General features: G+C 34.7%; 1 long non-coding RNA gene across 3 annotated transcripts; it reads right to left on the reverse strand.

The window, feature by feature from the left end:
- Window positions 1-24,788: 24,788 nt before the first annotated feature.
- Window positions 24,789-51,772, reverse strand: LOC118253523 (uncharacterized). Of its 3 annotated transcripts, XR_004780457.2 has the most exons (5): window positions 51,670-51,772; window positions 41,037-41,103; window positions 37,544-37,619; window positions 28,426-28,593; window positions 24,789-26,177 (listed from the first exon to the last, which is right to left on the reverse strand). It is a non-coding gene; the product is annotated as an uncharacterized LOC118253523 (long non-coding RNA). The 3 variants fall into 3 exon arrangements; XR_004780455.2 differs by lacking the exon at window positions 28,426-28,593; XR_004780456.2 differs by lacking the exons at window positions 28,426-28,593; window positions 41,037-41,103; window positions 51,670-51,772 and adding an exon at window positions 38,156-38,191.
- Between the last annotated feature and the right edge of the window lie 20,317 nt (window positions 51,773-72,089).

A 72,089-nucleotide genomic window follows, 5' to 3' on the forward strand; every position in this document is an offset into this window, starting at 1 on the left:
ATAAGACATAGAAACCCAATGTTTTTAATAAACTGCTTTTAAAGTATTAAAGCTTTTCGAAGAAACACATACCATTAAAGTTATTTAGGTACATCTGACTGCAGTGATGATCCACCACCTCTCAAGAGTCAGCCACTTTTCTGAGTAAATTTATTACAAATATACAGGGTGGAAAGGCCCTTCATTCAGAATTTGCTCTAAGTGACCTCTGAATCATACATTGGTTGTGTAGAAAGGCAAAATAAAACATATTAAACATCAGTTCAAAAGGCAAATTTTCTTAGTAATTGCTTGAAAGAATTCCTAAGGTTTCTAGTATAATTTTGTTTGACCTTTAGCTAAAAGCTCCCTCTATTGATTGATTTATTTTTCTTGTCCCTTCCCTGGGTGGTTTTATTAGGTGGCATGGACTTCATTTTACAGCAGTTGTGCGCAGTGGAAGTGATTAGGGATGGAAACCAAAGTTACTGAGCTGGATATCCTCATATGTAAATAATTACAAGCTAATTAGCTAACTGCAGTTGTTTTACTTGCTTAGCATCACATTTTACAGCTTGATAAACAACAGTTACGTCAACTAAATTTCTTCACCATTTTTGTTTAATTGCATTATAATTTTGACACTATGCCTTTCCAAGCTCTCAGTTTGGACTTAGTTATTTCAATTTATATTTTATTCTTAAAAAGTTGGACCTTTGATATCTGGTACAACAATGCATCCTCTGATGACAGTGCACTCAGCTCATATTTGAAAAAAAAGAACAAGTGACACCTTAGTGTCAGAACTGCTGAAGATAATATCTCTTCTCCATAGGATTCGTCCATCTGCTTCCAGTGTGAGCAGAGAACACGATGTGAAAAGACTCAGCTTTCTAGGGAAAGCCATTTTCATAGCTACAGGAATATGGCACATGATTAAAATGCCAGAATTTGTCAAGAATCCTGAAAACACACAGAGAAGGAATAGCTATCCTGCAGGAGACACCAGTGTGCTAGCTCGTGGGCCAATGTACAGATTTGTGTATGCACACAAACCACAGTGGAGTTTATCTATCAGAAGTTTGTATATAATTCAGATGTTTGTATTAATATCAACTTTAAAACTACAATTGAAAGTTAAACATTTCTCTGAGATGCATCCCACATTTCCTGAGCCACAGGTGGCTTTGTGCTTTGGGGGAGAAATCATCATCTATCTGATATGGGACACCACTGTAGGTTTGCCTCACTAACATATTAAGCTCAGGGTTTCCAGCTCTCCACATATGTATCTTGTCCATTCCTGGCAAAGGTAGGCACAGCACAGGTAGAGCGATTTCCCTTGCTTCTGGCCGCCACCTTCACAACGATAGTTTGTTTGTAGGAATACAACATAGCTCAAGTCTAAAGGCATTTTCTACACCTCAAAAGTTTCTTGGAGAGGATCTTTTACTTTTGACATTCTGATCAACACAGGTTGGCTGCAAACATTCAGCAATCCAGGAGCAAGTTCAAGGAATCAGAAAGTGACTAGCAGTCAGAGACTCCCATTTAAAAAAAAAAAAAATCTCTATGAAAATGTCCATGAAGCCTTTCCTTCTTGTGACATCATGAATGACATTCAGTTAAGAGATCACAACAGTCCAGAAGCAAGTAAATAGCTTTTAAATTTCTTGGTTTGTAGTGAAATGGAGAATAACAAAAGAAATTTTAATTAATTACGCTAGGGCTGCATTAAAATTCTTGTGAAGGGAGAGTGCTCTCAAAGGCCTCATTAAGCTTTGTCTGTATCATGGCTGTGAAACCAGCATTGTATTATTGACAGTATTGGAAAAAAAAAAAAAAAGTACAATAAGAACTTCAGAGACAATGGATGTTGTAAATAAAATCATCCTCTTACCCTAGAGGGACCTTTCAGAGAAAGAAACTCCCTCAGAGACTTTCTAAAGTTATACATATATAATACACATGTACACCTACACATGTAAGGCTTATAAGGCTCATGCATTACAGTGTTAAATGAACATAAGCTTTTTTGTATACATACTTAGAGGACTAAAGACATAGAAGTTTGACAGAGAAGCGCTGAGACAGTTTTAAACTCTCCAGGGGGCTCAAATGAATAAGTTCAGAACCTTCACAAGAATTCTGTCTAAATCACTTTAGTCTGTAAAATTGTTCTGCAAGTATTAAAAAAGAAAGGGCTCAAAACAATTTTTTTTTCTGCTATAAGTGGAAAGAGAATCAAATCCACTCCACTGCTGTGTCATGTCCCCCCCCACACACACACACTCTCCCCTCTCCCCTCCTGAATGCTGGAGCAGTTATTTTTCATGTTGGAAAAGCTAACCATTTGAAAGGCATGTGAAAATTAAAAAAAAAAAAAAAGCAGGGGTTGGGGGTGGGGGTGGCACAAGGCAGGAGTAAAAACAAGTCAAGCATTCCCAAGCCTCCAACACTTTCCACTCTTCTATCTGACAAGCTTTTTTCCTATTCTGTTCCTCTAGTTCCATTCTTGGCTACTTACACTGGTTGCACAAAGCTCCAATAAATTCTTGATGTTCAATCTTCTTCTCTTGCATCACTTCTTTCTTCAGAACTAATTCCTCCCTAAAGGTATCCCTGGAAGGTATCAAGAAACAGCTGCAGGCTCAGGAAGAAAAGAGCATCTCAAGTAACTCACAGCAGGGAGTCAACAGCTACGTAGCCATGTTTATGTAGCCCTATAAAATGGCATATGGATCAATACAATTGGTGCTGGAAAAGGACATGCACAAAACAAGATTGGTCTGGAATACAAATTCATTCAATCTGACAGGTCTTCTTTTGTAGTCATCTTCAACCAATCTTGGCAGGCATTACAACTTTTCTGGCCTCCAGGCTTTCAATTCAGTTAAAACTTAAATTTAACTTTCAACTCAGTTAAAAATATGAAGGTCTTCTTCATATTTTCAAACTTGTGGTACCCTTGAAAACCTTTTGGACCTTTGGAACATAAAGTCGTCATACTACCTTATAGCTCAGGTGATGGTCAAAGAAAAACATGAGAAACAGCAGTTGTAGCAGTTGCACATGATTTTAGAAGAATCATATAACAGTACACTTGCTAAGATGAGAAGAAAATAATAGCAGAATCCTGAAGATAGTCTTTCTAGTCACAGTCTTAACTAACAGCTCAAATTTACCTCAGCAAAATCAGTTAGAGCAGTTATACCACCGCCAGTTCTTTCTCTGAGGAAATTTGTATTTTACTGAAAAAAATAATCAGTTAAGAAAATCTGTATTGTTAAAAAAATAAAAAAGAAATTAAAAAGAATAAAAAGTTTGCTACCACATCATTGAATTTAGAGATTTTGTAAAGAAACAGAGGATAAATTATGTATTACTTACAATGTGGAAGTGTCTCAGACAGAAATTGTTTAACAAGTCTATATCACATTGTATATGATTGTATAAATATTGAAATATATATTGACAGAGATCAAGATTAAATGAGTATAAAACATGATTTTAAACTCTCTAAACTTGCCTTCTCCCATCTTTAAACTATCTTCAGCCTTTTAAAATATTTCTTTCTTGTGTAGCTAGCTTCATTTTACCCTTGTTGAATAAAGAATATTTACTACAAAAATTTCTATATTACTGTTAGCATCACAAGAATTAATCCATGCTATACAATATTGAATTGATATGTAGCACTACGTTCAGAACCATAATAACTCTATCTGTGATTAAAATTGAATAGAAAACATAATTATGTCACCGGAAGGATCAAAAGAAGTAAGGTAATATCTTCCATCTGTAGCATTTTAATTAGAGCTTTTAATTTAGTCATCAAATGGTACAAGGGAAAAAGGACATCATAGCTTTTATAAATAACTCTTCATAATTTATTGCTACCGTGCAAAACAATCATTATGTTTGAAAACTTCTTTTGTCTTTGTAGGATCAACAATGAAACAGCACAAGAACTTAGAACATACAGTTAAAGGCATCATATCATTGCTTAATGTCAGAGAGTTCTTTTCAGCCACTTGGGAGAACTAAATGTTAACCTTGCTTTTGGATGAAGTTAGAATCTGATGATTTGAAGGGCCACCCAGAACATCCTTTTTCAACCAAATTCAGTTCAAGGGTTTGGTTCTCAACAGTGCTCTAAGTTATACAGCTAGAAGTTGGAGAGCCAGAGTAAATCTGAAGCCCATCACTTCACTGAAATTGTGCTGAAAAAAAACAGTAATTTCAAACTGATAATTTTCCTGTCCTATCTCCAGATATGGAAATAAGAAGCAACACACTTCTGCAAAAGAAGTAATACTGCACAAAGAGGCATATTTGTATGTCAAGAAGGTTATACAGGGTTCTCATGTGTTCCCAAAAACATGTTGTTAACTTCCTTTCTCATGTCTTGTATACACTGGAGTGTTTGCAATGGAATTGCTTGTGTTTTCACACAGCAGGGGTAAAATAAGCAGAAGGAAAATGTGAAAGACAACTCTACGTATTGTGTCATTCTCTAATATCAAAAAAGTGTTGTAAACAGGCAGACTTTTGCCAACTGCTGCACCAAAGAAATCTGACCCTGATAGAGCAGCATCTCTAGGAAAAAAAAAAAAAAAAAAAAAAACACTTCTTCTCCCCTTTCCTGCCATCATGGTCTCATACATATCACATCAGCTGCTCCAACAGAAGGACTTGCAATGAGGTCAAGCCTCTGCTGAACTCAGTGAGGATTTTCAGCATCTACCAGTGACCTTCTGTAACAACAAAACTGCTATTTTCCTGATCCTAGCCTTTAATTAGATGAAAGCTACTGTGTCAGTGCTACCTCTGTGCCCCAACTGTTCTTTTTTCTCTAGACAGACAATTAAGAAAACATATCTGCCCCTCCAAAAGAGCAAATGTAAACCACTATGCACCACTAATGCATATTGAGATCTATAGCCATGCAAAATGCTGCCAAATTCAGGCACCAATTAAAGTATCATCAAAAAGTGCTGGAGCTTAAAGCATGGTGAATTTAGGTACAGAGATAGGCAGATCGGACCAGTGGAGCGGGACATTAATAGACTGATAGAGTTTATGGAAGAAGGGGAAATGTTCATAGATAATGCATATTTAATGTATAGAAACTGAAGATATTTGTTGTTAGTACTACTGGGACCTTTGCTAAAATCTGAACATGTTTTTTAAAACAATGGTGAGAAAATGCAGACTGTCAGGCCTACTCTGTAAATAAAATTTAGTTTCCATGGATGTTGATCTAGTACTTTACAAAATAAAACAATTGAACTACAATATTCCATGAATTATATATACTTACTCTGCTAGACTAATTATCATTCTTATTCCTAAATAGATGTCATGAAGACATCTGTTTTAAAAAATGATGCAGTTAACTCTCATATTGTTTTGATCAACTTTGGCTTAGGCTTCTCCAGTTCAAAGGGTTTAGGAAAAAACATAGCTTTCTTATTTTTTTTTTATTTATTTTTTAACAAATAATGCCATTATAGTGTTATTTTGTGATTCATTTTTAAATATCAGTCTCTGGAGAGATGTGTCTAAGCCCAGCCATTTTCCTAGCCATGTTGCAACCTGCCCGACCCATGCCTTGATGACCACACCCAGCGGCTCCCCATCCAGCTCAGGGCCACCCCATCACAAGGCCATGTGTTGCAGTGGTGGGGACCTGGGTAATTCCAAGCCCCTTCAGTAGCTGCACTCACCCCTGGCCTAGTACTGCATTTCTGAAAAACGGCACCAGAATTTTCAGGCTGATAAAACATTAAACTAAACAGTAAGCTGCCTGTCACCATCATAGAGAAACATCCAAATGCAGCATTTCAAAACAGTGTAGATCAAACTGAACAATTCCATTACCATGACTGGAACTGGTGTAATCACTGAATGTACAAATGAAGACACTAGGCGTCTTCTTGATAGATACATAACAGAAAATGATAGTCATGGAAGAATGCCATATTAACTGTATAGGTAATTAATTATCTGTTTAAAGAGCATCCACTATTTTGATTAACCTGAATTCCCAATCTTTTTGTCCTTCTTTGACTTCTAGAAGCCAGACTGAACTTTTCCCTTATTCCCAGGACAGGAAAATTTAATTTGGTTCACAGTCCTGAAAACTCTAATTCCAGCCCTGGTCTGCAATTTAGAATGATTTTTAAAAGTGGGAAATTCTCTAAAAATTAGCTTTTCCACTAATCAGTATAAAATAAGGATGCTTGGATTTTTGAATTGTTTTGCAAATTAATTCTATAATCGTAGGATATCCTAAGTTGGAAAGGATCCATGAGGATCCTCAAGTCCAACTCTTGCCAATGCAGGATAACCTGAGAGTTACCCTGCGAGTAACTCCTTGAGTACTGAGTAACTCCTGTAAGTTCAATGCAGGCTAACTGTGTGAGTTAAACCATATATCTAAGAGCACTGTCCAAATACATCTTGAACACAAGCTCTAAATGAGCTATACTCTATATATTTTGAAACAATTGATACATTTTGGAGGAAAAAAAATGTTTTGGTTTTAATAAAAAAAAATCCATAACTGTTTTTTACAGAGTTTTTTTCTAATCTTTTATGGAGCTCATTCTCTTTAACACCACTTTTACATCAATGGCATCATTCAATGTACATGATTCTTGAACCAAGCTTATAAACTTACATTACTATCATTAGGGCCTTACTTCAAATGAAATTCACGTGGAGATTTTTCTCTTTGCCATCATTTAATGTAGTCTTTGCACATACAGAAGGTATCAGTTAGCTAATTCTATTAGTATAAAAGAATACACTAAAGCAAACTGACCTTCCCCTTTTCTCAGAAGTAAACACCTGAGCTATTTATTTCAAGTGAGTTATTATGACATTTATAAGCTTTGACCTGTCTATTTTAAATGATGAAAAAAAAAAAAATCATTGGAATTTTTGAGTATTTAATCAGTTTGTCAGATGAAAGAACATCAAAGTGTGAGTAGAGCAACAGGAAATAAAATTCAAAATTCTATTCAAGTGAGAGCTAAGTGGAATATTTAAATAATATATTTAGCCAATTAAGATTTCAAGATCAAATTAATAAATATTTTTTTTTCCTTAGATATATTTCAGTAAGAATAAAAAGCACATTTACTTTAACAGACACATTCCTCGTAAGCAATAATATAAATGAGCAAAATTCAAGATAAGACATGAAACTGAAATAAATAAATAAACGAATAAAATGGCATTGAACTACATTGAGAAAGATGGTTTGGTTTTTTTTTCAGAACCTTGTCTCTGTTTAACAGAGCTTTAATTTTGAATATGGTCAGTTTCCATTTTTAGCAGGGCATAGTGAAAATTTTTAACGTGTCCCTACACTATGACTGCAGAAAGAAACAAGGCTCATGAAATGCTGAGTAGTGACTGTAAAGGAAAAGAACGTTCATGCTATAAACCTTCAGTCTGAAGAAGTGACCAAAGGTTTTTATGATCAGTAGTCCAAATTCTGCAGAAGGCAGGAATGGGAGAATGGGTGATACTAACTACCTACACAGATGTTAGAGAGGGAAACCAGAACAACACAATTACTTTCTTTCCGTTGTTATAAACCATTTTTGATGCAATATTATAAAGGATACAAAAGATACACAGAATGTATCTACAGGAAATTCCTTTGAGATTTTACTCTCAACTGGTAAAATGAAATAAGTAAATATCCAGAAGAAAGATGACTTAAGAGACAACAGTATTAATAAATAAAAATAAGTAAATAAATAAAAATAGGAACCTCTTCAAGACAGCAGGGAAAAATATTAGCAGAAAAAATAACCGTTAACTTAGGCAGGCAGATTTTGACAAACTAAAAAATGGGAGACCTGATTCAGGAGGTGGGTAAGATAAAGAGTAGCCAGTTCTTCAGCAAAGCATCCTTTGGGGAACAAATACAAGTTATCCCACTATGGAGAAAAGACAAATGTTTTAGTAAAAAAGCTAAACAATTAGCTTTTTGGACCTCAGACACAAGAAGAAAGCTAACAGAAAGTGAAAGCTAGATCAGGTCATGAAGGATAAAGACAAAATTATGTATGGATAAAATCAGAAAAGTAAACACACACACACACAAACTAAATAGAGGTGTGAAGAATCAAAATAAATTCTTCTGTGAGAACATTAATGCCATGAGGCAGAATATGGATGGAATTAGTTTGAGCAGAAAAGGAGAACTTCTTTTCAGTGTTTCACTGAAAAGATCAGCTTTGATAAATTGACTATAATAAATAATACCAGAGATAAAAGAGTAAAATCTTGTCCTCAGGTAAGGAAGGAAAGAATAAATAAGAGACAGCTTAAATAATTTTCATGATTCTAGAATATCTTAGCCTGATGAACATGGAAACTTAATGAACTGGCTGATGAAACTAGAGATCTTCAAGACGTTTTGTTTTTTTACATGTAACATCCTCATGCAAACTGTAAAAACATGATCTGGATGAGTAGTGTAGGTGAAGAACTGAGGAAAGCAATATTCCATGAACTGTTCTTAATTGTTCACTCTGAACTAAATGGCAAATGGATTTCTGCAGAGCTCTATCCTCATGCATTCATGTCCTGGTACCTGTTCAATATTTTAATTAACAGATCAGGCAGTGACCTCATGAAATTAGGATTACAAATATGTTGAAATACAGAATTTAATGTGACAAATTGAAGATATGGCCTGAAAAGTAATTGAGAAGTAGAACTTACTAAAGGATAGACAGATCGATAGATCCAGGATCTGAAATAATTGGTTAGGAAATCACTCTGAGAGATAGATATAGTAGCTTTCTTAATAAGCAGTAAAACATAAGTTTGATTTGGACACCACTGATAAGGATGAAGAGGAAGTTTTTTGTGTCCAGCTTGAGGCAATATATTTCAAGAAAGGTAAGAGGAAGGGAGTCCAGAAGAGTCACAAATATTTATTCAGGAATGCTGAATACATGGATGGACAAGTCTAGTCTAAAGGGGAGAAACTGAGATACAAAGGGAGAGGGAACAAAATACATAAATAAATACTTCAGAGAAGGGGAAGGAATTAACCTAATATCGTATTTATGTGAATATGAAAAAGAGAAATTTTCTTAAATTACAAAGAATACAATATTAGCAAATGAATACTGATGATATAGCTGTAAGGTAAAGCCTGGGTCATGCTTTTGGGCGAAGTTTTGGCATTTCCAATGCTGAAGGTGTTTAAGACTAGGCTGTAGAGATATCTATCAGACTCTATCTAAATATAATTGATCCTGCCATCCAGGTGGATGGACATTGACTGGGTAACCTCCTGAATTTCCTTCCAGCAGTACTGTGATCTAACCACCATTCTCACTATATTGAAACCAGTGCCAAAACATTTAATTTCCCCCTTCTTTTTTTCCCATTATGACCTCTCTCACAAGAAAAGCTAATAATATCTCATTAGCCTTTTTGAAAGGCAAGCAAACAAATGCAATCTTCACTCACATAACATTCCAGTCAGAACTGATGAGCAGATTTTTACATGCCTGTTCTAAGCCTCCACTGGAAAGGGTGTGTCTTTTGCTTGGCAGTGTTGTGTCTTCAGCATGCAAGCAGCACAGAGACTCTCCACATTTCCTCTCTAACAGAATTAGAAAGCTAAAAGCAATTTGATCAGTGAAAGATTCCAAGAGATACAGGATTTAAAAAAAAAAAAAAAAAAGAGAGAGAGAGAGATGTGTGTGACTCACTGAATTAAGAGAGAGATCATACCACTCAGAGCTTAATGAACCACAATCTGCTGGTTGAATTCCACCTTAGGAGTTTGGACTCTACAGAGGAAAAAAATCAAGAAAAAAGAATTCAATAGTGTAATACAGTCACTTGAGGAGGACATAAATCTTTTGGTCCAGCATGAAGAGAAAGGCAGGCGCCTTAACTTATGGCCTGGGTTCTCAAGTTGTTGATAAAGATCTGTGAGGTCTGGACTGCAGATCCTGTTCTTCCAACAGAAACAGCCATTCAATCTTTTCATGTAACTCCTCTCCTTATGGATTTCCTATAAAGTTTTTTACAAGTTTCTCTTCTGTTTCCCTTAACAGATCAGACAAAATATGGAGTGAACTACAAGAGAAAGAAACTGTATTTCAATCACTGACATGAAGCTCAATGAACATTATTTTTTGTGCTTAAAAATTTGACAGATAATTCCTATGGTAATGAAATGCCTAAAAATATCAAATTCAACCATATCTATATGTCACCAAGATATGTATGTGTGCATATTCTTATATACACAATTACAGATACCAAGTTTTAATTAAGACAATCAAGACACTGTTAAAGCAATTGTTTGTTCAGTTAGTAGCATGGAAACCATGGAGAACTTCTAAAGACTTTCCACCATGGTGAAGAATCCATACAAATTCCGATTCATCAGAGTGTTATTCCTCTTTCTCCTGTTTCACTCGCCTTGATTTTGTGTAGTCTCGATTGGTAAATGGCATTTCAAAACACTGCCAGTGTGGGAAACACTGCAGCATATTTCATCAGATGTGTTTGTGGTTTATGAGCAATACTTCCAGATCATCTATCTTGTATGTGTGATTGGAAAATAAATCACAGATTGATAGGATACTACAATCATAGTTTCATTTGTATACTACAAATAAGAAGGCTGAAATGTGGTTCTGTAACTTTATCCTATTGTATAGTGTTGTAACTAGATAGTTATCATTTACATAATACCTTTCCCTTGTATATTATTAATGATTTCACAAAGAAGAACACATAAATTCCAGTAGGTGAGAAAGCTGACTCAGAGAGGAAAAGTAAATAGCCTACAGACACACTGTGGGCCCAAGCCTAAACTAAAACATCTAGGTCATCTGAGTCTCTGCCTTAGCTGTTGGGCTATATTGACACAGTAGGCATTACTTAATCACATAGGCATTTTTAAATTATCTGTTTAAACTGAGATTCTTGTTGAATAAGAAGAATCTTTAGAAAAAGGAAAGTCATAGAACTTGTCAATGCTACCATGTTATGTTTTTAAAATAAAATTACAATAGAAGAAATTAATAAAATATTTCTGAAAACTGAATTACTTATACTGTTATGAATTTCATTTACAATTCAGGTAGGAGAAATTAATATCCTGGGAAGTCTTCCATTATTTTGGAATATAAGCATAAGGATGGCAACATTCTTACACACTCTCTGATTGTTTATACTATTTGGCAGAAGAACAGAAAAGACTTTGTTAACCTGAAAAGAGGTAGCTAAATGGAAAAGAACTTACTCAAGGTTAAATTAGAGAAATGGACGACAAAAGAGAAACTATGTCCCGAAGAAGTATGTTTCCAACTAATTCATCCAAGAGGATTTGACTGAGTTTCAGATGCTAAAAGATGATCATGGATACTTTGTCTTTTAAAAACAAAAAGGAAAATGAAGCCATCTTGAGCAAGTTTTGTATTGAAAATTTTATAATCTGCTATGACTTGCAATGACGAGATGCTTGTTTTTTTCTAACCCATAAGTCCTTAGGATAAAAGGATAAACTGCAAGGTATTAAAGCCAGGTATTAGAACTCCTGCTTTTGGCAAATTGTATGTTCGCATGAAGGTAATTTCATTTTCTTAAAAGAAGTACATATAATGTAAGGCACAATTTAGTATAAAGGTTTTAATATTGGGCCCTCATTAAGACCATATAGATCTGGTTCTGCAGGACTCAAGTAATCCTATTGAATTAATTTTATAAGAAAGTCTGCCTTTTTTTTTTTTTTTTAATATGTTGTAATGATTCCCTGCCTCCCTCTCACCACATTTTTTTGCTTAGCTTATTTATGACTGATACAGGGAAAAATGACATTATAACTTATTTTCAGTACTGCATCAATAAGGGGGATATTAAAAGCGAACTGCAGAAATCAAAAGCCTTTCCTCTTAATTAAGTCACAGTGGAAATAATAAGTCACTTTTTCTCTGGTACTCTTATTTTTGAATGTCATAAGCATTATTTTGAATATAACAAATCAAGCTGTGCAGTGGCCCTGTGCAACAATTAGGAAATAAAATCCTCAATAAAAATAAAGCATTTTTTTGGTGTTTTTTTTTTTTTCCTTGAATTGTATTTTATCATATGTCAGTATTAAAGGAGGTTTGGTGGAAATATGAGGCTGATTTTTCTCTTCTCCTTATTTCAATGAATAGGAATGGATTCATCTTCTACTAGCTTAAACAGAAAGTGAATCTTGACCATGCATACGAATAGAGGGAATACAACTTGGAAAACAAATTTGTAACTGCACGCTGGTTTTGTTTCATAAGTGAATTTCGGGGAGGAAAAAAAAAAAAAACGTTTTTAACCATCTTTCTATTTTGATAGTTATGATTCATGTTCATGCTATTTTCAAAAATGCTTCAGGGTAAAGAAAAAGCTTTCCTTTATTTTAATCATAAGACATCATTTTGAAAATAAAGTTTTGGATGACACATGAAAATAAAATTTTGGTTAAAAACTTTGTTTTTCTAAACCTCTTAAAAATTATTGTTTTAATGACAATGAAATATTAGAAGTCTGAAAACTCACTTGTAATTAATAAAGAAGAACAAAGGGAAGTAACATTGTTTATTGCCAAACATTTCACTTGAAAGAAAATGCAAAAGCCACCAAAAGGATATTCTTTCTGCTATTGCCATATACTTTCAATAAAAAATAATTATAGCTGTTGACAGTGGAGACAAAATTTCTGAAGAATGTTTGATCAGTACATCCATTATTCTAATCGATCATTCCTGTTTGCATTTTTATATTTTACTTTTCTTGACTATAAATAGAGGAAACTGTTGGAAGCAAACAAAAAGATATATAACTATGTTATTAGAACAACCGATTCATAATATTTATCTCATGAATAAAACATCAAATAAATATTTTCATTATTATCTTTTATTTTTATATTATAAATGAAAAACAATCACAAGCACATTTGCTTCTTTTTCTTCTTTAAGTAGTATCACAGAAAGGGAATGCTGGAAAATAGCGTCTTCATCATTTTTTCAATAAGCATATGAAGAAGTGTTGAATTAGGAGAATAACACCAAAACTATTTCTATGGGTATTTCATTTTGCTTTCAGTCATGCTCAGCCTACTTTTGTATTCATTTTCCATTCACTTATGAACATTCAGCTGTTCATAAGGGAAAATAAATAAATAAATAAATGAGCAAGGCAACATTCTCATCTATTTTTTGCTCTTCTACGCCTTTCAAGGAGTTTACAAAGTACAGAAAATAGCGGTAGTGGACCAAGTGCAATTCAGCATAGGCAATAAAAAAGAGATATGCAATGCAGCACAGGCTGATAAAAAAGACATCCAGTGGGTGCTTCTTTCCTGAAATTCTTTAGTAGTATATTATCTATTGCAAACTGAGCCTACCAGGTGGCTGGTAGTGTTGGGGTGTTGCAGGAGCAGTTGCAGTTGCAGTTGCAACTGGGGTGTTGCAGGAGCTGTTTGAATTTATTTCACGTACAGAGTGAATATAATCATTCACAAGAAGCAGAGACTTGCCACTGGATCCTAAGAGCTCCACCCTCTTGGTCAAAAAAAAAAAGTGGAGCTTAAGTTCATGTTTGAAGTATTGAAGTATTCACACTAATGGTGGTATATGCTCACAGGTAAAACCAAAGGCAAGTTTTCTTCCAGAGATCATATCTGTGGAAGTAACTAAGTAAGCCAAGCAAGAATTTGAGCATGCATTTTGAAGCCCAGACCAAGCAGAAGCATGTTGCTGTTTTATGTCAACAGCTAGTGCAGGTGGTGGACAGTGTTCTCGATACAGAAGATTCAAGTACAGAACCATTTAACAAAGACCGCTTCACAAGTTCATACTAGTACTGTTAAAAAAAAAAAAAAAAGCTGAAAAAAAGCTGATGAATTCTCTTATGCCCATTTTGAATTGGAAGAGTTCTCAGACTCATGATCAATTTTGGACAGCATTGCTAATGTCTTTAAAAAAAAAAAAAAAGGCAATGCAAATTAGAGAGAAAACAAAAACAAACAAACAAAAAACACCAACCAATATATTTGGTAACTTCATTCAGAATAGGACATTGTTCTTTTCCAACCACCTTGCCAAAGTCCTAATAGACAGGCATTTGATGACTCAGCTGTGGTTTTGAGCTCTTCTTTGCAACCAAGGCTGTGCATGCTCACACAATTACACACATGACTGTGATAAAATACAATTTAATCTAAAATCTTCACTCAGTCATTAAATCTTTCAGTAGCTTAATATATTCAGGAATGATGCTGTGGGCTAAACCAGTGCAGCCAAGACACAAAGCATTAAAACTATTATAAAATTCCATGATATTTTTTTCAACTCTAAACTACTGCCTCTTCCTGAGAGATTCAGAGAGCTTATGATTATTTTAAACATGTCCAGAGCATAATTCTGACCAATCCTAGTTACTTCACACAGATTAAATACTTCGTATCATATACTCCTGTTCATAGTCAAGCCATAAAATATTTTTTTTAAGAATAAATTATGTTAGTAGTTAATTTAGACCCCTGTGGACATGTTGCAAGGAGAGGAAATTATATGAGCAGACTATTAGTTTTATTTTAGCATAAATATTTGATGTATAAATGAGAACAATATCATTATTATTACAAAATCTTATATAGAGCTTAAAATATGACAGTTACCTCCCTCTTCTCCTCAATTCTTGATTTCTTTGCTGTGACTGCTAAAGCAGCTAATGTGTTCTTTTTTTCCTTCACAGAGACAAAAAAAAAATCTAAAATGTTATCTTTGATTAACATTAAATATATCTCTGTCTTATTGTGGTTGGAATACCATATCCATTTTTTACAGTCATCAGCATTTAATTTTAAAATAGTTGAAAGACTGGATAACTGTTTCCGCTTATAAAGAAACATCAGAAAACTGTAAATCAGAATTTTAAAAAATAAACTCTCAGGATTTGGTGCTTAAGTGCTTTGAAATTCATGTATATGTTTGACATTTCAGAATTTGAATGATAGTTTTTAGAATTATATAGCTGACAAGCTGTGTGTGGTACAAATAAGTTAGGCCACTGCAGGAGAAAATTCAAGATTGTAATCTTTCAAATGAAAATCTACATGTTAATTTGTTTTACAACAGCTACTAATTTGTGTATTGAAACTTTTGTTGATCATTTATAAGCCTTTTTTGATTCGTTTCATGAACTTTAATAGAAAAGATGACAAAAAGTCAGAATAATTGCTATTTTAAATTATGTCCATACTTGAAAGTAATTAAAACAGGGAGGTCTGCTAGTGTAGATGTGCAGAATTTGCAGACTTCTAATCTCACAAATTTTACCTTTCCTCTGAAATTTGAAGATGCAGATTCCCTTCCCTCAGAGAAGCAGCAGAAATGAGTCCACAACCATAGTGAAACCACATCTAACTACATGGCATGCTGATTAGTGTTATAATCTCATTCTCTAAATTATTGTTATTTTGCAATGTAATACATAAGTTTAGAGTCTCTCTCATTATACTTATGTTTTGTTTCAAAATGCATTATCTTCAGAAAGTGTCCATAAGGTCAAGACTTTTTCCTAAATCATTACAATTAGTTTTTTATTTTATTTTATTTTATTTATTTATTTATTTATTTTGGTGGTGGTGGTGGTGTTTTTTTTCTGAGCAGAAATAATAAATGTGTAGGATAGAGAGTATGCTAATGTGCCTCACAACAATTAAATTCTGACATTCAGAAAATACCTTCCAGACCTAAATTCCTTTTACTATAAAGGGCTTTAATCTAAATTCCTTGTTTTCTCTCTTTCCAATTATACTCCTCACCAACTTGCTTTAAACATGAATAATGCAATAATGTAAAAACATCCCCCCTGGTCAGAAACTTACATCATTTCCAGCATAGACAGTTACAGAGGGCAATTATAATACCAAGGTAATTACATATAGAATCATGTGAACTCTGACAACTGACTGAATGGTATTTCCCTGTAGGTTACAGATTAAGCAAATCAAAGTATTTATTATAACAAAAAGTTTATTTTGGTAGTTGAATCCACTCTCCTCTCTTTGTGTATATATCTTTTCCTAAAAATTGGGAAATATTACATTTTACAAAAACAGTTTGTGTAAGCCCCCTAGCAAGCCACAAACCTAGAGGAAAGTGACAAAATAAAATAAAATAAAATAAAATAAAATAGATAAATAAATTCAAAGCTCTTGCATAGTCCAGAGTCACATTCTTCTTCCTCACTCATACAACCTAAGGTATTTTCCAATGAAACTAATCAAGGCAGCTGCCAAGATAAAATACAGCTTTGGAATCCTGAAACATTTATGTCCAGTTGTCAAAATCTTGTTCCTCCTTCAAGGCTCCTTTGGGATTTTGCTAAAGGTTCTCAATAAGAGACATTGGTCACTTTTCAGCAAAAGAAAGTCAATAGCATTATTGATGAAAAACTTTCACAAAAGATGGTACAAATGGTGAAATATTACTGTTCAACATACTGAGTTTTTCTTCAAAATTATATTTTGAACTGTGCTGCCTATCAGAGAAAAAGGTGTTTAAAACATTTCAGTGTGCCATATGGATATATATTCACTATAATGCCGAAAGCAAATAAACAAATAACTATAGTTTTTGCCAAGATTCAGTATCTCTAAACTAAAATGTCAAGATAGAACCTATCTATGTCCTGTGTCTGCTGCAAAACTCAGCCAAATTACAAACTGGGATGTAAAATTATAGCATAAAAATTAGTGTAATTGACAGACAGGACTGAGAAAAAAAAAAAAATTAGCAGGAAAAAGCCCATCAACCAGCAGTCATGGCAAATGTCAGATTTTTTAAAATTTACCGTACATTTCATTTAAAACATTTTATTAATATTTTGATGTTTCCTAACACCCATGTAGTTGTAAATTACATTCATTGGCAGGCAGGCATAACTGTCCTGAATTTATACTGTTTATTGTTTCATTGCATATATCCATAAATCTTAAAAGATCACTTTGATGTTTAGTCAATCATGTCACTGAATGTGGCAAATGACCAGTTATTACATCTACTCTCAGCAGGGATGTGAGAGGCAGTACTAGTGTGAAAAATGGTTTGTGTTATAAATTAGAATAACTTGCAGCTACTGATACTGAAAAAATGTAAGCTATATGCTGAAGAAGTTACAGCACTAGATCTTTCCTATGTTAGTCTAGACATGAACGAAGCAATTCTGGTCTTTAGACCATGAAACCAAATTCTTCAAGTAGAAAAGAACCTCCTGGTATATCAGGTCATTGAAAATGCAAGTAAAGTGGTAGAAAATATTAATGGAGAACAATTCAAGTTTAATAATGTTCAGCTGGTCAGATACTAGACAAAACACAGGCCATGGAATTGTCTTCCTGCACTGAGTTCAAATATTTGACTTCAACAATGACCACTGAAATGCCTACATCTTGTGAACATTTTGCTCATCCCAGTCTGAGGGAAGGCAGATTTTACAAACATAATTGTCTATATACAAGTAAAGTCTTGTACAAAACTGTGGTTTAACAGACTAAGCTAGCATGATTTTGCCTTTTTTCTTTTCTTTGTGGGTGGGGAGGATGGTGGAGACTGATGAGACATTCTAAACCACTTCTATATTTAATCTATCAACCTTTGTTTAAGCTTTATGAAGCTATGTTAGACATGCACATTTCAATATAAAATTAGGTTAGAGGAATACTTCAACATGTTTCAAAATTTCACAGTTAATTAAACTTTTTGAGAAAATATAGCTTCTTAATGTCCTAATAGGTAAAAAACACATTTTTCAGTAACTGCCATTTTAACAGACAGCAAGTCAGGCCTCAACCAGGTGAGAAAGACACAGTTTCCTACAGAAGCCAGTGTTAAAAATAAATAAATAAATAAATAATAATTTTTAAAAAAATGAATTCTGATTTCAAATAATTCTGTGCTCTGGATTGAAATTACTAAAAGCATAAAATATATTAAATGAAATTAATATCCCTCAACACAGTCTTTAATAAATTGCTATATTAATTGCTAGAAATCAGATGTCAAATGTATCATTCCTTTTCCATCCATTCTAATGATTAGTTTTAGTAACTATTTTATTGTTTTTTTACCTATTTGTTAGAAAAAGCAATTGTATGAACAACCTTCACATACAGATATGTTACCTTGTAAGGTAACCAGATAAGTTACCTTGTAAAAATGTCCATATTCAACCCCTTCCCTTTTGTGTATATTTGTCTATAGAAATGTAAATGACTTTATCTAGCTTGCTGGATGACACTCTGAGGTATTGCTGTTACTTCAGTTTCCTGCTGATCAAAGACTACATGATGAGTGTGATAAGTAGACACCTTGAAAATAGAAAAATTGCTGAGCTCTAGATTGTCTACAAAAAAATTCAATGCTCAACTTAAAGATAAGACCCCTGGAGAATGACCTACAGAATAATGAATAAATATAAGGCATGTTTGGGTTTGTTCCCTTATGCCCTAAGTCTTTCCTCCCACCTCCTAAACTATTCCCAAATAGTTCCCTGCAGCAAATTGTCTTTGTTAACATGTTTCTCTCTCTCTTGAATTACATGGCAACACTCCAGTATTTACTTGGTCATTCTCCAGTAATATGCAGCATCTTCTGGTACTAAAGACTTTGATTTGAAGACTGTAACTTGGTTTCAGACAACAACACCGCAAACACAATAAGTTTCCAAGGATCTCCCAAGACACCATCTGAAACTTAGTGAGGGAGCCCTGGTGTGTTCAAGGCAGCACTGATGAATTATTCATTATTTCACAATCTATTTGAGCTTCAATCTAACTTGAATCTATGGATATCCTTGGCTCAGGACTTGGTTGAACAACTGCTATCTTTTCCTATCAGGCAGGAAGTGATCATTATTGTAACTCATTTGTGCTGGGAACTTTTTTAAATTTCAATGTGAATATGAGTCTAATTAGGGGCCCAACACTGATATTCTCCTGTTAACAAATATACATTTTACTCTGATATTGTTATTGAAAAAAAAAAAAAAAAGTTAAAATGAGTGATGCAAGAACCTCAGAAGCCTTGGGGTTTGGAAAAGCTTCAATAAAACAGAGGAGACATACACAGTTGAAGAAAGAAACAAAGAGAATCCCACAACATCCTATGATCTTTCCTCCCATCCCAGATGCTTACCACCAGAGAGTTTGTTATCTGTATCATCCTCTACATGGGGATGGTCCAAAGCTGTTCCTTTGTAGAAAGAAAAGAAGTTCCAGCACAGAAGTTTCTTTTGCCTCTTTTGTTTGCCTAACCTCTTCTCTTGTTTCAATTACTGCCCCTCAATGTGTTGGCAAATTTGAGGATAAAAGGTTCTGTTCTTTAAGAACCTTCTTAGTGCATCTTTAAATGGTGGTGTTGTACAACATTTTCTAACATCATTATCATTTCTTTACTCTTTCAGCTTATGTGACTTGTTTTAGCATTTGTGACTCTGTTAATGTATCCTTCCATTTTACTGAGCAAGCGTCAAGTTCTCTAACTCAGGGTTCAGAAATACGAAGCAAAAACAGGGCAGAGGTGTAACCTGAATTATCACAGAATCACAGAATGGTTGAGGTTGGAAGGGACCTCCAGAGATCATCTAGTCCAACCCCCCTGCTCAAGCAGGGTCACCTACAGCACATTACACAGGATCACATCCATGTGGGTTTTGAATATCACCAAAGAAGGAGACCCCACAACCTCTCTGGGCAGCCTGTTCCAGTGCTCTGTCAACCGAACCATAAAGTTCTTCCTCATATGGCAATGAAACCTCCTGTGGTTCAATTTATACCCATTACTCCTTGTACTACCACTGGCCAGCACTGAGGAGAGTTTGGCCCCATCCACTTCACATTGTCCCCTCAGGTATTTATAGAGGTTGATAAGGTCCCCTCTCAATCTCCTCTTCTCTAGGCTAAACTGGCCTAGCTCACTTAGTCTTTCCTCATAGGAGAGATGCTCCAATCCCTTAATCATCTTTGTGGCTCTACACTGGACCCTCTCTAGAAGTTCTATGATCCTCTTGTACTGGGGAGCTCAGTACAATACTATGTTGTGTTTTTTTCTTATTGTTCAATTTGACACCAACAAGAAAGTCTATTTTTTCTTCTGATGTTACTTCTGCTAAGGCACAGCAGAAATAAAAGGAGACTTTTGGCTACTGTGGGGCAAATGGACTTTCTGGACCCACAGCTTGTCTTATATAAATCCAAAGCAGATCCACTCTCTCCTACCGCACATCTCCTTTGAAGCTGAAACTTGTGAGGAACACTGAAAAAAATGTTTGACTGTTAAGGAACTGTTAGAGCTTTCTCATTTTCACTTCTACCTAATCTTAATACCTGTAGTGGGGCATATTCTTTAAGCTATCTTTGTTTAGGTCTGAAAACACACAAAAATGGCTGTGCACACTCTTCCACAGGAGGGAGTCTGGGTTGATGTATATAATTGTAGCCAAAGTTAGTCACTTTTCAGAATTGTAATTATATATAAGACGTCTGTTGCAGTGAGTATATCATTAAAAATGCACTAAAATAGTAGCAGGGCAGCTACCATAGAAAATTCATGTAGCAAAATTAGCCTATCCGTTTTCACAATATATAATCATGCATAAGAGAAGGTTTCTTGTAGGAATGTGGAATGACTCAGTGTTAAATTATATGATGGCTGAAACTGTTTAGGACTGTTCAGAATCTAAAACATAAAAAAAAAAGAGTTCTGAAAAACCATAATGCTGTGGAACTGTAGAAAGTGGTAGCAACTATACAGAGTTACAGATATTTTTGCATGAAATGAAAATGCTTACATGAAAAGCTTTTATTCTACTCTCAGTAGCAGGAAACAAGAAAAGATATTCACAGCTTTTGAATTTCAACTTGAAGATTCCAGTACAAGTAAATCATGGGAAAATATCCCAAAGGCCATGGCTTGTGTACTTGCTTTGCTTTAAAAAGCCTGCCTTGTGTTTTCTTTACTTTGATGGTTAAATAAACACTAGAGATTTATCACTGGTTATTTTAAAAGTGCTTTAGTTTTTGTGATCTGCAGAGCTTTTACAGGAGCACTATCATATCAATCAGTACTGAGAGAGAGAGAGAGACTAAGACTGAGAAATAATTGTTACTGCTGCATGGAAAGTGTAAAGAAAACTGCCTACAGCTTTTCTTCTTAAATAAGGAGGAAGAAAGAAAAGAGAGAAAGAGAATGAACATGACAAAGCAATGGAGCAAGAGAAAAGTAAAAGAGGAGAGGAGAGGAGAGGAGAGGAGAGGAGAGGAGAGGAGAGGCTAAGAAAAAAAGAAATAGAGAAGTCTGTGTATTACCCATACCTAAATATAACAAGCAAGCATGGGAATTACTGAACTAATACCCCAAGAGAGTAACGATTTCTGTCACACTGTAGAAATTAATGGATTTTTTTCTTTCCCCAGAATATGAAAATTAAAATAAGTCTGACACAAATATGAACTGTACAACAGAACGTTACTGAATGGATATTTTAACCATTTCACTTAGAAAAGATTTTAAAATACTGTTTGTGATAAAAATTGAATGATCTATTAAGAAGGGCAATGAACTTATAAAGGAAGTGAGTCTCAGTTAAAGAATGTAGTGACTTCAGAGAATGAGGAACTCACAGATATCTCGCCCACCAACTATTTCAGTCCTTAATGTAGTCGTGATTCTCCAGAAAATATAAATCCTCCTTTCTCAGGGACAGAGTCAAGGCTTTTTTGAAGATTTTCTGTTTACTTCAACAGGTATTGACTAAGCTACTGACACGAGCAAAGCCCAAATTATGTTATGTTATGTTATGTTATGTATTTGATATGTGGTATGGTGTGGTGTGGTGTGGTGTGGTATAGTATGTTCTTGCCACCCAGGCCTGATTTGGCCCTGGGCACCACTGGCTGTCACCAGAATAAGTCTTACAACAGGTTGAGTCATTTTGTTTAAAGCATAAAATAAACTTTAAAAAAAAAAATAAAATAAAAATGCCAGAAATATCAAAAACTGAATGTGGTTAATCAGGAATTTAAACAAGACAGCAGTTGACCTTAAACAGAAATATAGCTCATCACTATAAAGGAAGAAAACCTTGGAGATAAATTGCACATACCTTTAAAAAAAAAAAAAAAAGTATTTTTTCTTTAAAAAAAAAAAAGACAGAATTACCAATATTTATTAGTAAATGAAAATCCTAGTTCCTTACAGTGAATAATTAGCTAACTAATAAATAAATAAATAAATAAAGGTCATGAATAACTGATCTGATTTTATTTGGACTCATCACAAACTCTGAACATATATTTTTGGACTTACCTACTTGATAATTTCTATTTAAAAAATCTTGGTTTGTGGCTTGTTTACAAATTCATTATGAGGCTTTCAGAATTAAATCACTTCTGAATGGAAAATCAAAAGTTATGTAATGCTTACTTTCCGTGCTTTATCCCATCCACCACAGTGCTGTCCGTATTCTATTATCTACAGATATGGAATTCATCTCTGCTAATAAGTAAATGAAACTTTAGAGGAATGTCATAATTTCAAATTATTTCTCAACTCCAGAATAGAATTTTTTAGTATACATTTTGAAAATGAGTCTGAAGAATCTGCCTAAGTACTTTATTAAACCAAGAAAATGTATATTACATACAATAACTTGAAAACTGAAATTAAAATTTGCTTTCTGCACACATTCTGTAATAGCCATGCCAACATTTATCTATTTTTTTTACCAGTTTTTACCAGTTTCTGACAGAAAATACTGGAATATTTTTGGAAACAATATAAAAATGATGTGATTGTAGCTATGGTGCTTTTTTAATGGTGCTTTTTTAATGTAAGCATATGCTTGGGATTTTTTATAATATTTACCCTGATCTATAGTTCACTGAGCAGTTTTAGTTAGTTAGCTAGAAAGAGCCCTGGTTTCTAAGGTAAATAACTCTGTTTTTATTCCTGGATTACAGAAGGACTTTGATTCAATGCAGAGTAACACAAACTGTTGTTGGCATCTCCTCTTCAATTTTTAAGATAAAGCATCATCTCTTTTTCTTCTTGAAAACAAGAAAACAATACAATGAATATTTCACATTCAAAATGAATACCTTGATTGTCAGTTGTTCTGTGTTCAAATTAACTAAGATAATTTCTGTGATATTATGTTATTGATTTTTAAGCAAGTATTTGTGTGGTCTTTCATGGCTATGGGAAATATTGAATAAAGGAAGAAGAAGAAGAAGAAGAAGAAGAAGAAGAAGAAGAAGAAGAAGTTGTTTCTGAGCATATTGAACCACAAACACATTATACTTTCTTACAGAAGAGAACAGTGAAGCAGTGCATCTTGAATCAATATGTTCTTTGACACATGAATATTAGCAAAGAAACATATTCTGATCTTTCACATTCATATATGTAGTTACAAAGAATAAATTCCCCAGTATGGTTCACTGAGATGAGTTCCAAGAAAAAAGACTTCTGAAAAGAAAAAACATCCTGAGCGGAAAAAAAAAAAAAAAAAAAAAATCTGATCAAAACTTTATAATGAGAAAAACAATCTGCACAATAAAAATAACTTTGCAATACATTTGACCCAAATCCAAATCTTACAGAGATTCTTAGAGTTAAAATAAAATAATTTTCTCTGTCTCTTCATTTTTAGATAAGTAGACAAGTGAAATCAGAAATTCTGTGGAAAATCTTCTGTCTTCACATTATCAGACTATGAAGAGACAAGAACAGCTGACAGTATTCAGCAGGTGCTCATAGTCACTAGACTTGCACTGACTTCCTTACATATAGATAGCAAGAAAGTTATTTGCAAGCATGTCTGAGAAGTTGATCCCTTTTATCACAGGCCTGCATTTTTTGCTTCTTCCTTTCTGCATTCTAAAAGGTTCTCAGTTTATAATGTGCGTGTGTATATTCACATTTGCATGTGCATTGGTCTGTGTATTACTGAAAGCCAAAGTAGAAAGCGTTTCCTCTTTAAGACGACTCCTTCATTAAGGGTCTTTTCTTTCCATCATTCACACTCTTTCCTTTATTTAACACTCGCTACTCCCTAGTCATTAAATATCACTTCTCTCTAGAATAACATCCTCATGTCTTATAGCTGGCATTGGGAGTCATGTAAAAGCTGTGATTGATTCCCTAACAGTAATGTCTTTAATAGTTCCAAAGCTGAAGTCTGGAGGGGATAACTCGAGGAGAACACTATAAGGTCAAATACCATACTTGAACATAAACCATCAGAAGCAACATCCTAGAGGATGTCAGTTTATTTGGAATTAGGAGAGATTTTTTTAAAATTAAGACCTTTTGCTCACAAATGCTAAATGCCAAACTCATTTCCAGAACCTCTGTCATTAAAGTTTCTATAAGTGGAGAAAGCTCCAGCCCCAGCTAGGGACATGCTGTACTCCCAGAATACAATAGAAGAATAATGGTCACATTTATGCACTTGAGTTTTTTCTGGGCTTAATGCAATGCTTTCCTGGAAGTTGAAGAAGCAGCTTTCTTTCTCTCTCTCTCTCTCTCTCTCTCTCTCTCTTCCTTCCTTCCTTCCTTCCTTTTTCTTTTCTTTCTTTCTTTCTTTCTTTCTTTTCTTTTCTTTCTTTTCTTTCTTTTCTTTCTTTTCTTTCTTTTCTTTCTTTCTTTCTTTCTTTCTTCTGCAGCTGATGAGAACATCCTGGAAATTTCAGAATGTTAATGAAGCACACTTCAGTTAAATTTTTCATATTTCATTTTTCCCTCTGAAATCTTAACTTAATTGTCTTGGACTTAAAGAAAATTAACAAAGTTTATTTCAAATGCTTCATTTGACCTTCAGAATGATTCCCAATATGGATAGCTTTTCCTATCCATATTACTCAGCCTCTTAATAACTAGAGGTGCTATTTGCCTTGAAATTCCATCCATTCCCTGCAAGCTTTTCTTGGTTTGCAGTGATATTATGTGTAGTTCAGACAACATGACACTGCTTTTGGATTGAATTATTACATCAATCAATACACAGTGGGACGAGTTACTGGTGTAAATTTAGAATGTATGGATATTAATAGCATAAATGGGAGGAGAGTGGAACAGAGTTACATTAATTGGAAAGGAGAAGAACAGAAATATTTAATTAATTTCTATCAAGTTCAAAGATTGAAAAGAGTTGAAAAAAGTTCAAAATGAGATTAAAATGGCAAAAACTGGAAGTCAAACATCATGTCATGTAAATATCTTGCTTTAAAACTTATTTTGAATAAAGGACATATTAGAAAAGGAATTCAACATGCAAAATAAAATGAAATATTTTATATGTGACCTTCATCTTCACTAAGAAAATAAGGAATTAATTTTCTATTGACCCAAACAGGTGGGTTTTTGTTTTGGGTTTGTTTCTTTTTTTGTTTGTTTTGTTTTTTGTTTTGGTTTTTGTTTGTTTTGGTTTTGCTTTTGCTTTGTAATTTCAGTCAGAGAGACATAGAGAAAATAATGAATTTTTTGCACAAAAGTGGGGAAGGCTCCCCACTGCTGTTTGTAAGTCTTTCAAAAACTTAGTTTTTACCCACCTCTACAAAACATTTTGGGTTCCTCACCTCAAAGGCATTGCATAATTGCAACGCATTACTGTGTTTACACTGTTACCCTCAGGATATAAAACATAAGAAATTTTTGTGGCCTATGATTTCATTCTATACAGTGGTCTGCCTGACTATTTCTTATGTTGTCTACAGCTGTAAGAGCTGGAACACAGTCACCCTTTTTGTAGAAGAAAAAAACTAAAGTTTTTGTTATTGAGGGACCTTTGTCTGAGATGGCCATTTTTCTTTTACTATCTTCTAGACATTTATATATTGGAGTTTCTCAACAACAGGTTCAAGTTATGCTCCATAAATATTCAACAACTGTGTCCATATAATACACAAGTGCATGATGATTTACTTTTAAGAGTTCGTAATCACGTTCCACGCCTGCTGTGAGGACTTGAATCAGCCATTCAGTATAGACACAGTTATTTTACAGATCTGCAGGTGGAGACTGTTGAGCAGAAGGGTCAATGACAGGGGGTTATCCAGCAGTGGAACAGCCAACATGGATCGCTTTATTCTGCCAAGTAAGGAGAAGAAAGTTGAATGATACATTGCAAGAAAGTTTCAGCAAAGACAGATATTTAGGATCCAAATCTCAAAGATTATCTCTGCTTTTGTATCTTCAGAGTATGTGCATAGAAAGTAAAAGGCCTGTTTTGATTAACCAAATTTAAAGGCTTGTCTCCATAATTTAGGCATAGAAGCAGGGCTCACTAATCTCCCCAGAATCTACTGCTGTTTTCACGCAGGCATTTAGTTTTAATTATTGTTTGAAGAAACAGAAAAGTTCTGTATGAAAAAGTAATTACTAAAATTTTCAAAAGTTACACTGGTTGCCCTGCATGAAAGACCTAATAAGGGGCACTAAATGTATGAGGTAGGGTTAGTGACAGGTCCATACAGAATAATTTTATGTCACACAATGCTGGTAGTGCATGTATACTGTCAGTCACCAATTGGTTTTAGGCTCATGAGAACCTTTGTTGACCTCACAGTCTTCCAGTCCAGCCTGCTAAGGTTTCCCATACTCTTTCCTGAAACCCTCTTTTCTTATGTGTAACCAGAAGATATTGCTATTCATTTTCTGCATTTCACAGGTTCCTCTAGTCTAAGGAATTCCTATACTAAGGAATATATATATCTACTAAATTAGCATAACTCCTGTAATCTCTTTCAGTTTTATACACAGCATTAATGAGTCACTCTCGTTTCTTCTCTGTCTGGTAGGGACAGAGTAATTCAAGTAATCATTTCCTTTACTGTTTCTTTTTGGAGTGTTTTTGTTTGTTTGTTTGTTTGTTTGTTTTGTTCACTCATCTGTTGTATTTAGCAATAGTGTTGCTTTGCTCTACATAAAGCAATAAACCTTCTACCTCTCTCCCATACACACTGATGCTGTGAGACTACACTACTAGTCTCTAAACACCAAGATGCTATTCAGGTTTTGGATAAAGGATCCACCAGAGGTAGTCAGATGTTTGTCAAGCAGTGTTTCAAAGAATGTTGCATGACCTATTTCTTTCAGGCACAAGATGATTCCATGTAACTTTTAAATCAGGGTACAAATACACAGTACCTTTCATTGTATTTTGTGACCAGTGTTTCAACTACCACTCATTATATCTACTTTCTTTTGCCAGGGCTATAGGACTGCTCTGTGCTCTCTTTTCCCATGAATTCACATTCCCATCTTCATTCTTCTGCCTCTCCTGCCCTATAAGAACAAAATCAGGCAATAATATAATCTTATTTGTAAATTCTCTTGAAATTATCAAAGGGGTGTTGATGTTTCCTTTATTATTTCAGCAAGCAGTATGGCAAAAATGGTACCAACAGACACTGTCCTCACAATTAAAAAAAATAGTGGAAATGCCCAGCAAGCCTGATTTTATGTGCCACAGAAAATGAATAGCAAGCAACTAAAACAAGCAAGTGCATTTTTATAACTTGAAAAGAGGTATCAGCTTGGGTTAAATATTAACACTTGAAATGCTCTCCCACTCTCCACCCCACCCCCAAAATAAAGCTAAAAATGTTCAGAAAAATAAAGTACTAAAAAGGCAGAATTTCTGAAAAGAGTTTTTGTTTTGTTCTGTTTTGTTTGATAAATACTACAGATGGTAATGCTTTTAAGAAAACTCCTGTCCTGTCTTGTAATCACTACTTTTTTTTTTTTTTTTCCAGAAGGGTTTTTGTGCATATTATCAATCTTATTTATATTTAAGAGAAGCCCAAAGGAGCTTCTCTTCTCCATTCTACCTAATAATACTTGTCAAGAGCAGGTTTCAGTAGTGAGGAGATTGAGCTGTGTATACATATGGATAAATACTTCTAATAGCTATTTTAATTAAACAAAACTGGCACCTAATTTGTAAAATTAGCCATTTATACACAGATGAACTAGTCTTTGTTTCTTACACTTCAAAAGAGAGTTCTTTTATCTGTTTACAAACTTTAATAGTATCAGTGTGGTGAAAACTGTGCTGAGTTGGAGCTTCACTAAGCATGGCTTTTCCTATTTTAATTTACAGTTGTAATATGAGCCTATGAATATTTTTCAGCTCTGAAAAAATTTTCATTCAAGTTTTCATTCAACAATCTTTCATCCCCCCCAAGAAAAACAAATGTTTTCTGTTTTGGACAATATTACAACTCATTCATATTTTTATAGGAGCAACATATTTTTCAGAGTATTTTCTCACATATTTCTGAAATATTTCCGAGACTGCTGTAGTTTCAATGAGGAAAAAAAAAAAAAAAGATACCGCACTCCTCGTGGGTTGTCTTGTCCAGACCTCCAAAAATCATTATCCCCTTTGCAGTATACAGATTTCAGATCCACACAAAATCTTCTTTGAAACAGAAAAAAATGGAAGGAAACATTTCCATACATTGGCTCTCATTGCTGAAGTTCTTCATATCACAGAAAGGGACTATAGACATGAGAAATGAAAAGAGGTGTTTTTCTCATTCATTTCTATGGAACCGCTTTCAGTGTCTCTTAAAATATGCACGATTCCTACACAAAATGTAAACTGTAAGTGGTGCCATTTTGTGACTGTTTAATCACATGAATTAGACAAACACTTAGCTTCTATTAATTTTTTAGGTAAGTGGCCATTATAATTAAATCAGAAGCCTTCAGATTTTTTAGGATTTTAAACCTCCTTGTAGATTACCACTTGAAAACTACTGCTTTCAAAGGCCAATTAAATATGCATGATTACTGTATTTCATAGCAAAGAGCAAAGAAAATACCACGGCTAATACGAAACTGCTTCTTAAGATGTCAATAGATCCCTTAAAAGCAAAGACCCAGTGCCTAAACATGTCTTCTCAAAAATATTTCTGCCTTCTGGCGAAGAATTTTATCTTTATAGCAGTAATGAAGGAATTGAATAGGTTGTACATCAGGTAGCAGATGACTTTTTGAATACTTTCTTGTTTCATATAAAGTCACAGAGAAAATAATTTCATGCACAAATCTTGCTTTATTTATTTATTTATTGGCCCATACACGGAATCATGTAGCAGGTTTTCCAAAAAGACACTAATTTATTTTTGGTTATAAAAGGATAGAATTGGAATAGCTTTGGAATTCAAGATTTGTGATACTTGTTTCTCTCCTCAGATTCCTATTTATAAATCAACATAAACTAAATCATCATCTATAAATGGAAAATATCAAGGCCTTGATCACATGTCCAAGATCAATATTTTTTTAAATAACTCATACATGAATAATTCTCTTAAAAAAAATGTAAAAAATTTGCATAAGCAATAGATATCTCAGTAGGTTACACCTTTACATTATGCTATTTTTAAGCCAACATCAGACAAAGTGACGATGAGACTACTTTTCTATTTGGTTCTCTTTGACTTTTTAACTCCAATAACCTGTCACAAATTTACAATGAAATAAACTGGTCTTGTTATTTTGGCACACATCACTGTGTGATGATTCATCACAGTTCGTCAGGAACAATTCACAAGCATGGCTGCTGGAAATGGTTATCAAAGCTCCCGCTGTTGAAGCTATGGAGTACATAACATCCTTCAGGCTACACAGCCATTATCTGTGCAATGCAACCTACTGCAAAACACCAGCAGACTTGCCTTCTTTCCAAAACCCTATTTTTGCCTGTGGCTTGGCCTTCATCTCTGAGCACTGCTTCTAATCCTGACTGCAGTCCTGCTCAGATGTCTTGTTGCTTCTGCCACACACCAGCAAGGAAAGCTGGACAAAAAACCATACACACAAATACCTTTAATGATGAACTTCTCAAGACCTCTTTTATGCCAAAGTTGGAGGCTTTGATATTCTGTATCCAAAAACACAGTAGTGTTTACATTTATCTTTAAGTTGACTCACAGGGACAACCTCATGCATGGGTGTGAAATTTCCTTTTAAGAAAAAGGGATTTTCATTTGTATTAATTTTGGTTGCTATCCATCATTTAAGAGACCAAGATTCATAAGGAATACCATTAGGTAACCTTAAGAACAGACTAGATGGTAGAACTTTTCTCTCTCTCTGATATAATTTGACATAGTTCAATTATTACAATGGAAGATTTTTTTCTTGTACCACTTTTTTTGCTTTCTTTTTTTTTTTTTTTCCCAATAGTTTTCTCCTTTAATTTTCTACTCAGCATAGCTAATTCAGAATTGGCAGCATGTGGGAAGTAACCAGGATCTTACAAATATAAGTGTGAATCACCACGGCATGTAACATGCTGTTGTTTAGGGATACAGACTCATAAAAAGCAGATGTTACCAGTCAGTTTTGGAAACTTGAGTCATAAATACAGTATTATTCTATCAAAAATAATAACAGTTTAAAACAAATTATTTTGTAACACTACTGTATTTGAATTTTTCAAGTATTATCAACCTCAAAGGCTTTTTTGTTACTATTTCATCTGTCCCACTTCTACTCTTACTCCCTTTCCTTTTTGTATTTTTTCTTTTATTTGCAGAGCACATTTTTTTGTCTTTGTGTTCAAATTATTTCTTTTGTTAAAATTGCTCCAGTTTTAACCTTTACCTCTTTTACCTTTCTTCTTCATCATATCCCTCTTATTAAATACCTTCACCTGGCTAACAGACAATACCACTTGTCTGTCACTATCACCTCTGCTACACTAAGATTGAGACACTTTCAAAGAAAGGAATAAACCTACTGATCATCCTAAAGATGTCCCTTGTAAGCCTTAGAAGGTCTCTTATCTGTTGTTCATCCCAAGATTTCCTAGAATTTTGACCCAAAGTTTGAATAATATAGATATATAATATCCAATCACATTAAATAATAGTTAATCACTTAACCATAGCCAGTTTTCTTATAATCCAGTGAAGTTTTCTTTGTCACCTAGGACTAGCTGATCAAATAAAATAAGCTGGTTTTTTTGTGTGTGTGGTTTTTTTGTTTGTTTATTTGTTTGTTTGTTTCTAGCCAATTGTTTAGCCTAGCAGTTTCTACACTCACTTTTCCAAGCTACTTCTCAAAAGCAGTGACCACATGGGTAGCAAATACAGAATATTCTTAAGGGCCCTGGACCATTTACCTGTCTAGTGCTGTCCTGCCTCCTACCAAATCATATTGCTTATCTTAAGAGGTCACTGCTTTTTACTACCACCTAACGGGATTACCAAAGAAATAGTGATGAAAACTTTATTCACAAAACAAGTGGGAGGTTACAATTTAACAGTCTTATTCTGTCTGTATTATGTAAACAGCATATCACCCATGTATATGCTGAATTGTTTGACCTCAGATGTTTGCACAGGGATCTCAGGTCCCTCATGAACCAACAATTCATGGAAAGCTTCTGCATGTTATGGAAGATAAATGTGCATCTTTCATCAATATTTTTTTCCTTTTGATAGGAAAAACTGCAAATATTTTTTAGACTTGTAGTGCAAATGATGATTTGTAGAGCAAATAGGCTGACAAGGCACTAATCAGAAAATTAGGAAACTGACATTTGTATCACTGCCCAAACTCAGCCACCTAACATGACTTGGACAAGTTGCGAAGTCTTTCATTTTATATCTGAAATGTATACAGAAAATAGTTCTATGTCAAGTGAGAAATAAAGCATGAAGACATGAAGCTCTGTGATGATCTCACATACTACGGTGGTTTGTAAACTTCATAGGTCTCCACTGTATTTAGGAAAAATGGTATGTGAGGTACATATTTTTGTTAAAAATGACATTCAATTGGATTTTTGTTTTCCTGAAGCAATTTTAATAATATATAAATATTCTTGGTGTCAGTGTCATTTGACTATTGTTTAGCTGCTTTTCTTCATAAAGCAATATTTTTGAAAGCTTGTTTTCCATTCAATGAATGTTTTGTTTCAGAAACATAAATTTTACTAGAATATCTACTTTGCTAAATACATAATGTTCTGTGACTGATTGAATTTATGCTCTTGCCTCACAGTCATTCATTTTACTATATTCCTGATAGTTCTTTATTGGCTTGTTATTTTTTAATATTATAGCCTTATATCTTTCTTAACTTTTGCACAGTTTTCATTTTTGATGTAATGTTGGTACTTCTCTAAACTCAGAATTATTAATTATATTAATTATGGGAAACACCATTATACACAGTATAATAACTGTGATATATAGTAATGGAGACCAACTGAAAAGTGGTGCTCACAGAAGTGTAAAAGCATGACAAGATAGTCTGTGCCCTCAATAGCTTTCATCTAACTGGTGAGATAAACATGAAAAAAGGAAACAAGTATGACATACACATAAACTTGTCAACATTGATTTCATCTTGGTCTGCAGGTATATACGTGTTTTTGTATTTGAGGCTTACTTAAGAGAAAATAACCTAAATAGAAAGAAATGTGAATGAAAGTAAATTGTCAGAAAAGGAAAAAAAAAATAAAAGTGACAGATGTAAGAAAGGAAGCAGAGTAGGACAAATTACCAGTCACTCTGTGACCACTCAAAAGAATAAAAAGACCAGACAATACTGATTACCAGTGATCTGATGCATTTCCTCATAGACAGAGTACTACTACATTTGATGTAGGAAATCCTCTATTCAGTCAAGCAAAATCCCTTATGTACATATTCACTTTCCTTTTTGGCTTGATAGATTACACAAAGCTCATACAAGCTGGTGAAACAACATTTAAACAGCAAAAGCCTGGGAGATGGGGTGTTAAAACTCTTTTATAGTACATACAACATCTTGCCAATCAAAGCAAAGGAGCTTTAGCATGGTTTGGGACCTGGTATGGCCCCTCAAGCACTCTCTGCTTCACTCCACTCTGGGGACTGTTGCTTCTCTTTCATCGCACATTTGTTTAGGTGTTGGATTCTTAGCCCCTCTCCCTATGCCTCTAACAGTTTAGGTAACACAAAAAGACATTGACCCCTGGTAGGAATCTTGAGAAAGTATGGGAGAATTTTTGAGAAATCTGTTCCATCTGTCCCTTTCCTCATCTCAGTAGAGTAGGTTTACTGGCAGCAAGCCATTACCTGGCCTTTGCCAATCCCAGATAAGATTGTCACTTAAAGACAGATGCTTTTCCCTTTCTCAAATCCTGCATCGGCCTTTGGCTGGGCCCAAGCAGCTGGCTCTCTGACTTTAATACTGTTAAAAGACATCTGATTTCTAAGGCTTATCTAGTTCAGTAGCAGTTTTGTTGTTTATTATTGATAGCAAATAAAGCTTCTTGGGACGTATTGCATGAATGGTGTTGTGAAATAGCAATTTGTATGTGCAACTGCAGTTTACCTACGTGCAGAGATCAATACCTGTTGTATTTTGCCCTCTTAATTGATGAAATATGAGTTTAGAATGTAATCTTTTACTGTCTACTCCTCATAGCATATCAATCCTTCTATGTAATATCTGTCTCCTTAATTCGGACTTAAAATCTTTAGTTCTGTAGGCTTTTCTCCTTCCAGTAAAATAGATAAAGCGCTGAAGTTGTTATGTTAGGAGGATATAATATGGATCAGAACAGCAATCCAGGCTTTTCTTTGGATGGTTTAACTATCTTTTTCTCTGCTAAGCAAATCGAATCTCATATATTCAACAGCAAGCTGGATTTATATTTTAAAGCAATGACCCTAGCTGATCCAATAGAAAATTTGCAACCACCTGTAACTTTCAGGGAAAACCAAACTTGTTAACAAGGTCACTAGAAAGTTACTAAGGTCTTCTTTAAAACCTCTTAGAAGCTTAATAATTCAATTGGGCTTCAGATCAGAATGCTGCTGTACTTTGAAGAAGCACCCAATAATCTATGATTTATTTAATTTTTCTCTTTTTTTTTTTGTTTTTGTTTTGATAACTACTATAACTTAGCTTAGTCCATCCTTTTTATTCATGCTATTTCCATTTTAAGTGTATATTGCTAATAAGTTTGGAAAAACAAATCTTTTAGGAAGCATGAGGTGAGAGGAAGGAACAAGTCAACTTGAGGATGGTTTTGGAAAATGCATGATAATTTACTGAAAACCTTCTCCAGGACCCAGACTCTTGTGGAGTGCCACTGTCTGCCCCTCCATGCCTACAACAGTCTTTCTGTGGCACTTTGGGTGATATTCCTTACAGCTAACTTAGCCATGCAAAAATTAGCTCTCTAGAATCCTTCTGTGTAGAATTGAGTAAATGAGCTGCACTTTAGAGGTATATCCCTCTCTACTGACTGATAAATGGCACTGAGATAGATTACTTGCCTATTCAACCATTTAAAATTATCTGAGATGAATCTCACTATTTGTACTTATTATTAAAATCTACTATTAACTACTAGGTCACAAATATAAAATATGTGGATATGGATAGTCTCCTCATACCTGATTTCAAAAAAAAAAAAACATAAAAAATAAAAATAAACCTCAGATTTAGATTTAGTCAGCTTTCTTCAGGAAATTTTCTTATTATGAAAATCATTTGACCAGCACAATATGATGTCTTTCCCAGAACGGCTACTTCCTCTCGCTGAACTCAGTTATAATGAAGAAGATATTTCAAGACAGGTCAAGAAAACTACTTATATTTCTTGTATTCATGTGTATGTTGTTTGTTTGATGTGGGTTTGTTTTCCACGTAGACATGGCTTGTAGAAAATGGTTGCAATTTTCTGAGCTTTGTGATCACTAAAATAACTGCATATAATTACATGGCAGAAACAAAGTAAGGCTTTAATTGATTTAATTTATTTATGCCTCTCTTAATCCTATTTCATCCATTCAGTTTTATCACCTTCCTGTCTCTGCTGCTGTCTGTTATCACTCTAGCCCTAAACCTCCCGCTGTCTGGCTATAACCAGTGTAAACTTTTTATTTCTGGCAGTTAGCTGATCCTATCCCAAATGCTTTTTATCCCCCACTGAATGTAATCTGACGTCTTAACATTCCTATATCTGCTACTTTACTCCATTCTCTCTTTGTACAAAGAAACCAAATATCTTGTGTTTTCCTCTCCACTTTACTACATTGTTCTTATTTTCTGTGGACTGAAGGAGCCCTCAAGGCAGACAATAATCAGCAACCATATCCAGTGTCTATTTTATATGTGATATTTATCTTATAACAAATATATTGACACTTATTCTTTATTTTTAATTTACAGATTTTTCTTTCATTTCATAGAGATAGCTGGCTTCATGACATCATTATAACTTCTCTTGTCACCATACTGTCACAGAATATTCAATATTAAGATCTTCAGGGAAGGAGCTTGCAAAGCATGCTGAATCTGATGTCATGTATACTTTGACAGGCCACAAATTCCTTCATTTAACCTGATAGAATTAGGCTGATAGATAGCAAGTTCAAAATGAGAATGTCCTACAGCCCCATGAATAGTCATGCCACGTGCACACTTATCATTAAACCTTTCTCTTTCTCACAAACTGCACAGAGTGCTTGGGGGTTAGGGTGAGGGAATCCACTGAGCATAAAGAACCAAAGAAAAAGTTAATATTTCTTGGTTTGTTATTATTTGGGGAAAATAAGATTTCATTTTTGCAGTTCTAAAGTTAGAAATAAAGTTAATTTGGAAAAAAAAATAAAAATAAAAAAGCTAGTTTCATGCAAAACTTCATCACACCTTCAGAAACACAGGACATTTTGTATGCATTTACAACAGTGTTTCTCAGTGAAGTCCTCCCTCAGGAGTCTTCATTTCTGGAGGGAACGCAGTTAAATGGTATTTACATAAAGCAAAGAGAACTTTTCAGAGTTATTTGGCAGGAGTCATCCAACCATCCTGACATAACTTAAAAGATTTGGAAAGTACTGAAATAACTAATTCTAAAGATATCTCCTCGGAAAGATTTAGAATCAAAAAACAATATACCTTATGTTTTTAATCAAGGAAGTACCCTGTCTTCCATTTTTAAAGAATTCTTTTTGTCTGTCTTCTTTTTCTTAATCTCATGCATTTGGTTCTATGAGTTTTTCAGGTGCATTAGTTACAATTTACTTTTCCCCTTCAAAGTACTAGAATTTTTTTTTCCTCTTTTCCCTGTGTTTGTTCTGGTAAAGCTTGCAAATAAATGGATAGGGAAAAAAAATCTTTCTAAGGGAATGTAGCTTCTGACAAAGGGCAGACCTCAGTGGCAGGACCAGCACAATAACATTATTCAGAATAGTCAGTTAACTCTTAAACGGTATGATGGTTAGATGTGATAACCTGAATAATCTCAAAATATGGATATTGCAAAGTAGATAAAAAAATAAGCTAAAAAAAACATATGACGACTAATGGAGGAAATAAAGGTCAGCTAGGTCATAGAAACACAGAATGGCTCAGGTTGGATTAGACCTTATAGACCACCTAGTTTCAAACCCCCTGCCATGAGCAGGGTTGTGACCTACTAGATCAGGCTGACCATGGCCACATCCAACCCAGCCTTGAACACTTTGAGGCATCCACAACCTGGGCAACCTGTTCCAGTGCCTCACCATGCTCTGAGTTAAGAATTTCCGCCTAACATCTAGTCTAAGTCTCCCCTCTTTTAGTTTAAGACCATTTCCTCTTGTCCTATCATTATCTGGGTATGTAAAAAGTCACTCTCTATTTTTTTATAAGCCTTCTTTAAGTATCAAAAGGCCACAATGAGATCTCCCCAGAGCCTTTTCTTCTTCAGACTGAACATCCCCAGCTCTCTCAGCCTTTCTTCATAGAAGAGGTGCTCCAGCCCTCTGATCATCTTCATTGCCCTCCTCTGGACCTGCTCTAACAGCCCCACATCCTTCTTGTGCTGGGGGCCCCAGACCTAGATGCAGCACTCCCGGTGGGCTGCACAAGGACAGAGCAGAGGGAGTCAATCACCTCCCTCGGCCTGCTGGCCACACCTCTGTTGAAACAGCCCAGGATGCAGTTGGTCTTCTGGGCTGCAAACACACACTACTGGCTCATGTCAAGCTTTTCATCTATCAGAACTCCCAAGTCCTTCTCCAAAGGGCTGTTCTTAGTGACTTTCCCCACTCTGTACTCAAGTCTAGGATTGCCCCAATCCAGATGCAGCAGCTTGTTCTTAGACTTGTTAAACCTCATTAGATTTACATGGGCCCAGTTCTCAAGCATGTCCAGGTCCCTTTGGATGACTTCAACTGCACTATTCAGATTAAAGTCAACTGCAAACTTGCTGAGGGTGCACTCAATCCCAGTGTCTCATAGATAATGACATTAAACAACATTGGTCCCAACATGGACCCCTGATGGACACCACTCTTCACTGGTCTCCACCTGGACATAGAGACATTGACTGCAGCTCTCTGGCTGCAGCCATCCAGACAATTCCTTAGCCACTGAATAGTCCACCCTTCAAAACCATATTTTTCCAAATCAGAGATAAAGATGTTGTGTGGGACTGTCAAAGGACTTACAGAGGTCCAGGTAGATGATATCAGTGATGGTTCAGATGATTCATTTGATAAGCACTGCACAAACATGGGCATGTTGCTTTCAGCACAACATAGAAAAACAGAAAAAAAATAATGAGGATTAGGTAGATAGACATATGCAGTATAAAATCATGTTCCTATACTAGTCAATATTTCTAAAGCAGTTACTTCGAGAAAACTCAGTTGGTGAATTATTTAAATGTAACTATGTAATAGATAAGAACAAAGAATATCATACAAGATGTTATTTGCATGAAGTCTTGATACCATAAAATTGCCTTTAGGATGCAAAGAGTGTCTCAGGGCACTTAGTCAAATATTTGCACATTTTATACCAATTACCCATACACTTTAGGCACACGTTCAAACACTCAACTACTTGATGATTATAATTATTGTACATTCCATGTTTCTGAAACACGCCAGATTCCTAATTGGAAGGAAGAAAATTATCTTGAGGCATGCTCTAACAAAACAATGAAAAAATAGCCCAGGAACAATGCCCTTTTTGTGCTGCCTACAATATCTTCCTGCTGTATATACAAAAGCACAATAAACTTTTAATCTGAACTAGAAGAAAAAACATCCTGATACCTTAATACTTTAAGAGCCAAAGAGAAAACTTGCCATTTTAAGTGGCTTTATACACAACTGAATCCATTTCTATGTTTACTCTCATTATACAATGCAAACTAACATTCTGTCCTCTGTACAATAACCTCCCTGAAAATAAACCAGCAAGGCGTCAAATTCAGCAAAGGAATGAGGTACCTAGTGTGCAATATAGCTTGGAAATCAAGTCCAAAGAGTACTCAGAAAAACCCTTACTGTGCTGCCATCCAAACTACCAAACTGACTCATGTTTTAAAGCTAAATTCCAGAAATACCTATAAATGACACAGCTGAGCAGCTCACAATGCATTGCTCATACCTTGTTTATATGACTGTTAGGATCCAAAATTATGTCATTTCCTTCACATGCTCTCCAAATAAATCAACTTGAGAGCCATCATTAGAGCATATCTAATACACAATCTTTTATTTTCAGTTCAAATGCAGCTGCAAGTAACTACAGTCTTTTAAAATGTCCTCTTCATCATGAAGATACAAAATTCTAGCTCAGTCCCTTCTTATGCCAGTTTAAAACGATGTTTCTTTATTTTTCTTTCTGTGAGTAAGACTAGAAAAGGAATAGGAAATGATAGAGGAAACACCTAAGCTAGAGCATTTTAGTGCCTAGGATAGTTTCTGAAGATGCCTTCTTCCCTGAGCAGATTTTAGAAATTTTCCAGTCCTTTAAACACAAGTCTGTGTTTGCTGCCTCCAGATCATTCACTTTCTTAGTCTAGTACCCAAATTACCATGTTGTGGCATCATGTTCTCTCTTGGACCCATGAAGTCCCAAATTTCTTCAAATAAAAGGTGACGGTTTGAATTCTTCAAGTTAATAAGGAAATACTAAACCAAGATTTCTGTGTTTCTAGGTCAAATGCTCTGACCATAAAATTGAGGTTCTTCATCCAACTGTATTTAAGACATAAGCAATTGTCTTCAGGAGAGGCATCAGGTTGCTTAACTCAGGGACAGAATTAATGACTCAGTCAACCTCCCAATTGTTTAACACTCAGCAGCTATACACACAGCATGTTATTACAAATGTCAATCTTACTTTACTCATGAATTGCTTGGGAACTCAGATTTATAATATAAAACTCTCTCCTGGGAAGAAGGCCACAGAAGTAACAGCACCAAGAAATGCATTTATTTGAATTGGTCTTTTAATATTCATCACTTTGATCTTCCATTGTTTGCAAAATAATTTGCAATTTGCTTGCTTTCTTAGTATTAACTTAGGTGTTTGGTTTTTTGTTTGTTTGTTCGTTTGTTTTTTGGAGTAACTAATTAGTTTTCCTGATGCTGTCCTGAGAAAGTAAAAGTTACGTTCGTGACTTCCTGCAGCAGTAATATATTGTGTCAGTCATTCACAATGTGCACAAGTATTTTCAACTTTATAATAATCTTGTCATGGAAATCTTTCTGTAAAAGAAGTTTTATATTGTCTTTGTGGTCTTCCTGGAAGAAAGATCATCTTCCCTATAGTCTTCATTCATTGTTCATTTGAATATAAATTAGGTGAGTTAGTGACACTACAACCAGAGCAGTGAGAGAAGAATTGTGCCTCCATAATAAGCCATGCAATGTTTGCCCAAATTATGGCTAAAGGCTGTTTTATTTCTCGTCATCCCTTCCTACTGGTGAGAACTAGTTTATATTCCGTTTTCCACATCTTCTTGTAAAGAATAAGTATTACAAGATTCCCAACATTTTCATTTCAGTGTTTCCGCAACTTTGAGTCTCCCGGTTCTGAATGAAAAGGTGACAAATCAGTTGTCCTCCAAAAGCCATGGGCTTCAAGCAGTTTAGAAAAGGTGGAAGAGGCCTTGAAATGCTGAAAGGAAGGGACTGGAGAAAGTTTTGAAAAAAAAAAAAAATTTAAAAAAAATATGAGTATCACTCAATCCATGGAGCTGCAGCTAAAGCAGAAGTCAGTCTACATCAAAGCAATGTTGTAAGCTGGTCCAGTAAAAGCTTATAAAAAATGTGATTATAAACACTGTATCTGATGTCTATCTGTCCCACTCTCAATCCAGTTGAAAAACTGCATGTCAGAAACTTTCCTGTGAGCTTTATGTGAACATTTTGTAGGAATTACAGGCCTCCATGTGTCACTGTTTTGAAGAGCTCCACCCAGATCCATTTGAAATTCCTCAGCGCGTGGGAAGATCCCAGCCAGTCTTGAACACTCTGAGTGATTCCAGGTTCTGCAGAGATCCATGGTCCCCTGCCTCAGAACTTAATTCTCCAATTCGGCAAGGGAGAATCTGTTGCAAGCTACACAGTTTAGGTGGGTTTGTTCTATTTTTTGTTTGGTTGTAGGTGTTTTTTTTTGTTGTTTTGTTGGTTTTTTTTTTTTTCACCCTAAGAATATATATTATTCCAATCCTTTCCTTTTAAACAGAAGTGCATTCATTCTTCAATGTATTCCCATGTGAATGATCACATTAATGAATCCCATTTGTCCCTGGCCTGAGATACACATGAAATGTATATTAAAAAAAAAAAAACACTTGGCTCAATTTTACATCCTAATATGCAAAGAAAGAGCAGTGTAATTGAACAAATCACAATGTGGAAGTTTCAGACGGAATCACCAAATGATTTTACTATGTAACTATAATATTACTTCTGCTTTTAATATTGCCTGAGCTGCTGAGTAAAAATATTTTGAATGCATCGGATGATGTTCCTGAGGTCATTACAAGAAAAAAATCTCTTTCTTCTCTTGTATAGAGTGTGGCTCCCTATTGCTCATTCCTCGCTTCTTGTGTGAAGTACAAATCTTACAATAGAAACAGAATGTAAATTGAAAATAAACCATTTTACATTAGTTCTTCTTCATCATCATTTCACTTACTAGTAGAGAAGTTATTTCTCTCTTCTCCTACTTGGATTCCTTTTCGATATCTTCTCACAGCTTCTTGCTAAAATTGTAAAGAAACAGTTAACAATGAGTAGTATTTCTGGATTTGTTTCAGTCTTAAACTGCAGATAAGAAAGACATATTGGGACACAAGTTCTTCTAGCTTTGCTATGTGCCATTTCACAAGGCATATTTCTTCTATCAAGAAGGACTTTGTCAAAGCATGTTCTAAAGGACTAAATTATCTTCTCATTGCTCAACAGGTATAACAGGATCCTTTCTTTTTTTTTTTTTTTCAAAATTAAAAGGTGTTATCTTATAATATTCCCTGTCAGGGATAAGAACTGTTCAGGATATAGGAGGGAAGAAAAAAAAAATAATCCTTCCTAACCTACCTACCTAATTAACATTAGCATCTCAGCAATATAATACTATCACATCATCTCTGATTAGATTTTTAGCAAATTGAAACTGATAAAGTAAACAAACTGTATGACAATGACTAGAAAAACACCATACAGAATTTAGTCACTAAGTATTTTACATGTGAATCATTGAAGGTAAAACCTCAAAGACATTTAACCAGTAAAAGATTAAGTCAAAAGTAAGTATGAATAACATCTTTTCAGTGTATTTTGACCAAGTGCAGAAACAAATTATAATATTAATATACAGAAACCATTAATGACAGCAGATTCATACAATTTTTTCACTGATGCATTTTTCTTTAAATAATCTGAATATAAATCTAACTTAACAAATATAAATATTCTTCTTTCATTGAAAAAAAAAGTCTTTTCCTTTGGAAACTAAGAAGTCCTGCTAGTAATAAAAAGAATATTGCAAGTTGTTGCATCGTTAATCCCTGTATAACCAGTTAAAGATTGTAGTCATAATTGCTTTAGTAATGTTTTCCCATATTGTCTTAATGATTTACAGTACTATAATTTTCTTGGACATTCCAACCTACTACTCAGGTAAAGAGAAGTACAATTTGTAGAAAGAATACAAGACACAACCTTGGCAAAAAAAAAAAATAATATATATATATATTTTAAAAATTGCTACTTAGGGCATAAAATACAAATTGCATTTTCTGACAGCATACTCATTTCTCAGTTATGTTTAGCAGCAAGATCTAATAGCAAATCTCAAGTGATCCATTCCCAGTCCTCCTTTGTAGACATTTACAGGCATTCATTTCAGAGATGAGGACAGATTGAACCCCCGTTCTGTGCAGTCTGGGAGCTTCTGTGCTTGAGGAAATATTAGAACTAGTAATCAGATGTTTCTGTCAAACAATAATCAGAAAGTAGGAGCATAAAATCCATTGGGCAATGGTTCTGCAATTCATTCATGAAGTGTGAAGGACAATGCTTGTAAAAGATCTTTTTCTTCTAGATGCAACTGCACAAGCTCCCGGTGTTAGGTAGTCTAAAGAGGTGAAACAAATAAAATAATACAAACACTCTTTAAAGTCTCAGTCTCTGCACTAAAGCCCTTCTACTTCTCTGTCATTCTCATAGAATACTATGCCATCTGCAGAGAAGTTTGCGGCCATCTTTCCTACTTTGTTAATTCAGAATTCCTCCTGAATTGTAAAAAAAAAAAAAAAAAAAAAACAGAATTATGGAAAGGGGGGGAAAGGATTCCTTTCTTGTTTCAGAGTATTCTCATAGCTCATGCAGCATTGTCTTGAAAACAGATATAGTGTAAGCAGCTGAATACTGGTATACCAAAGGGCTTTTGGTTCCTGTGAAACTGAATGATGTTTGACCTCAGAGTTAATTTTTCCATATTTCAACTAATATTACAGATAGGATATACAGATGCAATTAAACGAGGCTTGTGAACTACATCATCAGTCATTTCAAGCCTTGTAAATGGTTTTTACTCTACCACTTTTAGCTTGCATTTCTCAAAGTCTGTTTTAAGTAGGACATTATTTTTTTTCTGGGAGAAAAAAGACAAAGAAAATAAATCATTATCAGTGTCCTGGAAACATATTATTCCTATTATTCTCTTTAAATTCAGATTAAAATTTTCAGGACACACTATATTTAGAAAATATATGTATATACTCTTCATTTTTTTCAGATAGATTAGGATGAAGAAATAAATAAATGCATAGCTAAGAATAATGGTGGTCCTGTAAAAATACCGAGCGAGCAATAAGCTGAATTAATGTGCTACTAGACCAAATGTATCCTCTATTTTTTACCTCTACAAACAGTAATCTCAGTGTTCAAAGTGTTTTGAGCACAAATGCCACAGGCAGTAATATCTAGCTTAAATTTCTTCACACAACAGCTGGTTTCAGTGATACCTTCATTCATAAGTCTTAAGAAATAAAACGACAGCTGTAAGTGCCTTGCAGGAATGCATGCTCCTCTTTGCATTTTCCTGCAGGTTGCTTGGGAAATCACAGAGCTCTGAAACAGCAATACCAGTTTAAAGGGAGGACTGTGACAACCGTTATGTCATGACATTGTGGAACAAGTACTGCGGGCTATTTACAGCCCATTCCTCTTCCTGAGTTTTACACTGTAAGCCGGAGTAAAACTGCTATTGACTTCAATGAAAGCCATAAATGCTTGTTTGCTAAAGTCTGAACTACAGTGTATTTGTTTAACGAGTTCAAAAGACTCTCCCAAATACCTGGGAGCACCGGATGAGACAATATTTATACATGTTAAGATAGAATGCCTGATTCTCTACCACCTTCCACTTGTACATTCATTAAAACTTGAGTGCAGCTTCTATTTTGCCAAGTCTTTCACTTCACCCAAGCTTTTGTCCTCTTAAGGTTTTCAGCCTGGTGAGTCAACTGGCTATCTGCCAAGGCTGCTTGGATCACCTCAGCTCTGAAGTTCACAGATCAACAGATTTGGTGGGAATAACAGTGAACTTATAAGACTCATTTGTTAAACTTCTTCTAAACAGAAGTCTATTAATTAATTAGTAGTTTATAATATTAAACTAGCATTTTTTTGTGTTAATGTGTTTTTTAAGTGATTGATCCAGAGTGTCTTCAGGTATACCCCAGTGAAAATTACAGGTTCTTTTATAAACTCCCTTCAATGAGTCATATCTTCAGAGGAAACAGAGCAAGAAGCTAAGATTGTTTAGCTCACTAGAAAAAGTTACTTTTTATTTCCAAAATAAAGGAAAATGAAATGTGATATTTACAAACTTACAAATGATTTTTTCTACTCCAAAATCAGATTTTTATTCTGAATTTATTTTGAATGGGTATGTCACAGTTTACTTACAGCATTTGCGTTTCCACTGTGAAAACTCTTTTGGTGTTTTGACTCTTAATGGCTGGATATTTTTTATGGATCCTGTCTCTTTTGAAAACCTGGTACACCAACCTAACAAATTTTATACTGTGACTGAGTATACTGATACTAGACATTATGGTCTTACTGATATCAGCTGACCATATCCTGAATTACCCTTAAAAGAACAACTAGTTTAACTTAAGAGGACAAAGTACAAACTTCATTACAGGCTACCTTTTATGAATTGCTCTGTGTGGAGTTAACTCTTGACTGCTACTTGGAACAGCTAGTCATTATATTGCCAGAAAAAAAGACCAATCAGCTACAGGAGGTTGATAAGGTGTTGAGCCCTTCCCTGGCAAAATCCCTTTTCTCATGGCTACTTTCCAGCTCAGTCAGAATAGCTGTAATTTCCCAATGGAAAAGGTTTCTCAGGCTTTGAGGAAATAATATACCAGCCTTGGGAATAGCTAAATATTATTTTGAGAGTAAATCAGAACCCGTGATTGGAGTACTTCCCTTAAGCAAAGAGGAACAAATTTTCTGAGTCTAGGAAATAGGATTAATGCTGTAAGTACATGAGATTCACCTGTTTCATATTTATTCTTTTAAATCCCTGAGTGGTGTATCTAATGAATATGTGCATGAAAATGATTTCATCGAAGAACAGAATTTTAGTTTTGGCTTCAATTGGAAAAAGATGAGATTTGGATATACAAAAAATTTCCACAGCAAAACAGGTACTTGGTGTCAGTTAAGATTTAAGCTAGGAATTCAGTTTAACTCAAATCTGCTGTAAGCTATAACTATATGGAGGGAAAGTTACCATGATTTAAGGGATGTACTATAGTACGTTAATCTGTGGAAACAGGTTCAATGTGTGACCTCTGTGACAGTTAGGCCATATTATCTCATATCTCAGAAATCTTGCATCTGTCCAGGATAACTCAGGCACAACCACAGGCCCTGCTGCCTTGCTGCTTTTAAGTCATCTAAACACGCTGTGGATATTGCAGATTGTCTGTGTCATTGCTGTGCTCCATCCCACATTGCATTCTCTCTCAATAGTTCCAGAGAGTCTTTTTATCTTCATCTCTGTAATAAATCTTACTTGGTTTTAAGATCTTCTTTCTTCATTCTTTTCATATGAATTCCATGGGAAATTAACAATTTATAGTTCCTATCTTGTACTTTCAGTTACTTGACTTAATGGGGGGGGGGACTGTTTTCAAATAAAATCAATACCTGCTTGTTTGCAGCAATTGTTTGCAACAATTTATTTTTCAATAGAAAAGGTGCCAGTATTTGCTATACTTGGACTGTGAGTTTGTATGAACCTCTATCTTCTACAAATGCTCTACATGTCATAGGTTATGTAGTCAACTGGTAAAAATTACTGCCCAAAATTGAAAATTGTTTCTATACATTCTCCCCGCAAACATAAACCTGAGTATACAGTATCCTAAACATATCTGCTCCTTTTTCAGACCTGTTTCTATTTAAATCTCTAGATCTGCATGGCAGTTAGTCTTAAGAAACTCATACAAACCACTGACTGTTCAGAACTAGGACCTGAATCAAAACTGACAGAGATGAGTGAAGAGAGCACTCTCAACCCTTGGACTAACTCTGCCCTTTCTTCTGATGGGCTTGTGCCACATGTACAGGCAGTGGAGGGTGAGTGGGATTCTGTAGAAGGAGAAGAAATGTATTTAAATGTAACTAATGAATTTGCATAAAATGTCTGCTGCTGACTTCTTAACCCAGTCCAGCTTCTGCTGGTATAGATTTTAGGCTTCTCTAGATTAAGTTAGATCTTAAGCCTTGGAGATGTGAGGAGAGGCTGTTCAAATCTGCACCAGCCAACAAGCCATAGTTACCTTACCGTAATGTAAGCCATTTTACATTACATCCTGCACTACATCCTGCAAGTAGCATATGCAGCATTTGGAAGGCTTCCTCCTTCAAGTGTTTTTTTTTTTTTTTTGGGGGGGGGGGGAAGACGCAAAAAATGAAAGGCTCTTTCATTTTCAAACTAGCTACTTAAATATTCATATGACTTTAAATCTTGTTACTGGCTCAGAACAATAATAGTTTGCTCATAGAAATCCCAATAGTAATGTTTCAATAAAAAAGATAAGTTGTACCAATATTACTTAAAGGAGAAAAATAGGTGACCCCAAATCTTACTGTTAGAAAGTTAACTATGGACCAAAATATACACTGCTTTTGGGTGATCTTTCAAGATGCTGTTAAAGTGCATAGGTGAGCTTGATCATTAAAAGGCAATTTATACTGTTCTCATTAAGAGATGAGTAAAATAGGAATCATGATTTTGAGAGCTGCACAATTTATTCTTAATAAAATTGTTACCATTTCTTGTTCTGTGATGAAAATGACAAAAATATTTTAACACCATCCCTGTGAATAAGAATAGGTAAAGTTTTCACTAAGAAGCACTAATTCGGGTTCTTCTCTTTTCTACTTGAAAAAAAACTTCTCAGGAAAGCTGTTTAAATCAGCAGAATCTTTTTAATGTAAAAGAGTGCTATGAAGAGGAGAAAGATTCACATGGTTTCTTTCAACTTACACTTCAGTTCTTCATTTCCATTTTTTTAGATTGCACTGCTGAAATTACACAGATGACAGTTCTGTTTTGACTAAATTATCATGTCAAGTAAAGATGGGGGTAAGGTAAAGTTTATATACACCTATTCATTTAGCTTTTCATATCAATATGAAAAAAAAAAAAAGTTTCCTTCTCTTCTAAACACTTTTCTCACCATTACCCAACAGTAAAATGACTTATATTAGCATTTTACCCAGAACTGCTCTTCAGTCAAGATTCGTGCTTTGCTTTACCAGTTCAAGAACTTTTCATCATCAAGAAACATTTATAGCTGTTATATTTATACACAGACACAAATACAGATGAAGTATTCCATGAAGTAAGAAAGATGCTGTTATTAAAAAATGCTTAAGATAAAACTGAGGGACTATGATTATGGAGTATGTACTGTAACAGAGCAGAAATTATAATTTAAAAAGTCCTTTTCCTTTCCCTTTACCAAATTTGTATTCATTTTTTTCTATGATATTAAGTCCTTTCTAGCTAAATCCACACAGGCAACCAAGCATGGCAACACTTGGCTCCTAGAGATGTTCTATTTAATAAAGAATTCCATGTGTACCCATAAACAGAATATTCATTATTTCTGTATAATGCACTGAAGAATGACATCCACAGATATGAGCATGCTGATGCGGAGAGCCACTCATTTGTATAAAGTGTGAAAGAAAAAGATTGGGTGAAAACCTGCCCCCCTTCTTTGATGTAGTTAGATCTGGAGACGCACATCGCTTACACGCAAAGTTAATGACTAAGTTAGAGCCCGTGCACTAAAAATGCACTGCAATCACCAATGGCTTTAATTGATTTTGAGTCAGTCTCTTAACCCATATCAACACCCACAAGTATAAATATGAATGGAATATTTTATATAAAAATATAATATACATGTATACATAATATAATATATTTAATATGTATTATATATGATATATAACCTAACATATATATATATGGTATATATTAGAAAAGAAAAAAAATATAGAGAGAGAGAGACTGTGGAATGAACTAGAAACCTCTGTAATGCAAGCCAAAATGTAGCTGTTTTTTCAGTTAGTAGAGATTTCAGACAATAGAGGTCCAGGTTGGGTTCATCTATAATGTTGCTAAGGAAACCTCAGTTGTGGCATGACCACACCCTGTCACACAGCCTAAATGCCTGAACTCATACTCATAGTCAGGGATGGGTTCATAGGGCAGAAGTCTACTAGCTGTCAGGCAAACCCTATTCAACATAGGTAAATGCATCTTCATTTCACTGACTTGCCATTTCCTGCAGAAAAGAGCATTTGGTCTATTTACAAAATCTGAGCAAGACCAGAGAGCTAATCCATGACATACATGCATATATAACTGATAGCACCAACATTGATCCAGTTGGATCATCTGGATAGTAACAATTCTGAATGTTAATGAAAAGAGGGAGGAGGGGGCGGGAGCAGAGGGAAGTATTTGGAAAAGAAAGGGAGAACAAGATGCAAAGATATTTTGTTTCATTTATTTATTTATTTTGATGCATATGTTCCTTTGATATGAAAGAAACAGAAAGAGCAGAATGTGTAAAAACAGATGTGAACTACAAAGCCTCCCCACCAACTTCTTGAGAAGGAAGATGTACATAAAGAACAATCTGTGTGGCCATTAAAGCACAAACTGATTCAGAAAGGGGATGTGAAAAAATGTTACAGTAAGCACATAATTCATCTCAAAAGTTGAGATGCATATAACTATCCCAGAGTTGCAGGGAATTAGTCTTTCTTGTATGATTAAATACAGCCGGTATTTGCAAATATGAGGAAATTGGTGCATGACTGATCTAGAGCATGCAAAGTTTGTCAGGAAAAGCAGTATGTCTTTTAGATGAAACTGATATAGCTGGAGCAGGGGGAGACAAGGTGGCAAATTAAATTATAGCTATCTACAACTACACTATCACACCACTGATGATATAGATAAGATCTTAATTTTGTCTGAGAATCTCATCCACTCCTTTAGTACAAAACAGTGTGGGGTGCTTATTATTGGCCCATGCAAATTCCAATGACAGCTCATCCCTCCCCACTGCAATCCTAGTGGACTCTCTAAATGACAAGGTCAGCTTCCTGCCATAGTTTGTCTCCTTGACCTTGCAATATGATTTTCAAGGGTTATAGGTCTTTTCTAATGAACCTACAGTGAACCAGTGAACTACTTTCTTTTTCTTTTTCATTTCCTTTTTTTGTTTTGTTTTGTTTTGTTTTGGCTTTGCACTTACAGTCCAGAAAAAAACCCTAAATGCCTGATGGTTTTGTCACATTTGGATTGTCTAGCTGTACTTTGTTTAGTTACTGTTTCTCATAGAGTACTTCATCTGCACCTTCAGGTTCCTTTCTTCTTTTTTTTTTTTTTCCTTCTTTCAGTTTCTAACACTGAAAAGCATTGGCTTTTAGTATCAAGAGACAATTAAAATGTACACAAGAAGTGTACAACAAGAGAAAAGTCTGATTTATGCTTTTGTTTTGATTGTTCACTGATTAACCATGTAATAATTATCGTTTTTAGTACAGTAAGCTTTTGTTTGGTGATTTTTATACAGTTGTGCTTTTTATTTCACCTTCAGTTTTTGTGATCCCCTCCCTATCATCTTCTTCAGTTTCTATTCACCCCATTCTCTTTCAGTACATACCCCCAAACATTTTGGTAATTTTCTGGATTTCATAGGCCTACATTTCAAACTTACCTCTTCTTAACAGAGCATTTTGCTGAGAGTAGCTTCCCACTCAGTCATATGCATTTCATATTAAATTGTTTCATGACTTCTTTCAAATATTCATACATTCAACAGAACTGAAATGCTGAGTTGGGTGGTCCCTACTGCTTTGCGGTAGAGGCAAGAGTAAAACATCATGTGTGATTTCAACACTGTTGTTTATTGATAATTCAGAAGTGATGTGGCTGAATCAGCAGACTGTCAGAGGTCTCTGGTGTTAAATCTTCTGTTGCCCAGCATCATGAAATTCCATGTCCTGTCATCTCTTTCCACTGGAAATGCCTACAGAGGTCTATAGAGGCTTTGTTTGAAGAATGGTGATCAATGATAGGACCCAAGGGAACGGAGTCATGCTGTGACAGGGGAGGTTCAGGTTGGATATCAGGAAGAGGTTTTTCACTAAGAGGGTGGTTGCACACTGGAACAGGTTTCCCAGGGATGAAGTCACAGCACCAAGCCTGTCGGAGTTTAAGAAGCGTTTGGACTATGCTTTTAGTCATGCGGTCTGAATTTTTGGGTAGACCTGTGTGGTGCCAGGAGTTGGACTCAATGATCCTTATAGGTCCGTTCCAACTTGGGATATTTTATGATTCTATGAATGGCAGCAGAATCTGTCCCTCAGGCAGTGATTTTCTTTGCTTTTCCTCTAGATTTCAGTGATATATGATAAAAATACAACAGAAATGATTAAGTGTGATAGCATCTTTGACTCAGACTGTCTTTATTTTCCAGCCTAATTATATAACAGAACTTCACTCTCCTACTCAGACTGCTTCAAAGCTTCTCCAGCTGGGCTTGTTCTTCATACACTGCATCAGATAATACTACTGTTTCCAAATCAGTTGGTACTGTCACTGAAATAACAGCTTCCTCATTCAAACCTAAAACCATAGCAGTCTTCTCATTAATTATAGCAACAATTTGGAGGAGATAGCTGTTGCACATTACGGCAGCGTACACAAATCAAAACATCAGCAAAACAGAGTAGTGTTTAGAGCTCAGTAGTAATAGACTGGCATCCATGTGCAGCCATTTCCCTACAAATGGCTAAGTTCTTTTCCTTTTACATAGTGAAAATGTATACTATTTAAGCCAGAGCTAAACTTATCCAGAATTCTGCCCAAGTACCTGAACTTTGCAACAAAGAGACCCAAAGTTTATTTTTACTCATTTATTCCCATGCAACTCTGCCAATGCTAATCAAGTTGCATAGGTCTGACCAGAACCTAGCTTCAATTTTCTTGACACATTTGCTTGTTTCATGACAGCCATTTCTTTGTGGGTTACATTAGTTAGAATGGAGCCAGATAGCAACACCTTATTCAACAGAACTTATTCTTTGAATGATCCCACTGATACAGGCACCTTATTTTTACTAAAGAACAACTGTCCTACATATGACAATGATACTCCATAGTAAAATGATCTGTCACGTTGTTTTGATCTGTTCCTTCCACTTAGCAATCAAGCACCTTGCTAGGTACAAACAGTGCCCCTCAGCACCACTCAAGCCTTATTGAATCCTGAGGGAATGTAGGACACAGTTTGCCTCTATGATAGGAGAAGTCCTGTTAATGTTGCTAGATGCTCTTAAGTTATACAGTGCCAGGGATTTATAGGAGCCACAGCAGCAATGGATGAAGAGAAGATACTCTTAATCACTATACCCCTCATTTCTTCTCCTTTCATCTGTCCGTCCATAAACTCATAGCTAGTGAGCCAGCACTGTCCACATACGCTGGTGAGTGCAGACCTTCTGGCTCAAGAGGGGACACAGGTGCCTTGAATGACTAAGTATCCCTCATATATATATATATATCTTTATATTTACTGAAGACTCCATGCCCATGCACCTGTCTCAGGATACCACATTTTTATTCAGCTGTTGATGATTCTGAATACAATTGAGCAAACAGCTCATTTGAATTCTTCACAGCTTATTTGCTTCTGCATCTAATTAATTACCTGATCACTTCTAATTGGAACTGTTGCAATGGAACAGCTGTTTTGTTCTGTGCAGTTAACAATTATTTCCTCCTGGTCAGGATACAGGACCACTTTTAGTGTGATGATCTGCAAGAGAATATTGAAGAAAAAAAAAAAAAAAAGGACATTTTCTACCACAGGAAGTTTCACCACAGTCACAAGATTTTACTTTCATAATATTTTTAATATTTTCTAGTATTGTTAGCACTTGCCATTCCAAACATTTCCAAAATATATGGTTCAGTGTAATGATAGTATTTATCTCTTTCTCTCTATATATATATACATATATACTGATTTTATGTTATAGCAACAGCCAAATTTGCCTACAGATTCACGGGCTTTGGACCACCAAGATTTCTCAATGAGAAACTGTTATATTTGGTCTTATAGCAAAATTATAGGAAAAAAAAAAAAAAAGTAGTATCATTGTACTTAAGAAAAAAGATATTTGCCAAACAAATGCACAGTGTTCAGGGCTTTATCATCATTTTCTTATAGCTGTATGTTGTCTGTGCAGGGACTATTGCTGTTATGGGTGGAGACAAATTGTAAAGAGGAAGGAATGCTGTTAGTTGAGAAATGATCGTTTGAATGCATAAACAGAAACGTGAAACAAGCAGGAGGCAAGATGAAGCACCACTTTTGGTTTAAAAAAATGTTTGAGTTCCGCCAAGTAATAACAATTACATTTAAAGCACCTCTGTAGGCTACCAGCTTTGAAGTGTACAGAGAGAGAAAAGTAATGACTGATAAGTGTTTGCAAGAGTTTAATTTGTAATGGCCAGAAAAGATAACTCAGCCCAGTTTGATATTAATTAAGGACTTACTATGTCTCTTTCAGCTCTTTGTCCAGTTATACACTAAAATTACGCAATTTGACATATTTTGTATTACTTGGTTCCTGGAATATAACAGGTGAATGCCACTCTACTTCAGTAATTTAGGTATCCTTATACAATTAACTGAAGCGCTTGCTTGCATAATTGCAAAACCGCTATGTCATTTTGAGTTGCATGTTGCGCTTGTAACTGGTTTGTAACATAGCCCAGAAGAGAGACTGTCTCAGTTCTCTGCTCATCTCCTGTTAGCTTTGAAGCAAAATTAGACTTATAAGAAACAGCTGAATGCCGTTAGACAGCTTAATTAATCAAGTTTTCTTAAAGTATCCAAAGCATTACTCATCTAACAGACATACTATATGGATTAAAATGAAACTAACGTCATAACTTTCAACTAGTATTGCATACCTTTCTGTTCACTTGGCTCACCTTTGAGTTAAAAGATTGGAATTAAACACAAAGATTTGAACTCAACTCAGCTGAAACATTTTCTCTATATCAGCTGAATGTGTCTGAACAAGAGGATTCTCTTTTTCTTGTCCTGCTGTCAAAAGATGACTTTGACTGTTTTGTTTGCTCTTGGAAATTTAGTCTGAGGCCTAACAACCTACATGTTGGACCTCTTTCAATCCCATTTTACTCTTCAGGATTTAAAACTGAACTCCCTACTCATAAATTAGCAGAGCTCCACTGAAGTTAATTGAGCAATATTGATTTATATCAGCCGATGACCTGGCCCTCTATAAATAGGAAAGCTGGTTCTCAGTGGTTTTATGTCCTGCATGCTGTGACCAGTCTGTCTCATATAGCAATAGGACTCAACAGTCAGCTCTGTGGGGGCTGGAATCACCTCTTGACTGTGACTCAGACTTAAGCTGTTCCCTGAGTGAGAGATTGACCCCATTCACCTTGCTTCCAGATAGGGGCCTACGTTCTCAGATGTTTGTGAAAATCCTTCCCTACCAAGGGCAAGTGCATAACTTGACAGTGCACACAATGCAAGTGAGGTTTTTTTCTCAAATCACAGAATGAATGTAAATAGACCCAAGTATTTTGTTCAAGCCCCTGGGACCTTCATCCATGAAAGCTGCTGGTTTTGTACACAGTGCACCTGATAAACTAGAAGTTGTATCAAGCAACAAAAAAGTGAGAGGTGAAGGTAAAGGCTTCAAGGATCAGTATCTCAAAGCTCCTACAAGCAGTCTTGCCCACAGTAGCAGGCAATCCATGCTTTGGCAATGGAGTTGCATGCTGCTAGGGCTGCAGGGTCAGATTGTCTTTTCTTGCAATACATTTTCCTCATCCTTTCAAACTAAATGCCAAGCCTTTAGAGAAGATCTGGTGGATGATTACCTTACCTGAAGGTGATTATGTAGTTAGTATACTCAAACTTGTCAGATCAAGACAAGTTTTGCACAGCATCTAGGTAGAGTGTACTGCATATCAACTCCATCCCTACATTTCTCTAAAGAAAGGTATTCTGTATAAATTATGCTGTCTGTCACATCCTTTTGGTTTATATTAGCTGATTTATGGGTCAACCAAACTTCTCTGCAAATCAAGACATAGAGCCAGCCCAACATAAGCATATCTCATAGTAAGCACATTTTTGCAGGACACAGCTATTTGCATGCAGACATGGAGTTTCTAGACTTTTAAGTTGCGCTATTGAATTAAAAGCAGCAAGAATTACCAAGAACAAAACCTGTATATTTTTAGCTTATTCATGTTTATATTCCATGTAATCTCACTACTTGACAATGTGCCAGTACTGTTACTTAATATGTCAGAAAATAATACGCAATTTTTTCATTTCTACCTTTCTTTCTATTTATTCTCTCTTCAGTACTTCTGTCCCCTTTCACTTACTTGTATTTTATTTGGATTCACTCCTTTGTTTTCTTCTTTGTTTTGTTTTGTTGTTTTTTTTTAATGGGAGAGGATGAAAATTGCTATATGGTAATTTATGGAGGGTATTGACAAGCTGTTGAATTGTATTTATATGGTCCATCTTCAATCACAAGTTTCAAGAGTTCCTATTGTTATGGTGCCTCACCTGAAGGGGTTAAAATACAATTTTTTTTGCTCCTTTTCTTTTAACTTCATGTAGAATTGGTTATGCTTGTCCCTGCTATTAAATCTGGGAAGAAAATTTCTGCTATGTCTGGGAGACTGACAACTTTTCTGAATATTATCTGTTTCTATTTCCCTTTTAGAAATCAAATGAATTTGTGGCAACATACTCCTTTCTGTCTTTGCTTTATCATTTCAGAATTTCCCATTTAGAGTTCTTGATTCCTAAATAATGAAGTGATACATTTCAGTTTTAGAAAATGTTGTTATTTTGGGAGGGTTTTTCCTCTCTTGGCTTCAGAATAACTTGTGGGTGGCCCTGGATTCTCTCCAGGATCTACTGAAGATGAGATAAAGCAGCCTGACCAGTATTAAAAAACAAGAAAGTGGCTAGGGGGAAAATGGCAAAATATTGGATTTTCAAAAACAATTGCATCTGTAAAACTAAAGGTAAACACAGGTATTCTCCTTTGATATAGTAGCCCAAGGTAGTAGGTGTTCCCAATTCAATCATTCTTCTCTGCTATAATTCCTTCAATAAATAAAACCTTTTTTCTCAGTTGACAAAAAAAAAGTTGAAAATAATAAAATATTACTCCTATTATTCATAATTTTTAATTTTCTTCATACAAATAATCAGAATTACTCAACATTATCTACATTAATTTTGCCTCAGTATGGAAAAAGACTGGTTTTGACTCAGCAAAAATTTGGTGCATCACTTTTAGATATTACAAAATAAAAGTCAGATGTAGCTCAAGACACGCATTCTTTTTATTTATCCTTTCCACTTTCTGAAATCTGCCCAAAGTCACTGGAGGAGGGAAAAAAAATAAAAAATAAAAAAAAAAATGAAAAGGTCCATATAAATAGATACTGTCTTGTGTACTTTTGATGTCCTTATAGACAGTGTTTTTAAAATTTAATATGGAATTTTTTTTCTATGCAGACAGATTATTATGCAACAAAACCACAAATACATCTACACACCATGTCTTCTTCTGCTACAGAGAGGAAGACAAGAAAAAGTGAATTCTGTCATCATCAGTGCCAACAGAAATGCTGCTATTAATTTTAATGAAGCCAGGATTTCTTCCAAAGATTACAACGGTGGATATATGTTTTCGTATTCATGATACCCAAAATACATTCCAACACTACCTATTGCTTCTGCTTCCAAAAATTTCTAACTAGGTAATGCTGGGGTGTGGATGTACCTGAGCAGGTGTTTCATAATATTGAGGTCCTACAAAAAGGGATCAATTCACTCAGTATGTCCTACTCATCACTTTGAATCATTTCTGAATGACGATTCCCACAATTCCACGTTGTGGGATGATTTCTATAACAGGAATATGTGTCTGATGTCCCAATTATTTGTCTTTTTAAGCCACCAAGATTGTGTCTCACAGCTTACTCTTTCTACAGTTGTCACACTGTTCTTCAGAGGGGCTGATGAGAACAGAAGGCTCGTACAGTCATCCAACTCCTTACAAGACCACAGCCACCAGGCTATACTTCTCAGAAACAGCATGTTATTTTGAGAGAGGTCCTTCATATTTACTAACCCTCATGTCATAGTAAGCTATCTGCCCGACCTGTACTGGCAAGAGAGAGGTAAAATTAGTACTGAGGAAATGGGGAAAAGCAGAAGAGGTGTGGGAGAGAGAAAATATACAGACTGGGACTTAAAAGCCAAGTGGACTTCACAAAAAAACACAACCCCAGAAAGAGCCGGAAATGTAAATTCATTCTTTACAACACAGCTAGTGTAAGCACGATGAAAAGAATAAGCCTAAGACTGCACTTCTCACCGCTGAATATACTATAATAATTCATTACTTATCACTGGACTACCAAATCCTGTAGAAATGATGGGCTCACAGGTAAACCTAAAGCCTTTGAGAAATGTTTAAAGGTGCCGGAATTAGACAAAATATGCTTAAAATCTAATGTGGGCAGACCTCCCCCCACTGAATGTGGCTATACCTTTAGAAGCCAAGGCATAAATTATTCCAAAAAATGTCAGCCGTAGGAGACCATAGGGGATTTTTTACAGAATCTGTATGAAATATTAAGTCTGGCTTAGTGTAACTGTGTGATCTTGGTTGCTTAAAACTGACTTCAAGGGATTAACTTCTTTTCAGATATACTCTCAGGAATTTAGGAGAAAGCAGTCAATGGACTAATGTATGGCACACAACCAGGTCTAGGTTGGAAGGGTGAATTATCTCGGCTTAATGACATTTGAATACTTTTAACTGTGCAGTACTGTAGATAAATCAATCTTATTCTGCCTTGTGGGCTGGTAGCCAGCATGTGAGAAAGGAACTTAATTACCTGAATAAGGTGACTGGAGGAACATAAAACAATGGTATATGTAGGAATTATAAAATAAAGTGTTCTTTATGCTGTGGAAGTTTGGACAGAAAAACAAAGGGGTAATCATGCAGCGCTGAACATCTCTAGTTCTGTGATTTAGCGAAGAAATGGTGTTCCAAGCACAAAAGACTCCTGGAGGACTTTGACTCATTTCCTAAATGCTGACCAATTTCCTGACAGACCAAACCATGCAGAATGACATGTTTATTATTTTGGCTACAACTATTTTCTGTGCTATTTAAAGTAAAGGATAACTGTGGTTAAAGTCTCTAAGAAAGTCTGGATGTCTTCTTTCAGCTAACAGAAGACTTGGAGAATTAATTGTAAATCGAGCACACCTAAAAATTCTGTAAGAACATACTCATAAGTATTGTTTAGCCCAGGTATCTTTGGTAGCTCTGGAAATCATGTGAGAAATTGTTGTGGTTTAGCCCTTTAATTCTGTCACTAATCCTAAAGGTAAATTCCAAGCATTGGTTTGAAGTGAGATGTGCTTTATGCATCTTCCTTGGAGAGGAGACTTCTGTGACAGAATTATGTACTACAAGACTTACCACTTGTGTCAGCACTGGGAACTTAACCAGGCCCCTGTGACTCCAGAGTTGCTGCTACAAACACATCCGTCCTTCATCAAAACAGTCACTGCTCTCCAGAGAGGTTGTGGAAAGGATGGGTCTTTGGAAAGATCAGGCCTATTCACAGCTCTCCTACAGGACATCACCCATTTTTGGTGGAAAGAAGCAGTTTTAATGGTAAAATACAAGAACATTAATTTTGCTCTGACCTTTCTGTAGCGTACTTCATAACTGACATAACTTTCCACTTCTGAGGAAAGGATGCTATGGATTTATGCAACACATATCAGAGGTATCAGAGGTAGTATTATCACTGACAAAATAGGAGTACTAGAAAGATGATGAAAGAATAAATGAGTAAGAGAAATGTTTTCTTAAGGGTCATCTCTGTCCCTAAACTACGATGGAAGACTTTCTAAGCACATTGAATTTTAATTTTAATTCTTTGAGAATGTTTGGTTACCCCAGATAAAATAATTTGTAAATCAATTAAAAGAGAAACAGTGAGAAAAAGTACCAACCAACCAAGCAAACAAGCAAATAAAACACACACACCAAGGGAAGGAAAAAAAAAAAAAAAACCTACACCTGTAAATTGGTAGTCATTAATCTTGATTATCTGCCAAGCTGCATGCATTTTACCCTGGCTATACCCAGGCATCTAAACTCAGATGGCCAGATTCTTCCCTATTTACAGAGAATGTATAGTGAGTGTGAAATAGACGTTGACCACACAAATATTTCCTCCCACTTTCTCTGTTAGTGCTGCACCACAGGTATTGACTTAATTAATGATGTAAAAAAATACTATCGCTATAAAACTAAATGAATAAAAACATCAATGCTCCTACTTAGTCTTGTATCTTTCTGCATAGATCAGTGAATGACATCCTTATTTTTTTGTAAGTAAACAGGAAATAATCTAATTAAAACATAGCTCCTCCTTTATTAAAACATTACGCTGTGTGTTGTTTGTTCTGTGTTAATATTCATTTCAGCAGCTTTCTTTTTATGAATTGTTCTTGCACAAAGGAAAAACAGTGTTCAGATCTGTTCTGCATTTGAGAGCTAGTTTACGCAAGGGCTTCAGAAAACCTTCTATTCATTCTGAATCTAATGCATTGGTCAGAGTGCATGCTTCAAGTTTTTTTAGCTGTATTTCTTTCTAAACGCATACCTTAAAGTCACCATGATTCCTAATTAGACGAAATGTAACTAGACATACTATTACTTTCTTTGCATTTGTTCATACATACAAAGTTCCTCATCATTAGGGATTCCATTTCTTGGCCTTTAAATGTGGATCTTTTTAATTAGCAATTAAATAGTCTCTTTATTTCACTTAATTTTTGTTGCCTTTTTAATATATCACTGTGCCTTCAGTTTTTCATAGCCATGTCCTTTCCTGTGTTTTTTGAGGCTTGTGATTTTCTGCAGTTTCTAAGATAATTTTTTTCCCGAGGAAAAAAACATAAACATTGAAGAACAGTACAGAAAATGTCAAAAGTTACAGGTATTTCTCTGTGTCTGAAATTATCTGTTGGGTTTCCTGCTTACAATACATGAGAAGAGCAAGAGTTTCATTACAGCACTTTGTGTGAAATAGGGCAGATCCCAGGGCATGTTTTCTTTAGATTTGACCAAAACTTCCCATTTAAAAAAATAGATGATTCCTTAAAAGTTTTATGTGCCAGACATGACATTATTCTCAATTACTGACAACTTTAACTTCCCTTGAAACAAAATAAATAAATAAATAAGAAACTTCCAATCAAGTTTGTCCATGTTGAAAGACAAATGAAAATCAATGACATCTATGACTTCTGTGCCAGTTGTAAGAGCATTCTAATTCAAGCTACAAGACATTTTAAAATGCCAAAAGATTATCTCATTCTCACTATTCCTTCAGTGTTTGCAACAGTGTCCTATAATAGGGGAAGAAATTGATTCTGTAGTTTATTAGTTATTTTGAAATTAGAAAAATAGTACTGGCCCAGAATAAATGTGGAATGTTAACATTTTAAATTGAAAATTTTAAAAATTGCTGTGGGAATAGCAAAGGATTTATTTTAACTTTGATATTTAAGTATGTTTTTAGATTAAAAAATTAATTAACGGAAAGACTACTCTAACAAAAATACATGTAAATTTTAGAATGCTAAAACTTAGTTTTGCAAATATTTTAGTATATGGAAAAGAAAGAAAGAAAGAAAGAGAGAGAGAGAGAGAGAGAGAAAGAAAGAAGGTGCTTACATCAAGCTCCTTAAGTTTTCCAAACGTGTAATTTGTTTAGGTTTTTTTTCTTTTTGGGGGTGTTCAGCTTGTGTTATCTGATATGACACAGTCAACAAAACCTCTGTGGCCTATTAAGACATTCTGGTTTGCCAGCTGTCTCCTTGTGCCCCTCTGGTGATTATTAGCCCACCATTATGGGCTGCAAAATAAAATAGGTTACAGTACCACAACTCAACACACTTTTCCATCTCAAATCTTAGTTAAAAGTGTAACTGAAGTAGGTATTGCACTAACACACCTCATTGCAAGTCACTGCAAGTAAGACATGTATTCACTGAGAAGTGGAGCAAGGATTTCTGAACAGGAGGTGCAAAGATGAATTTTATTGCCCCAGTGACAAGGCCTTGGCTACCATTGAGTCACTCCTATCTGGGAACATGAGAAGGGAAAAGAAGCAGCTGAAACAAAAGACTGGTAAAAGCTAGTAGAAGATCAATGGTTTCTGCCATCAAATTCTAACTATGCAAAGTAGGATGCCATGCCACATCATTACCCATCTCAGGAGCAGCACCAGCAACCAGGCTGTCTTTCCAGGACACTGCCATAAACCACAGTCATTTTGTTGCTGTTGGCTCTCTCCCTTCACAGCAAACCACATGCCTAGTTTTTAGAGTTGTCTATGTGTTTGTTCCTACTCCTTCTGCCTAGGAAATGGAAACATGTCACTGAGGGGCAGGTAGATGGATAGAAAAGCATAATTTCTTAAAATAAAGCAGCTGTTTGCTTCACAGTACAGGGCTCAGCAACCTTGTAAATTCAGCTCTGTTTATAATTTCATGACAAATGTTGCCTGGCTTTAAAGACCATGTCTGCTGAAGCTGATGGCTCACTTGCCAGGATTTCAGCTCTTCATTCCCCAGCAAATGTGCTTGGCTCAACATTTCCAGCTTTACTTTTCAGTGTACATGTATAGTTGTTCTCACCGGTGATGGAACTAGAGTGCATTGTGAAGGGCAATGGCTTCTATAAAGAGGAAATATTTCTCAACTTGACTAATTATCTGTTCATTCCCAGGCCTTTTCCAGATGGCCTCCAATCTGCAAGATCATGAACAACTTCGTCTTTCAATGTTAAGTACAATGCAGCTAAGCAGGTTGTCTTCCTTCCCTGACAATATCAGACCCAGATGCCTACTTTTCTGGCACACTTCCTTAATTGTTTTGTAGTGGTACCAGCTCATACTAATGACACATGTCAGGCATGTGAGGCTACAAGCTTCAGGGCATTTACTGAAGCAATTCTGAAATATTTTTCCTTGCCAACCTCCTAGAATTAAATCATAACAATGACATTTCTGTAAAGAGTTGATCACATCTCCAGTTTTTATCACTTTATTATTATCCATTCTCTCTCTGTTTTCTTCCTGTTGCAAATATTGAGTTAGCTTATCAGAGACTGTTACATTTTCTTGATGTATCATAACATTGGAAAGTGGTTATGAACCACAATCTGTTGCTTTTAGTATATAGGTTCTTATGTTCAAACCCACATGTATCTACATTGCTGTGATCCATATGAGTTGGGACCTTTACTATATCATAATGATGTCGTCAGTTTTTTCAAAGTTGGCAATTGTGTATATACTCTATAGTCCATGATTAGGGAGCGAATGCATATTTACATCTGATTATATCCTCTGAACCAACAATAGCTACTATATGCATCCATCTTGCTACATACTTGTTGCTTGAACACCGGGGGTATCAGAAATAAAGGATAATGTTGGGCACAGATCCACAGGAAGCACTTAAGGGCATGTAGACAGTTGAAACTGATTCCTCTTGTCTACTAGGAAAACAAAGTGTTTTTTATTAAGATGTATGTTTTCTGAAACATTTACTATTCATTGCATGTTGTTAAGTATTTAGTTACACACAAAAAAATATATATATAAAGAATTTAAAACAAGTAGAAAAACAAAACACCTTTCTCCTACTAAACATGAACCAACTGCTTCTCCATCTGGTGCATTCTGCCTGGTTCTTCATAGCTCCAGCCATATTTACTTGTGAGCTGACTTTACAGAAGTTCCTACATACCTCTGTTTCTTATTGAGGAAAGAATACATTTTGTTACACCATTACCTGCCTATGCAATACAGTTTCTCATATAACCGGCCACTTCGAACATATATGTTTGTTTGTTTAGGAGCATATTACTCCACTTTTTCCTATGTGCATCACTCTAGCTCTGTGGCAAAAACCAAACATCTCTCCCTACTAACAACTCCCCCACCCCCCACCCCCGAAAAACCCTCTGAAATTGGCAAATCATACTTTTTTCCATACAAAAATATGCTTTGATGTAAAAATTTCAGTTTCTCATAAAAAAAAAAAATAGTGCAGCAATTTGAAATACTTACAGTCTTCCAAACCATTTTATTAGATTTGCTGCTGTTGTGGATATGGTAACAGCAGTTTTGTTGCCTCAGGTACTCATCCCTCTTCTCTGGCCAATGTTCCCATCTGTTATAAGGCACTATCATTATGAATTCCATACTGGAATGAATTTTATGAATTTATGAATTATGAATTTATGAATTTATATGAATTTTACATACATACATTCCTCTTTTCATCAAAAAGGTTGCACTTGTATCAGGGGATGTGTGGTCAACCCAACCTCACCAAGAGTAAAAAGGCTCCACTGTAATGTTTTTCTACTAAACACTTTTAAGAAGCTTAAGATTTGTCAACACAATATGGATGAATAATTAACATGATTTCCTAAGGGAATATACAGAGTGAAATCAATCAAAATTGTAAACATTCAGTAGATTTTTGAAAAAAAAAAAAATATATATAAGCAATATTTAAATGAATACCTTTAGAAAATATATGGCTTACCATTTAAGCACAGCTCCATTGTAACATATGTTGAAATGATAATGCTGTCTGACCTCTAACTGTTGACTCTAATTGCTGTGGATTTGCATGTAGGCATGTACAAGTATATCTGAACTTTTGAATCTTTGAGTTTTATAAAACACGTGTATGTTCAAAATGATGTTTTTTTATCACTGATGACCCTAAGAGTTTAGTTTCCCATATATGTTTAGATTGGTTTTATTGAAATAAGGCAGACAGAACAAATTATGGTAGTGTTAAGTCTTCCTTTCACATCTGCAACTCCAGAGGTCCTTGAAGAAATATGTTAAATCCTGCTAAGGCTGAAAGGATTACTGAAAAGGAAAACTAGAGAGTGAGAAAACAGTCGGAAACATGAACAGCTAATTGCTGTGCAGATTCCACATGAGAAATAAATAAATTGATTATAATATTATATTATTATATATATTATATATTATAAATATTATAAATTGAAATAAATAAATTTTTATAAATCATCATAAAAGAAGTAAAAGAAAAAAAAAAGTGTTGATTTTCATCATTCTGTAAAAATATTTATTGGTAGATTTTCTGTTGCAAAGGAATCCCTCAGAGAATGGTGATGATTTCAAAAAAGTGAAGTTTAACACCAAGTAAAAATGTAGGTTTGTGTTTATGAGTCTTTATTATACATGGAAACCTGTAGGTATTTAATGAAGTCGGGATGAAGAACATATAGTTATACTATAATACTGTAAATTCCCTGGTATATTTTTACTGTTGGAGCTTACAGATTTTCATTTAAGTCTCTATTTCCTTCATCCTTTTAGTTCACATTATCTAACATTTCATTTTATCTTTTAAGGTGTATGCTAGGAACATAAATATGTTTCCTTGTACAAACAGGTTAGTTTGGGACCGGTGTCAAAAGAAAGTAAACAGAAGTTAATGAAGCTTAAAAACTTAAGTTTTGTGGCATTTTGTCATTCTTCTTTAAACAGAAAAAAAAAAAAAAAAAACTTCAAATGGATTGTCCCATGATCTCTGGACAGCTGGTAAAGTCAACAACTAAACATGACTTTGTTCAGCCATTTATCTAATGTTACTTTGACTTCCCACTGTCTGATATACACAAACTGGCTGTGGGCTTTCAAGAGTGATGGAGATAAGCAAATTGTCTCCAAGGTTGGCTGAAATTTTAGATGAACAAATTTTTAGAAGAACTGCCTTGTGAGCAGAATCGTAAGAAGACAGAAAACTAAATCAAATAGGTGAAGATTAATACAAATATATATATATATGCTTCCCAAGACCCTGCTAGCAATTTATAACACTGTAACCCTGAATTTTATCAGGAAGTTAACATGCCATTATATATACAAAATGTCTCAAAAATCTACCCAGAAGTGATTTCCTTCCTTTTCCTCCTCACTTACTAATGTAAATGATTTTTGCATCCCAGCTGAATTCCTTCTAATTCTATTACCTTTGTTTTCTGCAGGTTTACAGTTACCTCATTCTATCATTCTATATTTGTAGCTTTAATATTTATACTTCCTTTTCAAAGAACACATAATTCTCCAAGGTTTGTCGCAATATTTAGAGTAATAAAGCACAGATGACTAGAACAAATATTTGCTTTTGAATATGGTATGATTCTAAAATTCTAGTAAAAAAGGGTGATAAGATGGTGTTCTAAAAACAAACAAGCAAAAAAAAACACCATATGTACTTTATAATTAGTAAAATTAATATGAAGAATATATAACTGAAAAAATATCTCATGGCTAGTATTTATTTACTTTCATAGATAGGCAAAAGGAAAGGATTCCAAATTAAAAATAAAACCCACTGAAACCTCTAGATTACTTATTTAATTTTGCCTAACTTTCAGAAAAACCAAAACTTTTCTGACTGATGGATAGCTGGTCATTGGTTCAAAGTGAATTCAGGGCTCTAGTTGCTTCATGGGTTTACCTGTATCACAGACGGCATTTTTTTTGGCAGTAAAATAGAGAGTGTAAAAATTCAAATGATCAGAATTCTTGAGATAATGAAGGGAAATTTGAAAATCTGCTGCTTCTATCTTTTCATTAGATTTCAGAACGTCTCCCCTCCCACCCAAGAGTATCTTTAATATTGTAGCTTTGATGTTTTAATTAATATTTTATATCTGTTTTTGTAATTAATGTCATTAATATTAGATATCAATATCTAGTCATTTCAGTTCTTTCTAGTGAGGCTAAGTGTCTAGAACATGAAATGTCAAAGTTTTCTTAAATTGAGCTCCAGAGTTTTTAGTAATTTAGTTTTAAATTACATGAAATTAGAGTAAGATCCACACAATTTGTTAGTGTTCGCATTAAACAGGATAATATTGAGATGGGAGCAGTCAGAAAACAAGGCATCTTTCTCTATGCTTTAAAAGTTACTTTCTCCATTTTGGCACTGCTGATGTCCTCAAAATGATAGCTTTGTAACCCACCATGCAAATATGTAATTCTTCCACAGCAGAACCAGTGAGGAAAGTTTGCAGGTCCTTGATTGCCTGCATTATTCATCGAGGGTGAACACTGCAAATACTTACCCTGGAGGGCAGGGAAAAATGGAAACTTAGTGTGTGTCTTAAACATCCCAAGAGGGAAGTAATAAAATCTAACAGAGGTTAGTCATTCTGTACCTGGTCTTCTCTTCACTGTAATTAATTGGAAATTTTTCATTGTCTTGAACAGTGCCAACACTAGGCCCTGCAGCCTTTAAGCAAACCTGCTGTAAAATACTTTCTATTATCTCTCTTCTATTAATGTGTTCATACAAATATCAGATATGAATATTTCACCAGTCATTTTGTTCAGCTAAACTACTGTGCTAAAATAAATAAATAAATAAATAAATAAATAAGGATTATTTATCTATACCATTGATTTAAAGATGACTTGTTCAATGTCACAGGTGGTATTTAAAGGTAGAAGAGTACCTCATCATACAAACACACTGAAAATGATTAGAATCATACACCAAGAAAAACTAGTATCTTGGATTTTATTAAGGATTTTACATGCTTAAGCTTGAAATCATGAAAACTTTTTTTTTTCGAAATGTGCATTTTGAAAGAGGATTCAAAGAATTTAAAAAATAATAATAATAATGTAAATGCATCCACTGAAAGATTAATTCCCCAGCATAATATGTGTTCTTCTAATTGAAGAAGTACAGAACCAAAAGTAAAAATTAATGTTTATCAAGGACTCCTTGTAAAATAGATGCTTCAGGCATAAACCAGATGCAAAGTATATTCCATAATCTAACTTCCATTAGTGAGATCATTAGCAGATTTTGTAAACATTAGCTGTAAGCATATTTATGAGATCCTTTATTCACTTCTATTGAAAATATATATATATTCTATACCACTAATGAACATTTTTTTAAGTGTGTGAAACTTCTGTTCAAAAGAAAATGTGGGTATTGCAAAATCATTCCTTAAGTTAGGAAATAATTCCCTTTTTGCACTTTCTTTTACTTAAAGCCAGGACCAAAATGCTTGTGGTCTCTACAATTGCTTTCAACATTTCACACTTTGCAAAATGGAGTGAGAATGTAAACAACCATATCTAAATTAGCATCCTGAACTTACTAGTTTGTATATTTTTTAAGTTTGTTTGAATTTGTTACTTTGAACTAGAAAGGCATGATATATGTTTAAGAAACCTCTAAAAATGTTCTTTGTGAAGTGATTCCAATTTAGGGTAAAATACCCCTCTCTCTCTCACTCACAGATACATTACAATAATCTGAACCTTCTCTTTTTCCAGCTGATGTTGAGGGGACTGTCTTTCTAGAAAGCTAAAAGAAACGCGTACATTGCCCATAGATCATAAACTTCATATTGAATATATACTAAATGACTAATTTCTTGTACTTCTTGCACCACATCTTCCTTATCATCCTGGCCCACCTTCCCTCTTCCCTATTTTTCTCCCACTTGTATATCTGCACTAAGAGACAAGGTCAAAAAGAACTAATCAGTAGCCAATCCTCTGCAAACAGCTACAAAACAATCAGACTTATACCCAGTTAATTCTGAAACACAGGCAGGTGGTTAGTCCTGTAAGGGGCCTGATCTGCAATGAGTGCAAGCCAGCAGTACTTCACATGAATACAATTAGACTAACTCACACCATCTAAGAATAATGCTTTAGGATTTAGTTTAGCTAATGCCAGAGCCAACAAAAAGCAATCCTTGATTCTTAAACCTGAGGTCAACTTAGGCAAGCAGTAAGTTATTGCTTGCTTTTGTTTATTTATCATTCAGAGAGTGCTGTTGTTTTATGTTTTATTAAAAAAGGAAAGATAGTGCATTAAGGTGTATCTTTCAACCCTAAAAACATTTTATAGGTCTGTGTAGACAGCTGATGCTATCTTCAAAGGCAATAATAAGAAAATATACTCTGTAAATTGTATTTTATCCTCATCGTTTAAGGATTTAAACTTTTTTGTTTGTTTTTGTTATAGCTGTAGGGTTTCATAATGCAGGTATATGAGAATTAGAATTTCTTCACATTCTGCAAACATTTTATTATACATGCTATAGGCAAGCTAGAAAAAATAGGTATGCCAGTGATTAGGAAGGGATACATTATTACTACATTATAAAGCACAAACAGGTTTTATGTTCTTCCGCATAATATTAGAAGCTCAGATTTATTGAGTCACAGCATCTTATCATCACTCATCTTTTAAATTTAGGCAACAATCATTGATTTGTATCAGGCATAAAGAAGTTCCCTTGTCACATTACTTACTGATACATGGGGTATAATTCTGATAAAGTATGGGAGTATGAAATAGGGTCATTAAGAATTATTTGCATGCATGTAAATATATATACATTCATTTTTACTGTTAGCCTCTTCAAAGTGACATTCTCTTGTTATCTACTATTAGATGTTAAAAAACATAAAACTGTAAACATTCAAGTCTGAGTAAATAATTTTCACTTTGTAGAGTTTAAAGATAAAATGTAAATGCAATATACTTAAAAAGTTAAAAATACACCTATGATAAAGAGATGCAATCATATGTTGTATTGTTAGATATTGCAGGAGTTCAAGATAGAACCTACCTTGATAGCTAAAAAGTAATTCAGTTCTCTAGCTAGTAATAATGAGAGACTTTACCCTATTTCTTAAATTAGTGAACAAATGCCCAGTGGGTGAAAGTGTCTGTTGTGTGTGGTTAATTCATTTTCACCTTTCCTCTGCAGATTGCATATGTGAGGAGTTTTGTGGGCTTTATTTGTTTCCTTGAAGGAAGCTTGCAGGACATGTTTTCTGTGGATATGTGCATTCTTGCTTGTGTTTCATACTTACTGGTATCATCATATTCATGAAGAATAATACTTAACATTTTGAGAGCTCTTGTAGTAAATATGTCTAAACCTATTTGCAGAGCAATATACTGCTCAAGAAAGAAAAGACACCGCAGACAATAGTCCAGTCCCATACTTACAATCCCTCTTAAAAAAAAAAAAAAAAAAAAAGTACAATCAAAGGTGCTTGGCTTCCATTTACATCTTTTTAGAGATTTTAATCAAGATTCCTGAAAGTGAAATTAATCCCTAGCCATTTCTACTTCAAAATTTTATTAAGCTAAATGCCCACTTCTGCAAGCTATTATTGATTATAAATCAGCTACCAATAACAATATAGGTAACATTCTATACTGTGATATTTTAGGATATACTTAGGCAGCTGATTTCATAAATTATAGCACCCCAATGCCAAGATATATACAAGTCATAAATAAAAGCCTCCTAGAGCCCACTAAATGCATATACTTTAGTATTTAAATAAAACAATATAGCGCGATATAATATATGATTTTGATACTGCATTTGTAAACCTTTGATTTGAGGCTTACTGCTCTTGTTCCAATTAACACAACTGCCATACAGTTTAAAATCTACAAAATAGGCTCAAATTAATTTCTGAGAGTGGCTGAAATAGTTTCTCTGGTTGACCAAACATATGTGTGAAAAGAGGCATATTCTTAGAGGATTGTTTTCTCTTAATGATAAAATTTGGCATTGTACTAGGTGGTTGGTATTATTTCTTACTTCAGTTGTCCACAATTTTTGGAAAGGAATTATCATCTCTATCATTCAATGCATTGTGATTCCTCAGGTGTGAATGAGCATAATTTAATGAGTATTCCATTATTCACTAGATCTTAATGGGGAAACGGTATTAAGCTTTTCTAAGTTATATTTTGGTCTTATTTTGGTCTTACATTATTTTTGCTGTTTCAGTTAATCAAATTATTATTTACAGGTTAATTAAATAATGTCCATGTGTCTGTTATTCAGGTTGAAAAATAGCTGTAGTCCCTTTAATACTAGAGTCACTTGAGTAGAAGAAGACAAAGACATCAGAAATGTTCAATTGTTCTTTGGTTTCTTTTAAAAGTCAGCCCAGTTATTTTACCCTACATGGGGAACAGTGTTTAAACAAACTCAGCTGCCATTGCATGTAAGATGATGCAATTGTGTGAGCTTTTCAGTTTTCCAGCAGACTGGCAATAATAAAGAATTGCAACACTGGTAATATCCTAAAATGGCATATCTATTTCTGTAATGAATATCTGACTATGGCTTCATTTCTAAAGAGTCCTCTGTCCGGATTTCTTAGATACAAGAGTCAAAGGATAGATAGAGAGACACTATGTTATACCTCAGATTCTGGGTATGTCAGGTAAAATCATCTTTTATTCTTTTTTGGTGGAAGCTGAATTGCCATGGTTTCTGGTCTTGAGTTATAAATGAATATAAGGGAAATCTTCAGTAGAATATCTTTTTAAAACTAAGACATTTAAGACATCTAAGACAGCAGCAGCCACAACTGCTGATCCAAAATCTATCCGAATTTTACTACCTTTCCTACCATAATCTGGAAAAAAAATAAAAAATTAGAGTGAACTGATGATTAATTATACAACTCTAAGTCTGAGTCATATTTACATCATATTTACTGACAAATGTCACGTTTATGCTACCTGACATTAAGATGAACATCTGCAAAAATGATGCTGAAAATAAAAACTTTTTTTCATTAGGAAGCTAACTCCACTGTTTGTTAATAGCCCTGGACTATTAAATCCCCTAGCTAATATACAGTGTTAGGATAAATTGTTATCCATAGTAGAGATTTTACTATGGGGTCTGTGTTTGCTTTTACTCCACCACATTTGTTTGGAGACTGGTGGAAATCAAAAACTTATCTTAATAAGTACACTCTAACTCATCTTTAATAATGGTGCTCGTTGTTTTCAAATAAAACATAAGATTACAACAACAGATCTAATTTTAGTTAACATATTTCTGCTATTCAAGAGAAATTACAGAATAAAACATTAAACCAAATTACTCGACTTAAAACAGAAAAATTATTCCAGTGTTCTATTCAGAGTCATAACTTTTCTATTTTTTTTTTTTTTTGGAATCACTTTCAAATCAGTTTTAACTCTGTACTGGAGCCTTCATCTGGAAGACCCCAAAGTGAGGGAAGAAATAAAAATGAAGCAAATGCATAGACTTCTAAAATTCTGATACAGTTCAAACATGCTTTTTTCTGTATTTCCTGTCTCAAAATGTTTTTACCTGTACTAAACTTGTTTTCTGCCAATGCTAAATAAATCAATAGGACCCAGAGACTTCAGTAAAAATAATGCCTTAATACTTAATTTAATTTTCTGAATTACACAGGATGCCACAGTACTATTTTAAGAAATATCAGATCATGGAATTATAGAATGGCTTGGGCTGGAAGGGACCTTAAAGATCATCTAGTTCCAACCTCCCTGCCATAAGCAAGGGTGCCGCTCACTAGATCAGGTTGCCCAGGGTCTTGACCTGATCTTGAACACCTCCATGGATGGGGCATCGACAACCTCTCTGGGCAACATGTTCCAGTGCCTCACCACCCTCTGAGTGAAGAATTTCCTCCTACCCTCTAATCTAAATCTCTCCTCTTTTAGTTTAAAACCATTCCCCCTCATCCTGTGAAGATGATGTGTATGTTTATGTGGAGCAGAGGTTATAAGAGAATTGTTTTACTCAATTTTCAATACAGGTTAAACAAACCAAATTGGAATAAATATTTTTATTAAAGTCAGTTCAGGACAAGATTTTTCAAGGGCAGTTAGGAAAATGTGTAGGCAGTAAGGCTTACAGAAAATAGTTGTTGAGATTACTCTAGTTTTTATTTATTTCTGCATAATTTAAATACCATTTAGTCTGTGTTATATTCATATGCCATAACAGAAATCAAAGTTGTATTATGGTTTTCTCAACAAGTGATTTGTATTTACTCTTCATGTGCTGTATTCATCTGTCCAGGTGATCCGTTGATTCAAGACATGTAGCTGATTAAATATAGATTGGTAGTAAACAACCATATCATATTTTTCAAATAAATTATGACTTGCCTGTCATAGTGATGCAAGGATATCTAAAAATGATAACACCCTGAGGAGCTAACACAGTTTGTGTTTTGCACAAAAAATGCAAGTGAATGTTACAGATTTTGATCTTTCTTTAATTACTTTTACTTCCTATTATTTGTCTGTGATACAGTGTGTATAGAAGAAAGATCAAATAATTTTATCTTCAGTATGATAAAAGCACTATACTTTACAGAGGAGGCTTGGGTCAATAAGTACAAAAGATTTTGTATTTAAGATTTCTCCTTATGACAGAACTAGTTGTCTTGAACACAAGACAACAAGCACATTAAAAAATATGTACTTAATATACATATATATGTATTTATTGCGTACCTGGTGTGTCAGGAAATAAATATTAGGTATGACTTTTTTTTCCCTGCTACATGTAGTTGCAGATCTACAGAACTTTACACTTTCCTTTTAGAGGCAACCTTTCAAATCTGTCAATATACATAATGCCTAAATTGATGCAAGCATAAATAAAATCAAATAAAATAAATAAGTAAGTAAACAGTAAGAGAAAGGAAGATTGCACAGGCTTTTTTGTTATTGTTGGGTTTGTTATTGTTGTTGTTGTTTTTTGGTGGCGGTGGTGGTGTTTTTTGTTTTGTTTTGTTTTTAGTTAAGGATATTATGGTTTATAAAGAAAGTTCCTAGAGAAGAATAAAATGTTTATGTGTGCATTCCTTACAGATTATAGTCATTTAAGAGGGGCTTTGTGGTAAACCTTTATCAAATGGAATGTGTGGATTTTAGTAGGAAAGAGAATTATGTATTATCACAGTTTGTAAGAAAGTTTTATTTTTAAAGCATTGACCATACGGTTATTAAAAAAGATGTTTGGAGAGAGTACTAGCAAAGTGAGGATTTGTTCTTGCTCTTGCTGAAATCAGTAGATGAAA

Source organism: Cygnus atratus, chromosome 4, assembly GCF_013377495.2.
Source record: "Cygnus atratus isolate AKBS03 ecotype Queensland, Australia chromosome 4, CAtr_DNAZoo_HiC_assembly, whole genome shotgun sequence".
NCBI lineage: Eukaryota > Metazoa > Chordata > Aves > Anseriformes > Anatidae > Cygnus > Cygnus atratus.